This window comes from Cavia porcellus, unplaced genomic scaffold, assembly GCF_034190915.1.
Source record: "Cavia porcellus strain 051 isolate PalLab524CR breed Dunkin Hartley unplaced genomic scaffold, mCavPor4.1 scaffold_17, whole genome shotgun sequence".
Lineage (NCBI taxonomy): Eukaryota > Metazoa > Chordata > Mammalia > Rodentia > Caviidae > Cavia > Cavia porcellus.
This window is the reverse complement of record NW_026947500.1, coordinates 50,331,415-50,403,503: the sequence shown is the minus strand read 5'-3', so window position 1 is coordinate 50,403,503 and position 72,089 is coordinate 50,331,415. Positions and strand designations below refer to the sequence as shown.

The following is a 72,089-nucleotide window of genomic DNA, read 5'->3' as shown; positions in this document are numbered from 1 at the left end:
TCTAGCTGTCAGGGACACAGAACAGCATAGGACACTACTGTCTGAAGTCTAGTGCCTCCTAGAAAATGTCCTAATCACACAACCGATCCCATACTGCTGCCCTAGTGCGACTTATGAGATTGTTTCAACATTCAGTCAGCAGGCAGCTTCTCAATTATGTGGCATAAAGGAGGGCAGATTGGTTTCATGGCCATGTGCTCAGCACCATTTCCTTCCTTATCCTTGGCCTGAGGTGATGATAGACTGAATCCCATGATGATAAACTAGTATCAAGAAAACATTCATATTATAAACAAAATCATATAAAAAACCAATTCAGATGACCCCTTTTATGAGTGTCAATGAAAATAAAGTACTTATAAATAAACTCAGCAAAGGAAGTGAAATGTTTGATACTGGAAACCATAAAAGATTGATGAAAGAAGAAAAAGACAGTATAACAAGTGGAGATGAAGTCTGTGTTCATCATCTGGAAAAATTAATACTGGAAAACTGTCCTTACTAACCAAAGAGATCCACAGGTTTAACTCAATCCTTATCAAAACTGCAATGGCACTTTCCTCAGAGAAATAGTAAAGAATCTCCAAATTCACACAAAAAAAATCACTGAAGAAATCTTAGACAAAGAAATCTTACTGAAAAGAAACAAAACTGGAGGTGTCAGGCTGGCTGATTACAAAATATATCACAAAACTATAGTGATAAAAACAGTGTAAAACTGGCATAAGCAGACACACAGAGCAATGGCACAGGATAGAAATCCCATAAATATGTACATGGATTGAAACTGAATTTTACAAATATGACCACAACACACGATGGGGAAAGGACACTTTCTTTAATAAGTGCTATTGAGGAAGCTGGAGAGAGAAGGGGGGGGGTGTGGACCTTGTCTCAGACGAAACTAACTCAAAATGGATTAATGCTTAAGTGTAATACTTCAAACTATAAAATAACTAGAAGAAAACACAGAGGGAAATCTGCCTAATTTTGGTCTGGGCAGTGACTTTGGGGATATGATCCCCAAGACACAGTTAATAAAACCGAAAACTAAGCAAATTGATTTGCAGTAAATAAAGGAAGATTCTACATAAAAAGGCAGCAATCAACAAAGTGAAGGTGTGACCTAGCCTGGAGAGAACACTGGGCATCTGTGCAGCTGATGGAGGGCACACGTTGCACTGTATCTGAGAAGGCTAAGCACATCAGCAACACAGAAGCAAAGAGCCTGACTGAAAAATAGGAGAACTGAAAAAACATTTTTCGAGAGAAAACAACACAATTGGTCAACAGGTTTATGTGAGAAAAATCTTCAGCATTACTATGCATCAGAGAAATGCACAGCAGGACCAATGAGCTATCCCATTGTACCTAGAATGACTGGTACAGAAAAGGAAAGACAGCAACCATCAGCAGTGATGTGGAGAAGGCAAATTCTCGTACAATGTGGAAATGTAAATAGGTGCAAATGTTATAGAAGATACTATGGAAGATCCTCAAAAACTAGAGGTAGAATTAAGAGTCAGCAATGTAACAAGTTAGTGTATATGAAAAGGAAATGAAATCAACGTGTTGACATATGAGTACTCCTGGGTTCAGTGGGGTCTTATTCTCAAGAGCCAAGATATGAAGACAGCCCAAGTGTGTACGTAAGTGGATGAATGGATAAAGACAATATGGCCATGAGTTTGCAAACCACAGATACTCACACTATGTATCTTCTAAAAACAAAACATTTCTGGTGCTTGTACCACTATGGATGAATCTAGAGGACATGATATAAAGTGAAATAAACTATGGGCCAAAGACATCTACTGTATTATCTTACTGACAGAAAAGGTCAGACTCACTCATCAGGAGGGGAATTGTCACTGTTCGGGTCCAGGGTGGAGAGGGGAGATGTTTGTGAAAGGGTGTAGAGTTTCACTTGTACAGAGGAAGAAGTTAGTGACCTACCATGTGGCATGGTCACCAGAGTTGGTAATCACGTACTAATTTCTGAGTGGCTAAAAGAATAACTTTTAAATGTTTCCATCACAAAAGTAAGTACACCAAGAGAGGGATACATTCTTGAATTACTTATAATGAATACATATATCAACACATAGCTTTACTCCCTCAAATTGTATAAAATTATTTTCAAATAACTGGAAGAAAAAAATTTTAATGTTTGTGTACTAGGAAATGGTAAATGCTCAAGGTGATAGAAAGATTTAATTGCCTAAATTTGATCTTTACATAATTTATTCATTTATCACAGTAAACACTATAAACATGACCAATTATTACGTCTTAATTAAGAATGACACACATTTACTAAAATATTTAATTGTCCAAAACATAGGTCATGTAATTATTTTTTCTTTTTCAAAATTGTTTTGTGTGTTTTAAGTCTATTTGCATTTCTTTTTAAAAATTTTTCTTTTTGATAACAAGTGATTGAACTCATGATGTTGTGCTAGCTAGGCAGGTGCTTATGCCACTGAGCTAAATCTCCAGCCCCTTTCTGCTTTTCTTTCCTTTATCTATGCTATTTCACTTTTCATAGTAATTTTAACATTAGCTTGCATGTATCTCCAAAAAACACTGACTGCACAGATTTTGTTTGGGGCTGCATTATGTTTGAGATCAATGTGACATTTTAACATCAAATCTAATATATGTGTTTTCTTTCTTTTTTTTTTTTTAATTTTTATTTAAGGAGAAAAGAAAAGAAAGAAAAAAAAACAGTGAAGGGGTACAAGTTATACAGATTTACAGAATAAAAAAAATGCGCAGTAGGAAATCACTAGTTAATGGATTACATATTGTCATCTTAGAAATAATTATTCCAGTCACAAAATTAAAGCTTGTAGAGTGGACATTCCAACAATGATACTACAAACAGTTCTGTTCAATGATCCAATAAAACTCTGTGATATCATTTTCTATCTTATACATTTAAATATACATGCAGTTATATAGTTTAGAGCACTTTCTTTTCCTCTCTTTTGTACAGTGACTATTACACATTTTGGGTTTCATTGCTCCCACGGTTCTTGTTGCTTTTTTGGAAGAGAGTAAAACCAAATGTGACATAACAGAGCAGAATCGGTCAAGTCAAAAGGGTGGACATAATAGATAATATAAAAACATAATACAAGGTGATCAACAATGGTTACCATAATGCCTCCCGCTATTTCTAATAGAATTGCCTATATCATTAGTTGTAATACAATTGAACAAAACCATAAAGAATAAAACCGACAAAACCAAAACATTGGAGATATTGTAGGTCTTCAAAAGTAGATAAAAGTCAACGAGAATGGGCGTTATAATGAATCTCATTATCTTCTCAGCTGATGCCTAAACTTTCGAACCTGATACTATCCAGCAAAACAGAATAGAGGAACCTCAGTCAAAAACAAGATGGTGAGAGTAACACAGGGCTTCAAATCGAGATAATAGAAAGTCAAAGTGGGTTACTATATTATATCCTGCTATATTTTTCCCTTTAATTAAATGGATAAAAATAAAAAAGTAAATAATGGAGTGGAGATTGAGAAAAAAGAGGGCATAACAGCGAAACAGGGCAGATCAAAACATAACCATTTAAGCAGAATAGTGTTTCACCACCAGATAATCCTGACCCAAAAATAGTTACCATATTGACTCCCTCCCTGAAGTCCTTGAGTACAACTTCATATACTGTAGCATTAAGTATATCAAAACAATGTAAATCCATTTAAGACAATGACAGCATTATAGAGTATTTAGAATCGACTAACAGAAAATGAACAATGGTCTCTGTATAATCTCCTTGTCTTTAAAAGGTTTTTTCTTATACTATCGTACATAACAAAATCCAATAAGATACAACCTGTTTAGACCATTGGAGACAGAAGAACAAAAGCTAGATGAGACTTCAAAACAAGATGGTACTAAATCAGCATTACCTATTAAGATGTCATTTTCTCAAAAAAAAGCTGTTCCTATCATCCAATCTTCTCTGTCTCATTTCTGTTGAGCTCTTTTTCTGTCAGTAGCTGTCAGTTTGTCTTCTTCATTTTGTTCTCTGCTCCATTCGTTGTGGCTTCCCCGCCCCTATTTCTGGGTTCTTTGTATTTTTCTTTTTTCTGAATATCCTGCAATACTTTCTGTAGGGTTGAATTGGTGGTTGCAAATTCCCCCAGTTCCTCTTTATCCTGGAAGCACCACGTTTTTCCATCAATTTCCAGGGACAGTTGTGCAGGATATCTCAATCTTGGCTGTAGATTATTATCTTTCAAAGCTTGAATTATTTCTCCCCATGCTCTTCGTGATTTGATGGTTTGTGAAGAGAAATCTGCTGTAATTCTGATGGGTCTCCCCTTGTAAGTGATCTGTTTCTTGTCTCTTACAGCTTTTAATATTCTGTTCTTGTATTGAATTTCTGGAATTTTTATTATTATATGCCTGGGTGTTTCTCTGTTAGGGTTGTAGGTAGCTGGGGTCCTGTATGCCTCATACATTTGAGTATCTTTACCTTTTGCTAAATTAGGAAAATTCTCCTGGATTATTTCTGTGAGTAGCTTTTGTAGTTCACTTGTTTGTGTCCCTACTTCTTCTTTTATGTTCTTAATCCTTAAGTTATGGCTCCTCTTATCATCTTCTTGTCTTTGTATTATTGCTGTGTGTTTCTTTGTTATTTTTAAGAAGTTTTTCATTTCATTCTCCCATGTTTCAAGTCTGCCCTCCAATTCAGATAGTCTGTCCTTAGTTTCTTTCAAGCTGTTATGCCAGTCTTGGGTAGACTTCTTAATTTCTTGATAGTCTCTTTGCACCTGCTTCACATACTCAATGCTTTCTCTGTTTTCTCCATCAAGCAATTCTCCCCTCTTTTTCTGTTCTTCCATTCCACCATCTGCTTTTTCCTGGGTGGTGCTTAGCATTTCTCTAACTATTCTGCATACTTCTAGCTTCAGGTCATTGATAACTTCATTCCTGAATTGGTCTATGAGGCTCTCTAAATGGCGCTTAATGTATATTGGTGCAGTGTCCTCTATTGCCTGATTCTCAGGATTGGGGGTCGAGGAGCCTTTTTTTTTGCTTCCCTTCCCCATATTTTCTGTTCCTTATAAAATGTAATCTTACACAGGAGGCCTGGCTTCCCTGCCTGTCAGCCACAGCTTGATCAAATTGCGCTGGCTAGTTGTTCCCGCTCACCGCTGCGCCCCAGGGAGTTGCGGAGGAGGCAGCCTACGCGGGAGTCGGTGGCTCCTCCGGGCCACCGTCAGGCTCTGGGATCTGGGTTAGGCCAGCCTAGGGAGTCCGCGAGCAGTGTCCCTCCGGCCAGGCACCTTTCACCAATCCCGTCCGAGAGGGAAACGTGCGGCTGCAGTGCCACCGCGCCCTGCTCTTACAGGACTGCCCGCGCCCAGAAAATCCTCCGCTGGAGTCAGACTGCGGTAGGGAGTCAGTTCCTCGCTCACCTCGCCTCCAGTCAGCCTTCCTTCCTGCCCGTCGCGTTTCCGAGACCGTTCCCAGACGCCCGTTCCCAGAGCTCGGTGGGTGCGTCTCTCCTTGCCGAGCCGCTATGAAGGGGCCGGCCGCCGGGCGGGGCGGGAAATCTAAACCGCGGTTTCCAATGGCGCGGAGTCGAGCCTCCACACCGAGATTTTTCTGTTCCTATTTTAGCGCCAGGACTGTATTCCAAGTTGGATTCTCTCAGCCCAGTTCGTTCCTGAGTCAGCAGAGCATATCTCTACTGGTTCATATCTCCTTAGTCCGCATCATTCCTGGCCTCTGAGCCGAGCCTTTAGAGAGCGTTCAGTAGTTGCTGTTGTCTGTCCGCCATGTTCTCCGGAAGCCTATATATGTGTTTTCTTAACTGAGATGTTACAGTGTACAGATGTTGAGGACTTTTTTGTAAAAATTTTCCCTGAGTATGGAAAGATGCAGTTATAAGTGGTATTTGAAAGGGTTTTGGCTCAGGCCGGACACTGTAGCTGGTAAAGCCAAGGAGCCCCTATCTCCCCTTCCCCTTAGGAATCTACCTCTGGTGCCAAACAAAGACCAGTGGGCTACCTGTGCATCCCTAATGCCCCCCTTAGGTTCCACCCCAAGCCGAGGCTACTTATGTGCCTCACTCCACGCTGACCCGGGGTAGAGATGCCGCGCCCTGTGGGGGGTTGGGGGTGTCTCTCCCCGTATTCTCAAAATAAAGGTCATTTATATTTCATACTTTTCAACCGCCGCCGGTCCCCCACAGTTCTATCAGTATTGTATTTAAATTTCAATTTTTGTTGCCAGTTGCTAGTATTTAGAAGATATATTTTACTGTACCTTGTAACCTATGACCTTGGTAATTCTTTTATTTCTGCTAATAGCTTGCAGCTTGAATAGGGCATTCAGTGTAAGTGGTCACATTATTCATAAAGTTAATTTTGTAATTCCACGTGGCACCCTATAAAAAAGCAGTGTGCCATCCAGATAAAGGACACACTCTGCAGAAGGGAGGAGAAAGAGCTTCCCTATGCATGGCTCTCACCTCACTGCAGCGTCCATTTTCCATGGATTTGTGATTTTCATGTACATGAGACCACGTTCCAGCAACACCTTGGAGCATGAGATGGTAGCGTCCACATTCTACACCTTTGTGATTGCTGCACCAAAGTGTATCATCTACAGGTTGAGAAACAAAGATGTCAAAGAAGCAAAGCAAAAAATGTTTGGGAAAAATCAGTTTATGAATAAAATATTGTTCACCTTAAAATATTGCTAAAATTTGTTAATATTTTGTATGCTACTGTAAAAAGAATTTGATAAAAATGTTCAGTATACTAATATGTGTTTCTCCTTTGTGACTATTTAAAATTTAGGACATGAGCTGTATTCTCCTGTGATATATTGAAAGCAGAAATAAACTAGTATACATTTGTTTTTATAATATTCATAACAATGTGTTCCCATACATAGATACTGGTACCAGCCCAAAAGCACAGCTGGCACGTACAGCCCTGTATATCCATAAACTTTAACACACTGTGTATCCTATTTTATTAGCCTCTCTAAATTGCGTCTCATAGTTTCCCACAATTACATTTATGAATAGCTTTGCAGCTTTAGCTAACTGGCTTGGTCAGATGCTGCTCTCCACTGGATGTTCACCCCGCTCCCACAATCCTAGAACATTTTCCATAGCGACTGGATGCTTAATTCCAATGTGAAGCAACCTCCTTCTTTCTTTGCAGTGTGCATCAATTGCATTTTTATTATCTTTCAGATTACTGGGTTCATTAGGGGGCTGATTTTAAGAGTGAAGTTACATTGCTCTAATTATATGTACTACTGAAGCACAGGCAGAAAATTCTTTCTTTAATTTGATAGCAATAAGCATCGGCATTTACCAGGACTCTACTTAAACTCGACAAAAATAACACAGTGCATTTAATTAAAAAGAAGTTTCAGAAGTTTTGCCTCTTCTGACGCTAGAGTCTGCATTATTCCTTAGGAGATTTCCCACCGCCCTGCCCCCTACTCCACTTTTGTCTCTGTTTTCTTTTGACCCCTCCTGTGCTCTGAGACCCTTAGAGGTTCCACCCTTCCTCACTGCCAGGCCCCAGAAGGAAGTGACAGAAAATGACCTCACCATGCTGACGCTGAGTCCTGCTCCCAACACATCTCAGTTTCTGTGCACTTCTCCACCTTCGTGAAGGTGAGTCTAACTGTACTTGCACTACCCCATTCTTCTTAAATTATTACATTTATAATTTTCTCAATTCATTTACACTCTCAAAGATTCTCTTTATTTATTAATTAAAATAACTCTATTAGCATGTACAATATAGCCATTTATAATTTACTGAACGTGACTAATACATTTAAATAACACCACCCCAGTCAAATATACTATATAAAGAGATGTATACTCCAGCATATTCCTACACAGTATCTCCAAAATGATTTTATTCTTCTGTTGGACAGTTCCTTGTGATATCACAACACTAATTCCTTCAAATGTAAAATCTCAGACCTTACCATGATTAGTATGTAGTCAGACAATATATATTTGGACTGTGGCAGCATATATGAGCTTATATGCATGTGTTAGTGTGTGTACATTACTAAAAATTGAAGAGTTAATTGAACAACATAATATAAAAACTGGCAAATTGTTGCATACACAAGTTTGATTTTGAATCAAGGGCTCAATCACAATCATAATGAAAGAATAAATCATAAACTCAAAAATTACACATTTGTTAAATAAATAGTACACTATCAATACATAGGTCAATGTATAATAAATATGTAAAAATAAAAATTATAAATGTAGAAATCTCTGGTGGTACTTCATTTTAAAATCACCTCAAAATTTGAAATATAGAGTCATATTAAATGTAGGGAAATCTTATAAATTTGGTGCAAATTTAAAAGCTGGCAAGTTGAAAGTGGTGGTGAGGAAGCTCTTGCATTCTGGAAAATTTTAACACTGACAGACATTTTGCCAAATATTGTAAAACTTCTACGTTTATGCATTCAGCCAAATGAGAGAATGATTTATAGCTAAATGAATTAAGGAGGTCAAAACAAAAACAAAATGAAAATAAGATACTGGGCATATGTTAGAAAGATTTGCATAGATTTCTGCAAATTTATAGAATATTTTACTGATGAAAACAAACAAAGAATTATACATAATAACTATGTTTTATATGAGAAAACTGATTTGGCTGGATAAAACTAGGATTCATTGAAAAAGAAAAACGCATACAGTTATTTAGAATGCTATAAATACAATTTAATGGTAAAATTAATAAAAGAGATTAATCTAAATGTATATAAAGTCAGTGGCACTCTATTAAACATCTGTAATAATTATATTTCTAATTCAAGTAAAAAATAAGATTATTTTCCAGAAGAAAAATTGCATAAAATTCCCTTAGTTTTTAAGTCACTGAGTGAGAAGCTGGTATAAACATATTGAAAGACAAACACTTATTTCGGCTCACGATTCACGGTCGTCCATGGTCTACTGATTTTCTTGCTTTAGGCCTGCAGTAAGTCAGAAAGAACAGAAAAGGCAAGGAAGAGGAAAGCGGCTCAGCATGTCAGCCAGGAATCAGAGAGGGTCCAGGAGTCAGGGAGGAAAAATTCTGGGACCAGACATACCCTCAAGGTCACCCCATGATCTACGAGGCCCCTGGCCTTTATTCATCTCCTGCCTATAATGCCATCCAACTCTTCTTGCTGCCCTCATTATCTGATCATTTTCCAAAAAGCTCATCAGCCCTCTACTAAACCTTTAGTTTTAGGGAACATTTCATTTCCCTACCATAGTTGCAATCACAAATAATATCACTTTTACCTGAATGGCTTAACCAAACATCACCTGATCCGAAGGAAAACAGGTAAACTCAGATCATTTTCTATGGCCCACTGCTACCTGATTGCACTTCAAAACATCTCTTCCTTTTTGCAGTTTATATAACAAAGGGATCTTGCCATGTGGCTTGCATACCAATGATAATGTGCTCAAATTCCTGGTGCCATTAGGGCATCAATCACTTTCTTTAATTTTTCACTGACTTTCGAGATTATATGTTAGCATTTTTCAAGGTTTTACGTAAATGAAAAATAATTCCTCCAAATCCCCATTCTATTCATAAAATTGAACCCACTGTGAGGATTCGATTCTCCAGCAGTTGGGCTCCTCCTGCTGTGGGAGACCTTGGGCTTGCTGAGGTTTTATTGTTTTCCTTGATGTCTGCTTCTCTGAGTCGCTTACCAATAGTACCCTTCCTCACTACCCAAGTCCTAGAAGAAATAATAGAAAAGGTCACCGCTATCATTTTGCTGCATACTGCTTCCAACATACCTTATTTTCTTTGCAAATCTGTATTTCTTAAATAGGTTTAAATTTTCCAGTTTTGCTCATTTGTTTCAGTTTTAAAATTTTATTTTTTAAACCATTTCTTCCTCCAGAGCTTCCTTTAAAAGTCAACTATAGTACAAATGTGGTCTTAAAACACAAATTATACAAAAGAATATTCTCTTAAAATGTTTGCATGATTTAATATTTCAGTAGTACAGATGTGAAACATTTTGCATAATAATATTTAGCTCCACAAAAATGATTTTCATCTTTTTGAGTTGCTCTCCTATATGATATCACATTTTTCCTTGAATTGAATGCCAAAGTCTTAGCCATTAATATCTGTTGATCTTCTTTTACCAAATGTAATGCTTGGTATGCTCACGGTCTGGCTCTTAAACTCTAGTTCAACTGATATCAATACAGCCATTACAGCATTTTTAATTGTGGTATTTGTGATGTGCTTCTTACCCCTTTTTGGAATTTTTTTTCCATATTTTTTTTACTTTTTAAAAATTTCATTTACATAAGAAGTTCACTTCTTTTAAAAAGTATTCGGCTTGGAATTGCTCTTTTATTCAGTTTGATAATGTCCTTAACTGAATGTTGCATCCTTTAAATCCAACAAAATTCTTTGTAGAGCTATTTGTCTCTTATTGATTAATTTTGTTTTTCACATCTGTACTTTTTCTTCTTTTTCTCCCATTTTAGCCTCACTTGAATTACTACGTTGTTTTCATGTTTTCCAGAATGGGATACAATACTCCATTTTCTTCCCATTTATCATTGCTTTAAAGATTACAACACACATGGTAATTTATTAGAATTTATGCTGCATTAACATCACATCACTTTGGGGATAAAAACATTATCCCAGTCTTTGTGTTATTTTTGTAATAAAGTTGCCTTTGCATCTATTGTTTTAAAAACTGCACTATTAGAATTATTATTCATTTTAAATCACAGATAGACAAACACATTCTGTAGTAGAGAAATCAGTAACAGACTGAAGATTGTATTTCCTTGACACTGCTCACTTCTGCCTGGCCCCAGGCAAACAGCCATTGAGAGTGAAGAAGATACCACAGCTGTGTCCCAGAGAACAGCCAGGCTTGGCCCATGTGTTGTGCTCTCTGCAAACCCTACTTTAGTGCAATTAATTATTTTGCAAATAATTTAAGAATTGAAAGATTAATGCCATATATATTATATTTTTGGTTCCTGAAAACAAACAATAAACCTTTTCTTTAAGTAGTGGTATCTGAGTTTCCATCTTGAACTGTAAGCATGATCATAAACCTCATCTTCCCAGTACATCTACCCCTATATCTAACCTGACAGTTTTCAGTACCCCAACCTTACCCAAAGTCTATTAGAAAAAATAATCATAATTCTAATGTGAAAACTAAACCTAACCTTATAATCCAAAGACTCTGTACACAGCTGTGTGAAGCCCTGTAATTGGCTGCCACCTTATATCTGCAGGCCGCATCACCTTAACATCTGCAGGCCGCACACCTTAACTCCCTCTAGGAGTTAAGTTTGGTAGTTAAGCAGCACCTTGCCTACCTAGCTTGTTTGACCTATTCAGGGATTATGTTAATCAGCCCGCCTTATGAGCCCACATGCATGTGGGAAATTTGAATTGACCTATAACACTCGGTCTTGCTACTGTTGCTAAGTTACCTGCTGATGTCTCAGAACCCAACTCCCTCCTCCTCAATACCCTATATATTTGATACTCCCTCCTTGAATAAATGACACTTGATTGGACTTCTTCATCTTGTCTCTATCCTTTGTGTCTCTTGTCCCCTCTTCATCCCCACTCCCCCTCTAGGGTCTCTGTGGAATTACCCACAGGCCAGGACATATAGCAGTAAAACTAAGCAATGAACTAAGCTTATATGACCAGTAACCCCAAACCTATTGCTAACACTCACCCCACCCTAACAGTAACAATACACTACACTAACCCTAACAATACCTTATACTAACAATGACAATACCCTACACTAACAATAACCATACCCTACACTAACACTGACAACACCACTAACTTTGACTCCTAATCCTAACCTAAGCAAAAAGTACTGAACACTAAACACAGTTTCAGAATAGAAGAGTGGTGAGTAATGAGTTATGGATATGAGGACTATGGTTAAGGAGACAGTGACAGAATCCTGGTGTTGGTATATTTTTTGATTCTATGGGGGAGACATGGTCTTGGGTTTCTCTTGTAAGAAGTAAGAGTCAGATAGTGTTGTGGGTGGAATTTTTAGAGTCCCTACAAAGGAGAGTGGAGCATTAGCTTTAAAGCCAGCACCTAGAAGGCTCATCTTGAGCACACCAGCTCTCATTTCTGCTGGTTCTCCATGTCAATCTACCCATCCCTCCCCAGAACAATCAGGGGCCAGGCTGGAATTGGGATGCAAACACTGCTCTCAAATCTGCTTGGAGTCCAACCCTGGGAGCTCAAATACATGAAATTTTGCACCTGCTTCTCTCTGAAAGATTGTCACTATGAAGTAGACACTCATAGGATTACAACTGCCTTTGTAGGCAGAGTCAGCCAATGCTAGAACATTCACAGGGGGGTAGGGGTGGGGTTGGGTTGTCCTCAAGATAGAGAGACAGGACCAGGCAAAACACAAGGCTGACTTAGAGAGACAGGGTGGCAGGCAAGGCTGGATATTTGACTCCACTGTTCATTCATCTGTCCCCAGCGCAGTTTCTGAAAACTGGCCAGAATGGTAACATCCACCTGGAGCACATATAGAGCCTGCTTTGTACCTTGTCAGTGCTGAAGTAGAACATCTAGAGCCCAACAAGGCCCAAACAGATGGTGAGGCACAAACACCACAGTCTGGAGGACTTTTGTGGGTTTCAACTGGGCACTGAAATTCCCAAAAGAGTAGCCATGTCTTTATGCATTTGACAGGTCACTGGAAAGTGACCAACCTGATGAACTTTCTTCTTTATAGCTCCTCTCCCATGTTACCAACAACATGAACCTGCTGCAGACCCAGCAGCAGAGAAAAAGCCTCTGCTGGAGAGAGGAGAGCAGCAGAAGCCAGCTGCAGAGCTCTCCTGCCTCTCTTCTGAAATGGAGTATGGGTCCATGCAGAAGGTGCTCTTAGCCTTCTCTCCCAGCTAATTAGCTCAACAATTGACCCAGATGGATGCAGTGAGCAGCTGAGTTTGGCTGCACCTCTCACCTCAGTCTAATCTTTCCTTGATCACATTTCATGGATCTATGACAGACTGCACTGCCATACCCTAAGTACTGTGTCACTTGTACTTAGCCCTTAACACCTAAGCCATCCCTGTCCTCATGTGGATGAAGGCAGTGGAGATGGGGCGCTGATGATAGCAGCTTCACAAATTGACTGAGAGGTGTAACTAAGATTGGACAAGTGGAAGCAGGACAGAGATCAGGCCCACATGACAGAATAGGATGTTCACAAAGATGTAGGCAGGGGTATGAGTCACCTAGCCATGTTCCCAGGAGACCTTGCCACAATTACCATTTGGTAGGCATCTGAAGTACACTAGATTCTATATCAGACAGCCAGACACATCCTCTAGTGATAGCTTTCACAGGAAATTTGCCACTGAAGTGAACATAGGAGCAGAGGATAGATGAGGTTGCAAAAAGAAAACATAATCTCAGAACTAACAGGACTGAGAAATATTCTATTGCTGAAAATTTGAGGATGGAATCCTACAGATTTTCACATCAGCTCTGCATCCTGGGTCTTCCTGAGTTGACTTCCACCAGAGGGGAGAGAACGAAACTGTTCCTATCTACAGCTTTCTGATATCCAACTCAGAACACAGCCACCTGCCTGTCACCAGGTGAAACTGCAGATTCTAGCTGGGGTGGAGTATGCCCATGCAACACTTGTCCACAAGGGGTGATCAAGAGGGGGTGCCTTGTAACTGTCTCGACTCCATTTGGACCCAGAGAACAGAAAAGGAAAGGAGCACCTGGCACCCACCATTTGGGCCACCACTGTCCTATTTAACCATGTGGTCGACTATGTCATCACCACCTGCTTTGGGGATCCCAGCATGCAGGCCACAGACAGGGCCAAAACAGTGGAGCACTGGTCAAGGTGGCCAGGGTAGGCTGTGAGAGGGCGCTGGAAATTTCCTCTGGAGATCTAGGATCTCTCCGTCCTTCATCAGCTCTTAGATGTGAAAGATTTTTCTGAGATGTGCAATCCTTCAGCCCTACTGGCATGGGCACATTGATCTAGACTCACATGGCATGTGGCATGGAGGTTGTGGTCATCTATCTCACTGTCTTCTTTGACTTTAACTAAAATTCTTCCCATGACAGTTGTGTTACTCAAGGTCTAGTGAGTCTCATTCTGGGGCTCAATTTGTTCCTTCTGGGGCTCCCTGGACATCATCTCATTGAGAAGGGTTAAGGCAGCTGAGGCAGCTTAAACTGCAACGGGCTGATCTCCAGTGGTCCCACATCCACATGAAATGATTGCTTTGTTTCCCTTCCTAGCAGTGTCTGAGGCTCAGGAACTTCTCCTCACTGCACACCATCATTTCTGCTCTGCAGAGTGAGCTCATACATCAGCTGAGCAGCACATGGGGATTGGTGTCCAGGTGGGCCTGCATATCTCCATAAGGACACCACAGTAGATAAGTGACAGCTATGCTACAATAGATCTGCCCTCTGCCTTTTGCATGGCCCTAGAAAGCCCTGGGTCACTGAGGGTAGGAGTCACCTTGTAGGTGGGATGCCTAAGCCTCTCTGCTCTCTTACACCAGAGTTTTCTTCTCAAGATTAAATTTACTTAGAGTCAGGCACAATTGTTCATAAAAAGTCTTTCATCAAGTGATCATTAAACAGAAATAGAAGTCTTTGTCCAGCTGAAACCATAACTGTCAAAACAGACAAACTCTATGGTCAGCTAAACTGAGGAGGGACAGGATGGTCCAATGAGAGCTCCTATCCCAGTCGTTGAGCTTGCATAGGTTTTATATGAACTTAGTTACAAATGCTCATGTAGGCGGTTTGTGTCCTTTGATTTACAAATGAAAAGAACTTCCTGCAGTTCCACCTTAAAGGCTTTCTCTCAAACAGGAAAAGCTTCAAATGTTTCACAAAGCTGTGTGCCAAAGACACTGAAAAGAGAAGGAATTTGCTTCTTAAGGTAAATAAACATGGGGATCTGGGTGAAAGTGTTTCAAAGAGAGAGAAACGAGCAATGTTGGAAGAAGTTCAGGGCCAGATGTAGGTTGTTCATGTGTTTTCTTATTTCTTTGTCTGCTCCTCATTGATAATTTGAGGAATTCCAGTTGTATCTTTGGGAGTCACAGGAAGGTAGCTCGGTTTCTCATTGGTTAGGCGGGAGGTTTGGGGCACATGAAGGTCTAGTTTTGAGATGCTGCAGGGCTCTGAGGAGGCTCAACGAGCAGGAAGGGTTGATGGGCTGGTAGAGTTAGCAAATTTCTGGCTGCCATACTAGGAAATGGGTGGACAAAGGGAAGACTGGCTCATGTCCCAGTGGGTACAGCTGGGACTGATTTAGAGGTGTACTGTCTTTTCTCTCTCTGCCCCTGTGCCTCACTGATGGGTCTTCAGATTCCTACTTCAGTGCCCAGTTGGCAGCAGCACTGACTCCTGAAGACTCTGACAACTAACTTGAGGTCTCACATATTCAATAGTGGATCCTTAGTGAGCAGAGATCAAACCCACTTCCCAGGAAATTCCTTCCCTGTCCTTCAGAGATGACAACTGAGGAGACCACATTCTAAATGGCTGAGCAGAGGCTGTGTCAGAAGAAGTCCCTTGGCAGATTCCTAGGACTAGATGAAGTTGCGCATGGTCTCCAGTCTAGCTGCAGTTCTAGAAGTTCAGGGGGCTGGGCCAGGAAGGAGCTTGTCATACATGATGTATGACTGACTCTTCCATGTGGATGGGCATGGCAGGATCCCTGGACACACACCAGGAGCTCAGAGGATAGGCCAGTGGTCGGGGTGCTGATGGAATATAGGGTAAAAGCAGCTCAGATTGTATTTGAGCTGGTAAGAGCAGCTGGTTGCCCCCATAGGGTCCTGGGAAAGTCATTGACCTGCCTGAACCTGACTCCCCATTTGGAGAGAGGAAAGTTGAAAGCTTAGTGCAGGTAGCACAGGGTGGCAATGAGTGCAAGTCCAGATGCTTCCTCCTGGGTCTTCCTCAGAAAGGTGACATTAAGAGCAATGATAATTATACACACTGAGTCCTTGGGAGAGGCTATGAGGCAGGTGTATGCTGAGATGGGAAAACAGGTTCAGGGTTTCCAAGACATATGCATAGGATGACTTTCCAAACAGCCATGGGATCTGGGATTGAATCTAGAAACAGATTCCGAGGGCAACAGAGCTTTACCAGCTGACAGGAGCCAGACTTGTAGGGCATTGCTCAGAGGGACAGAATGGTGAGGGGAGAAAAATCTCAATAACCCTGCCTGACCCTGGCAGGTGGGGCTCTCCAAGAAGGCCACCCTGGAGATCAACCCTCAGATGAGCCAGCAGCAGAAGGTGAGTGAGCTGTGCTAGGGTGGGTCTCAGGCCTCAGAGGGCAGGAGAGCCTCCCTATTTTCCAGCCTGCACCAGCCCCAGATGGGCTTTACTCAGAGCAGATATGGGGCAGAGCAGGGGTTAGACACCCCATCATGGGATACACATTAATTTTTACCATTTAATCTAGGCATGGTGGTATGTGACTACACTCATAGTACTCTGGGAGGCAAAAGGCAAAAGGATCATATGTTCAAGCCCAGTCTGTCAACTCCATGTTTTAGTAAGGCTGTTTCCCAAGGTGAAAACTACAAAACGCTTGAGAATGTATCTTTTACTAAGGCCTTAGTTTTGGTATCCAAGAAGAAAAAAAATTGCCATGGAGGTTATTAGGGATGTTTGGTGCCATAAGAAGAGACGCAGGAATGAGAGAAATGGAGGAAGGTAGTTTAGTGTCCCAGACAGGGACAGGAGACAGGAGGATCAAATTTCAGGAGGACTTATAGCCCTTGGGTGGTACCTGGGAGTGGGGACTCATCAGCACCACCTCCCAATGGCACAGGGCACTGTCCTCTTCCTTGGCACATTCCTCACGGACCTGGTGATGCTGGACACTGCAATGAAGGACTATGTGGATGTGAGCAATCCTTGGTGCACCAAGTTTGGAACAAGATCCTTGGACTTGGAACAGAAGGTCACTGGTGGTAACCCTTAGGTCCCAGCAATTGGCAAACCTACTCTTGTCAGATCCTCACACCTGGCCCTGTGTTCTGGTGACACCAAGTCCATCTTGCCCATGAGCGAAGGACCCTCTGCAATGACCCTAGATCCCTCTTAACCAAACTCTGAAGCTGCAGAGCTGTCCTGCTGCAAGGCTGCATAGGGCTCGGCTGAGCTGGACTCATTCTCTCCCTCAGGTGGTCACCAAGAGAAGGCAGAGAAGTAGGGTCCCCAAAGCCAGGACGTGCCCATGGGACTAGTACTCCTTTCCTCTCTTATGCCCTCAGTTTCCCAGTCTGGCATCACCAGGCATTTCGGTTTAAGTCCTCAGCCGCTGCTCTCATGTGTCTCCTCTCCAGAGCCCAAACCTGACCTGGTCCTCATCCACTTCTATGCACTCTTGACCCCTGCCCTTGTGACCACAGGTAGGGATGGGCTATTCATGGTCCAGTCTTTGTCATGAATATTTACTGTCTGTCTTGCAGGAGAATATGATCAACTTTGAGAAAATAAAGTAAGCTGCTGGTCCTGGAGGGAAGGAAGCAGAATTCGGAAACCCCATGGGCTGAACACTCCTTGGCCCTACCCTCTGCATCTTGGTTTATTAGGAGGGTTTTTATACTGAAAAGTCAAAAACCATTTCGATGGAGTATATGCCTAGGGCACTGGACACATGTGTAACTACCTGGATGTGGGGCTGTTTCAACCCACCTCTGAACAGCTTGAGGCTCTGGAAGGGATGGAGAGGAGGAGGGGACAACTAAGCAAAAAGCCCTGTTGACCAGTCCTTAACTCTCCCTTCTCTGGGCAAGGCCCCCACCTCATTCCCAGTGCAAGCCCTCTCAGTATGCTGTCTGCCCCTCCTGCCCCAGGAAAGGAAAGTCCTTCAGGAGACACAGCTGTGCCAGGTGGCAGCCAGTAAATACAACCTTCAGAGTGAGGAAAATTTTCAGGTCTGGTTCCACTCAACAGAGTGGCTGCATGAAAGGTGAGGACCAGCCAGGGGTTGCGGGAAAGCCCAAGGCTGGAGGGTTTTCCCTGGCTGACAGCTGCAGAGAGCCCATGACCATGGCTCCACTGCTGTCCACAGACCCTGCTGCATGGTGACTGTTACCTGTGGCAACAAAACTTGGGCTGCTTGGCAAGTACTGCTGGGCACACTCCAGGCAGGGCTCACAAGAGACTCACAAATACCTCTCTGTCCTGCAGCTACAAGGTGTCTCTTTTTAGGGAGCCCTGGCCCAAGCAGGCTAGCAACATACTCAGGGCCAAACAGCAATCATAAACTTCAGAGGCAACCGACTGCCCAGGCCAGCAAGGGCAGGCAGCCTCCGCTCTCCAAGAGGCCTGGACATGGAGAGCTGGCACTCATTTGAGGTCCACCCTGGCTAGTCTTGGAGCAGAGCCAGTCACCTCACTACTCTGTTCCTCAAGACCCATTGTGTTAAATCCCATTTCCCATTCCAATGCCTTGTTCCTTTCTACTACCATTATCCCCTGCCTGCATGGGCCACTACCAGAGTGGGGACAGGCAGACACAAGACTCTGTGAGGCATCACCATTCCTAGACTGCAGAGGGAGAAAACCAGGACTCACCAGGAGGTGACGCCACCTGCAAAGCAGTTCCATGCATGGGCTGCTGCCAGAGTGGAGACAGACAGACGCAAGCCTCCTGCCCTGAGTCATCAGCATTCTCAGACTGTGGAGGGTGAGAACAAGGCCAGAAGACGGATGTAAAACCTGTAGGGCACGAGCACTGGATACTAGCTATGGTCATTCAATGTCTTGCTTTCCTATAATATTTAATACATAATACATATTTTTCAATAACTTTTCTTCATGTTTTATCACTTTTTTGTTAATGTATAAACATACCACCTAAAAAGTTAAAAAGACAAGGAAAGAGTCCCCAATTTTGCATTCAAAATAAAGTTAAATATTAAATAGAGTTAAGTTATAGGAAGGTGATATGTCTTAATATTGAGGACACTTCTGAAACTCAAAGTTATTAGAGAAAGGAAAACACTGTATTGATTATTGACAATGTGTGTATGTTTTTTTTTTTTTTTTTTTTTTTTTGTCTTTTCTACCAGGGATCGAACTCATGACTGCCTGCTTGCAAGGCAGGCATTATACCACTGAGCTAAATCCCCAGCCCTGTGTGTGTATGTTCTTTAGAAGACTGGTTACAAACACATGTCTCTATAAATGTAAGATAATTTTGTTAATCTCTTTTATAATATTTGCTGGTTTCTTTGTTCACTATGTTTCATACATAATAATCTGTGTCACTGTATCTTGCAAGTCTATCATCTCTCTCTCTGAACAATATTCAGACTCTCTTGCTGAGTACTTTTAACCACAAATGTTAATTTACCAAATTTAACATCTGTGTGCAGTAATACCTGTTAGGTGAGTTCTGTGACCCGTGCTAAAGCCTCAGCTTTGTGTGACATGACAAAGAGCTTCAGGGAGGCTGCTTCTTTGATTTTCTTAGGCTGCCTTCAGGTTTGTAGTGTTCCTTAAAAATAAATTAAGAGTTTACCATACCTGTATCATTTTTATATATTTCTAATAAATGTTCTGCAAACATAAAGATTGAAAATGACTTCACAGGTCATGGCATTCCACAAGTTTAGGTCAAAAAGAGATAGAAATCTACATAATTTAAAAAGAAAACTTTTTACTAATATATAGTTGCATTTTAAGATCTCTTTTCTTTTTTGGTGCCAGGGATCAAACTCACAATTTTGTGCTTGCCAGGGAGGCACTTCTGCCACTGAGCTATATCCTTGGCTCTAAGATTTTTCTTTGATATTTTAGGATTGTTTTATAATGTACAGCTTCCTTTTCCAGATTTTTTTTTAGTAAAACTGACACTTTAAGAATTGTTTTATTCCAAGCACTTGATTGTATGGATTATTTTTGAATTTTATGTTAATTTTTAAAATTATATTTTTACTTTCCATATCCAACATAAAATGGAACAACTCTTTTTTTACATTGTCCTACATCAGTATTATAGAAAATTACCATTTATTATTTGTTTGTATCTATATCTTATAGACACTGTATTTATATATATTTCTGGTTGTTTTTCTTTGCAATTTAATTAATAATTTAATATATATTTAGTATTCAAAATGTTTGGGCTCATCTCTCAAAACATAAAAGTCTTCATAATTTCATCTATTTATACACTGTTCTCTTTTTTCAGTTATGTTTATAAAAGGTGATTTCTTCCTTACATTCTTTATTTTTGTACTGGGAATCGAACTCAAGATCTCATACTTGCCAGGCAAGCCCTTGTGACCCTGAGCTAGATCCCCGATCCTCTTACATTTATTTTTATGTATGTGTATGAGTTTGAAAATTTATGCTATTGGTTTTGGGTGTCAAACCTGTCAATAGAATCTGACATTGTAAATAATACATAAATTCAAGGGATTCTTAAATTCTAAATAAATGAGGAATATATTATGTTCTTCATTACATAGGGTAGAAAGCATTTATATCATGTTATGAAGTAAGCATAATATAATTGACTGGCTAGCAGAAATATTTGAACTATTTGCTTTTGTCCAATCATTTCTTATATCCCTACACATACAACATAATGAAAATTCTTTCTCAGAAATAATTGAAGATAACATGCTCTTTTTCTTTGTGTCAGGTCAATGTACTATGTAATACAAATGTGATTTTTTGAAAAACTACAATGCTGTGCAACAAACTATGAACACTTGTTTTTGCTTCCTAATAAGCAATGGATAGACAGTAATACTGCTGTTACGTTTACTGAAACAGAGTTTTAGTGGAAAGAACACTTATCAGATGGTGGCTGATGACAGGCAGGGCAGTCATACTAGGAAACAGTTTTCCTAGTGCAATATAATTTTCAGGAACAGACTCGCTCCACATAAAACAGTATTGATAGCGATCGCCAGAGTTTCGTGTTGTTTCATACTTATCCTATTGCTCAGGTTATTTTCAGTTTGGCTGTTCTGAGCAAGTAATTCAGTGCCCAAGATCTCCTATCTTTTTCTTCTTAACTCCTCTTATTAGCATCTTTCACATGAGAAGACAGTGCGTCCAATCTGCTCTCCATCATTCCAGTGGGAAGGATAGGTAAGAATTTGTTTTGCAAATGGAAAACCATTACCAAGATTTCATTCATATGAATGCTTCTCATAAAATTACTACACTTATTAAGTAGGCAATTATTCTTATGACCTCTTCTAATGTAACTTTAAAGCATTTTGCTTTTTAATCATCAATTTCATTGACAGAAAACATATTTTACTTTCCATTTAAAATGCTTTGAGAATTGGTGATATCTTCATTTTATTTTTGATATTACATTTGTTTTTCTTCATGCGCTAATGATCTCTTATTTTAAAATTCATAATATATTAAAGTCACCTTAATATATGAAATAATTTCATGTATTCATAATGAAACACAAAATAGTTTTTCTTTTTTGGTGTTGGAGATTGAACCCAGGTCATGGAAAACAGTAAACATAGACTATATAATTCAATCCTTATTAAACAACCTGCTGCATAAGAAATTTTGCATAATATTGATCAATCTTCCCCACTTCTTTGTTATTTTTCTCATAAATGTTGTTATATGTGGCTGAAAGTTTCAATGCAATAGTGTAAGTTTCCTTTAGTACTTTAAAGTAATGGAAACTATTATAGACAGTATTTGACATTGAATTTTAAATTTTTATGTTTAGTATTCCTTCTCTGCACAGACTGAGGTCTTCTCTAGTTATCCTTCCCAGGATGCTTTGAACTGAATAGCCAATGGCTTCTCAAGTTTCTTATTGTGAAAACAGTATTAACTGTTGTAGCCTCAAAGTTTTCATCTTCCTTTGCTTCTTATATCATATATCATATATCATATCTTATTTCATAGTGCCCTGCAGTTACTCTGTACATCTATTCATTTCCATTGTTAGTATTGTTTCTCTTTAGTTAAGTTTTGTTGTTTCTTTTTCAAGATTACAATTACTTCTTAATCTGCAGTACCTCCTGTAGGATTGATGATCCTCTTGTATGATTCTAAGTATCACATTTTGTGTGTGAATACATGTGCATGTGTGCATGCAAGTGTATTTCCAGTATTATACAGAACACTTTTCATAACTTCCTCTACATAGTGCAAATTCTCACATATTCAATGAATGGTATTTACCATATCCACTACGACTCTTATTCAAATGACTGTTGACACTGTTAGATAAACACTACCAGGAGTGCATGTATTTGAACAAGATGACTATATTATTTATTCTCACATATATTTGACAGTGACAACAAGAGAAGGCTTTGAGAGTAAGGTGAACTCTCTCAATCGCAGGTTGCGTGGTTACCGCATCTGTCCATGTTTGACTCTAACTCATGTTTGGCTCTGCATTTCAGCCCTGCCTTGCTCTTGCTGTTCCCTCTCTCTTGTCCGGATTATCCAGGAAACCCAAGGAGGCCTTTCTCTGCCTACAGACTTCTTTCCTCTGCCTGAAAGTCTATCAGACACAAGCACCTGCTTGCTCATTCACTGGGATCGTCTTACTATATTTTTTGCATTTTCCATTTATACTAACTTCCCTTCTTTATTCCTTCTGTTGTCAGAGTCTCTCAGATATCCCCGCCCTCATTTTCTCTTATGCATGAACATTCTCATTAAAGACTGTTTCTCCCAAGCAGGTCCCAAATTACTACTTCCTCTGTCAGTTTCTGAGTAGTGATACACTTGGAAAGCTTTTCAAAGAAGTTTTAAATTACATGTGAATTTATGGATTATTTTTCAGATATTGATACACTCGGTGGTTATTGTGTCCCCAGAAACAGTACTAAGAGATCAATCTAGTGCCAAATTGGAGTACAAAGAGTTGACTGCATCGTTTTATGCTGAGACCCCAACAGCCTAAGACACATCACAAAGAATAAGCCACTTCCTTAAAAGGTCTATGCACAATAGGTCTTTCACTCTCCAACCCCAGTGACCTTCAAACTTCAACACAGTACACTCACTCACACACACACACACACACACAATTCATCAGAAATCAAGGAAAATAGCTTCTCAATATTTTCAGCTCTGTAAAACCAATTCTACTGATATTGCAATGGAAGAAATTTCAAAGATTTTAAAACATGATATGGAAAATAATTATATCAAAGATGATGCAAATAAGGAGCTGAATTAATCAAATAATTTATTATTTAATGAGATCAAACAAGATACAATAAAGAACTCCATGATTCCAAGAGGAAATCATGGTACAATATATGATATACTGCTTCAGTAAAAAATAGAATTTGGGAAAAAAAAAACCTAAGAATTCTTAGAAGTCAGTGCACAAATAGTTTTATTAAAAATTCAACTGAAATTCTCAACAAAATTTAAGATGAATCACAAATAATAGTATCAGAATTATATGAAAGTTGGATGCACTGGATTAGTGACACAGAAAACAAAAATGAGAAGTGATGAGAACTAGAATAGGCCAGAGTAGAATATGAAATTAATATTTCAGACATATAAACCTGTTACCTAAAATGTATTTTAAAATAACTCATAAAATCATATTGTGTTTAGCTATAAAAATGGAAAACCCACTTTATTGATGCAATATGAAAGAATAGGAGAAAACCAACCAAAACACATAAATGAAAAATAAAAAGACATCTTCAGAGTAAATGGAATTGTATTTTAGCACCACGAAGCACACAACATTTAAGAAAGGGAGCTAGTAATACTAGACAGTAGAGACAAAAATAAATTCAATCTAGTAAAATTAGAGTAATAAAATGTTATAATATTGTAATTAAATACTATAATTTTTCACTTATATTTATCAAAAAGTGAAAATGATTAGCAAGTTATTCACTGCAAAGCAATGATAAAGGTCTATTTTGATGTGATTCTATTACAGCTGAATTAATAGCTATCTATATGTCTATCAAATTATCACAATATGTTAAATTTACACAAATATTGTCACTTCATCTTGTAATCTGCACTTTAATCTTTGAATAATAATCCCAGTGTTACGGTTAGATCTGGGATGTCCTTGACTGGCGCAGCCCCAATGAAACAGGAGACGCTCTTGTGGGCGACAGTTAACTGCTAGTTTATTTACGCGGGCTCTGGTTTATATATTTGGCCGTGACCAATCACAGGCTGCCACAAGGAAGTAGGGCGGGAATGGGATGCAGGCTCTGGCTACTATATCCAGCTGTGGCCAATCAGGAGTTGCCACAGAGTACGGAGTGAACGCGGGGTGCGCACGGGTTGGCTAATTTAAAGAGGGACATAGCGCATTGCGGAAGCTGGCGTGGTCCTTAGTCCCGGGTGGGGTATGGTATGTTGAGCGCCTGCGCCCAACATGTCCTCTTAGAGGTCTCACGCGCTCACAGGCGGGGCTTTCGGAAGGCGAGGGAATCACAGAGCTACTTGTAGCTAGGAGCCTGATCACTGGGCCCCTGACGGTAGAGGGGATAAATGTCCCTTCCTGGCTCCTTCCTCCTCCCTCTGCTTCCTGGTCTGCATGAGGAGAGCAGCGTTTCCTCCATGATGCTGTCTCTTACCCTGTTTCTGCCTCGCAGTCAGCCCAGGAACTGACACTGTGAAACACAGGAAACTTTCCCTTCTTTGTGTTGTCAGTTGTTTTGTTTTAGTCATGAGGAAAGAAAGACATGCATAGGAAGTAAGTATCAACTGTCTTCTGGCAAACAAAACGTAGAAAAAATATTGAACTTACATTTGCAGAAGAAGCTGAGTCTCCTAGTTGTGCATGTGTGTTCCTTCTCCTGATGGTGAATATAACCTGAAGAGAGGACAAGCAGGAATCTAATAATAGAAGATAAACGTTTGCCAGGTTCAACGTTTGGCTCATTCTATTTCCCGAATAGAAAAGTAATTTCATAAAATCCACGCCCAGAACATACACATGTACATACACATCCTGTGCGCGCACACACACACACACACACACAATCGTACACACACAAATACTTATGTGGACAGAGTTCATGCCCTTGAGGATCATAGTGTTCATCATTATTTCACAATAGTATGACCATAATTTTTGGGTAACTTCCATTTTGTTCTCTGAGATTTCACCATGAAGAGTATCAGTGAGGTTACTCTATTCAGACTGAGGGATTCAAAGAGAATCTTGAGCTGTGCATCATTCTCTTCTTCCTTTTACTACCAATTTATCCCTTGAGAAATGGGAATTTAAGACTCATTTCACTTGTCATCGGCAACTGCAAACTGAAAACCCAATAGTTTCATGTGTGTGTGTTTTCTTTGTTTTTCTTTTTAGTAGCTGCATGCTATTCCTCTTTGACTGTCAAACATGTTATTGAAATTCATGTCAAAAATGAAAGTCTCTCATCTCAGCAGTGGTAGAAAAAAATGAAAGTCATTTCATACCTTCAGTGTAAGAAAAGGGGTAACCGTGGCTGTAATGCCTGGAAAAGCAACGTGCTTGTCTTTGCAGTGTTAGAATATGTTCTCCATGCCACAATGGTAAAATGCTATTCTCTATTGAGTAGTGTGGCTTTCAGAGTCCATGTGCCATCACCTCATGGCCGGCGTTGGTGGAACTTGGCATGCTGTTACACACAGAATGAGCTCCGTCAGTCTATCCTTCTATGGATTCATATAGTCAGACACAACTACTCTGACTTCACTCATCACTCTGTGCCTCCTTCTTCTCATACTCAACTCCTTTCTGTTCCAACACTAATGCTTTCTTGAGCTGACATACTGATAACACTGGCATCTTATGCTCTCCTCCTGTAGCTTTTGTGATGATACAGTGCAGCAAAGATAAATAAAGTCTGTTATATATGTAGTTCTCACTTAACTTGACTGACCATTTGTCACTGTACAATTCTTTTTATGTGTATGAGAAAAACTGTACCTGTGTGTAGGGCATGGCATGATCATCTTCATATTCTACAGCATGATGATTCTCAAGTTGAATCTCACTATTTGAGAACAAAATGTGAAAGATACAATGAACAATGTGCCTGGATAAAAGTTTATCATTAAGGTATATTTTCCACATTAAAATACATTAAAAATGTAAAATGTCATTCTCTTTGTTGCACGGGGAATATGGTAAAAGTGTTGAATTAATTAATGCAATTCTCTTCTTGAATATTTTAAAGATCAGCACAATGGTAGATTAGACTGTTTTTAAAATCAGAAAGATTTCCTATACTGTCTGGAGTCAAGTAGCACCCCATTGTGTACAGATCCTCCATTTTCTTTCTCTAGTTGTGGGGTGATGGGTATAATGGGTATGCTGACTGCTTCCTGGATTTTGCTATTATGAAAGGGACTGCTTTAGACATTGGTGAGCATGTGTCACTGTAGTATAATGTCCTAAACTCTCTGTCATGGACACCTACATAGGGAATAGCTGTGGCCTACAGAATTTCCAGTTTTAGTTCTTTCAAAAATCTCTATACTGGTTCCCATAGTGCAACGGTAGTTTACACTCTCCAGCAGTTGTAGAAAAGCTCACCACAGCCTTTCCAGAAGGATTAAACTCCCAAGGAGTTTACTCCTTGCTGTACAAAACTGCAAATTTGTACTGTTTTTAAAAAGTGATGAATTAGAAATATTTGTCATCCATTTTATTTTCCATCATTCATATGCCTCAGTGTCCTGAGAAGATACAGCAGTGAGCCCCAGGTCCAGCACGCCCAGGTCACTTTCCATAGATTCGTTTCTACCTCTACAGTCAGAAGCAAGGCAAGAATCCCATCCCCGTGTTCACTCACCACAACTCATATCCTCTTCACTGCTGGTGTCATTACTGGGACAAAAGGGGAAGGGAGAATTTCAGTCTTTTTTATTATACTTTCATAGCAGTGGCACAAAATAATTCTTTGTTTCTTGGTACAGCTAGATATTACGATTTAAATTCAATTAAGAAAAAATACAATTCAAACAATACCACATAAAAGTGACTGTGCCACCTGATTGCGCCCGCAGAGGGAAACTGACACTTCTCTGAGATCGCGAATCACTATTATTTTTATTTTTTATTTTTTTGGTCGTTTACCGGTACCAGGGATCGAACTGATGACTGCCTGCTTATGCCGCTGAGCTAAATCCCCAGTCCCCTACACACCACTATTTTACTTTGCGGGGTGGATTCCTCCACGGCGCATGCGCTCTGAGGAGAAACATCACACCCCACCAAAAAGCACCTCAGGCCCTTCTTGCCTCAGGCTTCCGGGTTTCCGGGGGGCCGGGAATGACGCTACGCTGGGTGGGCGGCCTTAGCCCGCGGCCCCGCCCCTCTTCCAGGCCGCCCGCCAGGCCCCGCCCCCTACGCCGTGCCGGCGCCCCGCCTCCAGCCCGTGCTGCCTCGAGTCCTGGAGCTCGGGCCGCAGCGGGAGGTGGCGCTGTCTCGCGGCGCGGGAGGCCGCCCTGCACCCGGGCGCGCCCGTGCGGGGCTGTGGGCCCTTCCCCTTTCCTTAGTCCCTTAGCCTGCCGATCCCCGCGCAGCACCTGTGCCAACCCGCGGTGCCCGGGGCTGTCCTGCTCCACTTCAGACTGGAGCCCAAAGCCCCGCGTGTCCGCCCGCAAGTGCAGCCCAGCTCCCAGACGCAGGCTTCCTCCCAACGCTCCTGCAGCTCCTGCGGGCCCTACAGACCCAGCCCGCCCCGCACACTAGGAGTGCCACCGCGTCACTGTCTCAGGATTTCAAAGTCAGTGCTTCTGCCTCATATTTTGAATTGACTGAGGCTGGAAATGTGGCATCTTTTCTTTGTATCATATTACCAAAAATCACTGATTTTTCAATGAATCTACATAAAAAATGAAACTTTAGTTTTTAATTTTAGGTGTTGTATGACATTAATTTGATTTTGACCAATGAATTCTTTACCTTTTCCAAACTGTAAATTCATTGTAGAGTTGGAAATACTCTAAACACATCAAAAATGTTGTACACAATTCTGGAATTGGGTTTACTATTATTTCTTTAAGAACCTATTTCCTTTCTGATCATTTCAATAAATTAATCCTTTAGGCATACAAAAAATTTTTAAAAAGTGACTGCAAGAAATTACTCCTAATGAGAACAAAGCCCACCTCTAACCTCATGAGATTTCCTGGGGACCTGACACTTTTATTTTGACTCTTTTTCAATCTATGTTACACTGATAGAGGCCACCCAAGTTCAACACGCAGGCCCAAGAGCCAAGGTGAAGCAAAAGGTGGCTGCTATGCTCAGAGTTAAGCCTGCTTCCCCCACACCACACTTTTGCCACAATGAAATATTTACTTCAAAGACCCAGTTAAGTGATATTGTCGTTTTTGCTTTAATTTTAGCTCTTCTAAACTTCTACTCTGTGACCTCAATTTGGGCCTCATGAATTCCTTGTAGTACAAGACCTTCAGAACATACCGTGTAACCAAAACAATATTCTATTCAATAAGATTCATGAATTTAAATGTCAAAAAAACTATATAAATGCAGAACATCTACTATAAGATATCTCTGTACTGTACACTGGGAATTTTACTTGATAGTGGAAAACTCTCCATTGTGATCTCATGTTTATTGCCTTCAAATTGTAGAACTCATGACCTTTGATATCAAATATTATGATTGCAACTCCAAATAATGCTGTTAAAATGTATTTGTCTAATGAATATGTCCGTCTATATTTGCATATATCATTTAAGATGGGAGAGAGAGCTCAACACAACTCTGTAATACCTCGAGTATGAGGTACTTTATGCACTAGTATGTTTAAGTTTGCATTATTAAGAAAAATTCCAAATATTTGAAAAGAACAAGGCCCAGAGTAGGAACAGTAGTTACAACCACATAGTTGCTTAGTTAAACCATATTTTCACAGGATACCTGACAACATATACATTAAAAGATTTACAAAGATAGAATCCACTTTTAAATTATGAATTTTAATAAAGACATTAACAACTTGTAACTGTAAAAAACATAGCAAACACATTTACATCCAGAAATTACACAGACTTAGAAAATGTTGACCTCAAAATGATGGTGAAAAGAGACAGAAATCAATTTTACTGTGATCTGGGAGAACAGAATTCACATTTTTGGAAGCAATTTGCAAATTTCAATTAAATTTGTATATTTGTCTAATTCAAAGAACATATAATTAAAGAGCACAAAACCATTTGGAAAAACTGCAAAAAGAAGATATTGAATAGTGTGTCATAAAAATTTGTGTAGCATTTCTGTGACTATTTCTTGCATTTAGTGGGAGGAAACAGAACTGTACAGTTAAATAGGGTTGTGTCAGAAACTAATTGCTTCTGCTTATGACTTCAAGAGATTTATTATTTCCTCTTTCAGCATATTGTTTTTTATTTTTATCTCTAATTCTATTCTATATTGTTAATTGTGTTTTAAAGCAATATAATCTATATGAAAATCAGCAGAAAGATTCCTCAAAAATAGTAATAGAAATTCTGTTTGATCCCACGTTACCTCCACTGGATGCCTTCCAGAAAATGGCCAAGATATCAGCCGTAGGAAGTGATAAATTTGAGACATTTGAAGCAAAGTGAGTGCAAAATAATAAGACCAGAATTTTATGTTAAAGGAATCATACAGAAAGTTAAATGTCACATGATTCCTTTTATTTGAGAAACTCAAAGCATAGATAATTTAAAGAACAACAGGAACAACAACAAAAAAAGACAACTGCTAGGAAATAGGAGAGGAGACTTTGTGGAGTTGGGGAGGATATTGGGGTGGGGAAAGGAGGAGAGGAAGTAAAGTGAATTCAGACAAAACAGGTATATGGACCAAATCCTCATGATGACTGAATTGTGGATCATCAGCAAAGGTGGATTTTTTTAAAATTAAGAACTAATATATAGTTAACCATAACAAAACTTACATATCAAAACAATGTACAAGATCAGGGCTAGCATTTATTGAGAGGAAAGGACTTCTAAGGCTACCAGTTATGTAAAACATGATTTGGTGTTAAAAACGCTGGTTAATATGAGTGCTGTGGGTTTTCCTCTGAAATGTGCCCCAAATATCTTCTGTGTTTGTAGATGGCGCTTTTGCAATATGATATAATCAGGGAGGTGCTGTTTCATAGCTCAGTATGCTGGTAAGAGCCAAGTCCTTGTTCAAAGGAGTAGGTCACTGTTGGTGTGATCTGAAAGGTGGGTTTCTGTCCCTGCTTTCTCCCCTCTCCATTCTCTCAGTTTCTGAGAGCCTTGGGCTGAGCAGCTTTCTCAACCCATATTCTTCCATCATACCATCGCTGCTCTGAAGTCAGCCAACCATGGACTGGACCATTTGAAATTGTGAACCAAAACAAAATTCTCCTTCATATTGTGGGTGTTGGTATTTGTTCACAGCAATGGCAAAATAACGAAGTATATAAAGACAATTGTATTCTTATGTAATATTCATTTAGAAAATGAATATATTTCAATTTAGGAAGACATAGGTATCCTTTTGTGTCTATTAGAATTCTTCAGGTTAATAGAATTGCCTTAGGGTATTATACATTTTAAGTTTTGTAATGTCTGAAAGCACACTACTGTGATTCCATTAATATTGAACCTTCTATAAAAATGACAGTATAATAAACTAAAAATTTTATATGTGTAGTAGACAAAATATATAGCATGCAGGCAGCTAGCCAGGCATGGTAGTGTGCTACTATTATCCCAGCACTCTGGATGGCAGGGATAGGAAGATCAAAAGATCTTGCCGAGCCTGAGAAACAGAAATTTAGAGAGACCCTATCTCAAAATAAAAAGCAAAATGAAGACTCATAGTATTGCCTGGTGTCAAGGCTCTGGGTTAAATCCCCAGGCAAACTTAAGCACTTTCATTCAAAACACAATGAAGGTGCTGAACATTTCTAAGCACACTTAAGGTAATTTACTAAGTTAAAATCCACATGCCATAAAATACACTATTTTAACTGTTGATGCAACACCAGATTCACCATGTAGTGCAAGAACCCACTTTACCTAGTTCTAAAACATTTCCAGCAGTACAAAGTCTTACCAAATTTCTCTCTTCTTCGTTTCCTTCAGCCTCTGTGCTTCATCTCTATGTATTTTGAATTTAAATTCTGAATATATTCATATATAAGGTGACATTTGAATCCCTGAAGCTTTGAATTAAAAATATTTTTGATTCATACTTGACATAGTGTATTTTAATAAATTTATTTTGCTTTGTTTAACAGCAAATATATACTTTTAATTGCAGATATGTGATATGGTGCCGTAGGTGCCTGACTTACAAATGGCTTCTCTTTCAAGGAGGTTGTTCTTAAGTATGGTTTGTTTGTAATTCTTATGAAGTATGTCTTATGTTAGACATAGTGTATGATGGAAAACAGTAAAAACCAAAACACAACAAGCTAACTTTACTGTTACACTTACCTGAAAATGCTAAGCTGGACATGTGGGCTACTTCCTTGATTTTTCACACGTGTGGATGTTTGAAATGCAATATCCCTTAGGTCAGGGATCTGCTGTAGTTATAGACACAGTGCTTCAAAGAACATTCTTGGAACTTACTCATTTTTTCACAACCATGTCCTCACGACAGTTTATGAACAGCTCCTTATTTCTCCTTTGATTAGTACCCTCCATCTGACTTTCTAATTTCAAATGTATTAGATAGTTCATATATTTGGAGTTGTCCATGGTGTGTGTCCTTCTGTATCTGGGAAACTTCTTTTAGCATAATGTTCTGGAGATTCATGTATGTTACCATATATTGAAGGATTTGTATTTAAGGCTAGTTAACACTACATTGCAACTATAATCTATATTTTATTTACCCATTATTCTATCAGTGGCTATTTAGGATTCTTTTCACACTTAAGTCATTTTGAATTTTGGAACAATAATCATGAAGATTTTATTATATTTTTAAGACTGTAATTCTTTTAGGTAAAACACAGAAGTTGGGTTCTGGGCTATTCATTCAGTTAACACAGGCACTCACAGTATATCCACACTGTCCCTGACAGCAGACAACCTCCAGACCTTTCACTAAGCTCTCAGATGCTTCAGGGATAAGCAATCAGTTGCTCGACTTCTCCTCAGTGATAGTCGTTAAAGGTTAAAAAAAATTACTCAAATTGTCTCCCAAAAGCATTGTTAAAAAACACATGGAAAAACCAGAAGAGAGTTTTAATTACAGGTGATGCAGACAGAAGGCTGCAGGTATTAGCATATTTTACCAATATACACACAGATGCTCACAGCTTGACAAGACCTTACCATCTAAGGTAGGTGACCATTTGTGACTCAGTTTGTGTGTGTACCTTCTATCCTATAAGTTCCTGAGAATCAGCGGTAACTTTCCTTTTGGCTTATATTAATTCTTAAATAGTTTCAAATGCTTTGAGAGTATAAGTACCTGCATCATACATTGTGTGTGCTTATAAAACTTTTATTTTTCTACATTATGAATATGCACATAGAGTTGTATATTTTTGCACACTGTCCGGTAGAAAGGAGGCTAAAAGGGATCTGAGAGGAAGGAGAAATGATAGGCCCCAGAATTTATCTGAAATTCAGAATTTGAAACTTTGGGGATTCAGTATCCTGTTCTGACAGCTTTTGAACATTTAAGTATTTCGTAAGGAATCATAGAGAAATAAATTCACATTGGTGATTAGGTAAATAAACAGATAAACATGATTGATTTTGAATCTTGGTAGGATTTTTCCCTGGAAATCAAGAAGTGAAAAACATTAGTGAGTTTTAAAGGACCCAAAATTATTGTAATTTTAAAATGTTTTCTGTTTTGCAAAGGGATCTGAATAAGTTTAATGCTTACAACATAAAATTTAATGTGCAATAAAAGAGATTATCTATGAAAAAGCCATTTACCTTTTCTGTTGAAATCCAAGGGAGCTGAAAGGAAAGGTTTTATAGAAAAATAGGCAACTAACTTAATTTTTAACTTTTTGATTTTTCATGATTACAAATTAAGCCAAGCAAGTACAGAAAGATTTTTCTCTTAGTGATTTTATTAAACCTTCTTCTAATGTTGTCATTGGTAAATTTTGTCATAAATCTAAATTGTGAGTGATGAGGTTAAGGCAGAATACCGGACAGCTCCAACAAGATAAACGCCATTCTGTGCAAGGTGAAAGTAAGTGATGACCACACAGGTTTGTTTTTAATTTTGCGTAATTTTATTTCTTTACGCCAGACACCAGAATTGTCACTACAATTTTAAATATAAAAGTGTGCCATTTCTATTTCTTTTCTTTTCTTAGTTTAGAAAAAACTGCTGTAATTTTACAGTGATGAGATTTTTACCTTAAATGCTATATGTTTGTATGCTAGGCTTTGCAATCTCTGGGTCTTTAGAGATAACTGGGTACATTTCATTTACTACACGTGTATTTCTATGTGTTATGTGCTATCATATTTATTTCTCATGAATTTGATTTATGGAAAGATTTGAGATGATATCCAGGATTCAGATAGATCTCGGAATTCATTTATTGTGTCTGTATAATATTATGTGCCATAAGAAAAGTTGTATGTGGTGTATGCATTCATTAAGTTAATAGTATCAGAAACATTATATACATATATACATATATATATATATCCCTATATCCTAAATGATTATCATTATGTCATATAATGATAATGATCTTCATTGTCATTATATCCTATAATGACACACACACACACACACACACACACACACACACACATATATATACACACACACACACATATACCTATACTTATAATGATAATGACCTTCAGGGAAATGTAGAATTTAAGTAAATTTATATGCAAGCACCTTACATGACAGATTTATTAAAATATCTATGACAAAGAAGACGAGCAATCCAAAATAACAGGATTCTCTTCATCCAGTTATAATACAGCTTAGTGGCAGATGTGCTGAGATGAGGACTGGGGGTACCACATGTATTTTTTTCTACTTCATCAGTGCTTAATCTGCTTAACATTTTATGCCAAAGAAGAGAAGCCTGTTTGCAGAAGAATATGCATGTGCATATGTAAAGGAAACCTCTTTGAGTTAAGGCAATCTTAGTACTTAAAAAGCAAAAATAATACAAAGGGGAAATGTGTACATGACCATAGGAAACCACTTTCAGGTCACTAGAAGCTTTGAATCATTTAGTAAACCATCATCCCTCTCGGCAACCCTTTATCAGACTATTTTGCTTTAGAGTCTGAGACTAAAGGTAGTTGCATTACCTGATCATAGAAACCTTTTAGTACACTAATGAAGCTATAACATTGCTTATGTGTAAAAATGTACATATTTCTGCAGGTACACTTTTTCATAAGTAGGCAATTTCCAAGGTGAATCTTCACAGTCTTTTATTCATACACCTATGATATGTGTTAGCGGTCTCACGTGTAACACCTGTAAGTGTATTTATTTTAAAGGACAAAGTTTTGAAATTGCAGTTGCCACACTACAAGCAAGATTTTGCTCATGTTTGGAATTTGTTGTTAGCAAATTTTGATGTCATTGGTGTTTCATTGTCATTTCCCTTCAGGAAGTGAGTAAGTGCTGCAGTGTGATGATCAGTATATAAATGAAGGTCAACTACTAAAGATCATTAAACCTTTAGCTAACACGAAGGGTATCTCCATCTGAATCTCTGTTTACCTATTATTTCAAGCTTTTTTCCGTTTAGAACAACGTTACTACTTTAGCTAACATTTAGGGCTCGATATTCAATATACTAAGATGGATGGCATTTCACCTCCCTCTAGCCATTAGATGCCCAGAGCAATCCACATCCCATAGGTGACAGCCAGGCTGTCTCTAGATGTGGAAAGTGTTCTCTGGTGAGTCAAACCACCTTTCCTGAGAACAATTAGTGAGTTAAGTGTCTACTTCTATATTACTACCTGGTAATGGTGCATGAATATCATAAAATCTATACTTGAATGGAATTAATAACCCATCATTAATCATCAAAACAATAGGACATCAGTGGTAGTGAAGCTATGAGTATATAGGCTGAGAAGAACTCAATTTTGATTCTTATATAGTACCTACAGCTGATTTAAAACCTGGAAAACTCTGACTACTTAACGTAGACAATTGAGTTGTTCTTCCCATAGAAATACAAATCTGTATATTAATTTCATTGGAAGATCTTCTTCACTCATGAGCGCTATTATCTCTAGGGCTTAAAACAGATGCAATCCCAGGGCACTTAAACCAAGTGACCCTCACATCATCATGCCCAGAACTATACTATGGTCAATGTTCAGAAATCTGTGGTTCAAATCACAGCATTATACCCATCTTTCTTGAAATGGTACCACTAAAAAAATTTAAAAACTGATCATCTTCACTACTATAACATTATGAAGCTACACTAGTGTTAACCTTTTAAGTTAAAGATCTGAAGAGTATTTCCTCCATAATGAAAGTGCCACAACTAGATACATCAACATGATTTATCGTTATCTTATCAATGATTATTTCCCTAGTCTTTTTCTTTCAACTAAAAATCTTATCACACCTATTCAGGTTAGACTGCAAAACAACCCACCTAAAAAATTAAAAAAAAAATCACCTTGAGAAAACAAAATAATGAAAATCTATTTGCCTCTTTCATTACACTACATTAACAGGAATATCTATCATGATTATTATTATTGTATTCCCCAGCATCATATTTCCCTCTTCCAGCCACCTAATTAACAGTTGCCTAATTACAACCCAACAGTGAACAATTAAACTAATCCTAAAACAAATAATAATAATACATAATATCAAAGGGTGAACTTGATCATAAATAATTTCGCTCATTTATTGGCTCCACCAATCTTTGAGGCCTCCTGCCAAATTCTTTAACCCCCACAACACAACTATCAATAAACCTAGGCATGGCTATTCCATTATGAACAGGAACAGTAATTTCAGGCTTCTGACATAAAACTAAATCGTCACTGGCATACTTTCTCCCTCAAGGAACACCAATTCTACTTATTCCAGTACTCGTAGGGATGGAGACAATTAGCCTATTCATTCAACCAATAGCTCTAGCAGTTCGACTAACTGCTAACATTATTGCTGGTCACTTACACCTAATTGGAGGAGCTGCATTAGCACCAGCCTCTATTAGCCCTTCTACAGCTCTAATTGCATTCATTATTTTGCTGTCATGGAATTTTTCCTTGAATTTGCTGTAGCAATGATCCAAACCTACGTATTCACTCTGTTAGCTTATATTTACATGACAATTCCTAATGACTCACCAAACACTTGCCTATCACATAGTAAACCTAAGCCCCCGACCACTTACAGGTGCATTATCTGCTCTTCCACTCACTTCAGGCTTAGCTATATAATTTCACTTTAACTCTAAAACACTACTAACAATAATTTTCCTAATCAATGCACTCACCATATACCAGTGGTGATGGGACATTGTATGAGAAGGAACATACCAAGACCACCACACAACAACTCTACAAAAAGGGCTGTGATGTGGAATGATCCTATTTATCATCTCTGAAGTATTCCTCTCAGGCTTTTTCTGAGTCTTTTACCACTCCAGTATGGCTCCAACTCCAGAATTAGGTGGGTTCTGGCCACCTGCGGTATTAAATCCCTTAAACTCATAGAAGTTCCCTTCTCAGTACATCAGTCCTTCTAGCCTCAGGCATATCAAGCACTTCATCACATCATAGTTTAATAGAAGGCAATCAAAAACAAATAATTCAAACCCTAATCATTACAATTGCATTAGGTGTTTACTTCACCCTGCTCCAAGCTTCAGGATATTTCAGAGCATCATTCTCCATTTCAGATGTGGGTTATGGGTCTACTTTTTTCATCGCCACAGGATTTCATGGTCTACATGTTATATTATTGGATCCACATTTCTAGCTGTGTGCCTTCTTCAACTGTACTATCAATTCACATCAAAGCACCATTTTGGCTTTGAAGCAGCTGCTTGATTCTGACACTTTGTAGATGCAACATGACTATTCCTCTATGATTCCATTTACTGATGGGGCTCATGCTTTCTTAGTATAACCCAGTACCACTGACTTCCACTCAGTAGGCCTGAGAACACACCTGAGAGAAAGAAATCAATGTTATAATCTCCCTCCTAACCAACTATCTCCAAATCTTTCTATTAACCACAATCACATTCTGACTTCCTCAAATGAATGCTCATACTGAATAAACCAGCCCTTATGAATGCAGGTTTGACCCAACAGAATCTCCATGACTACCATTTTCAATAAAATTCTTCATGATTGCAATCACATTTCTTCTCTTTGATCTACGAATTCCCCGTCTACTCCCACTACTATGAGCACCCCAAATTCGTAACCTAAAACTAATATTGTTAGTCTCACTAATACTGATTTCAGTACTAACATTAGGTCTAACGTAGGAATGGACCCAAAAAGGACTAGAATTCACTGAATATGGTGATTGGTTTAACAACCAAAACAAATGATTTCAACTCGTTAGACTATATTTTAATTCGTAATTACCAAACATGTCCTCTATTCACTTTAACCTGATTATGGCTTACACCATATCATTTCTAGGTACAAGAATATACTGATCCCACATAATATCCTCCCTCCTATGTCTAGAAGGTATGAGACTATCAACATTTATCTTTGGAGCCCTAGTCATACTTAATTCACACTACCTAGTATCTTTTGCTATCCCCGTTATCATGCTGCTATTCGCTGTCTGGAAGCAGCCATACATAGGATTAGCACTCCTAGTCATAACTTCAAACATTTATGGAATCAATTATGTACAAAACTTAAACCTACTACAATGCTAGCAATTATTATCCCTACAATTATACTCATCCCAACTGCCTGACTGTCTAACAAATCAACACAACACTGCCCAGCCTACTAATCACACTAATTAGCCTGACAGTTGTAAATAAACTTGACCTCACAGGACAAAACTACTCCCTAAATTTCTCCTCCAACTCACTGTCTCCTCTCCCTTAGTAGTTTTAACAACATGACTCCTTCTCCTAATAATTATCGCTAGCCATCACCACTTAGACAGTGAGACAGAAGTACAAAAAAAAATGCATGTCACCCTACTCATTTTTCTCCAAACTTTTCTAATTATAATATTCTCAGCCACGGAAATAATAATATTTTATATTTTATTTCAAGCAACCTTAATTCCTACCCTACTTATCTCATTACTTCATGGGGTAATCAAACAATGAATGAAAGTAGGTCTATATTTCTTATTCTATAATTAAAAGGATCATTCCCACCCCTAGTCACTCTAATCTATCACAAAACCACTTAAGCTAACTGAATTTTCTCTTATTAATTATAACAACATACTAACACTCACAGCAACATAATATGGTTAGTGTACACAATAACATTTACAGTAAAAATACCAATTTACAGCCTCCACCTATGACTTCCAAAAGCCCATGTAGAAGCCGTGATCACAGGTTCAATAGTACCAGTGACCACTTTAGTAAAATTAGGGGGTTATGGAATAATATGAATTTTATAACTCCTAGACCCCTTAACAAACTACATAGCATACCCCTTTATCCTCCTGTCCCTATGAGGCAGGAACATAACCAGTTCTATTTGCCTATGCCAAACAGACTTCAAATCCCTCATTGCTTATTCCTCAGTCACATAGCACTAGTTATCATAGCTGTTATAATCCAAACCCATTTAAGCTTTATAGGGGCAACAGCCCTAATAATTGCCCATGGTCTCACACTCTCCTCACTATTCTGTCTAGCAAATTCTAACTATGAACATGCCACAGCCGAACCATAATCTTGGCTTGAGGGCTGCAAACCATCCTTCCACTAATAACGGTTTGATGACAACCATCAAGCATAACTAACCTGGCCCTTCCCCCTATAATTAATCTAATCAGAACTACATATTATCCTTTCTACTTTCTCCTGATCCAACCTACAATCACTTACCAGTCTTAACATATTAATAACAGCCCTGTACACGTTATTCACACTTATTTCAACACAAGGAAAGTTGCCATATCACATTACTAATATCACCCCATCATTTACCCAAGAAAACTCCCCAATAACCCTCCATATACTAGTCCCAGCTCTCCTTAGCCTAAATCCTAAGATCATCTTAAGAAACCTGTACTGTAATTATAGTTTAACAAAAACATTAGATTGTGAATCTATCATTAGAAGATAAAGCCTTTTTATTTACCTAGAAGAAAGTGAGTCGGAACTGCTAATTCCACATACCATACTTAAAAGATAGGGCTTTCTTGATTTTTATAGGATAAAAGTATTCCATTGGCCTTAGGAGCCAAAAAATTGGTGTAACTCCAAATGCAAGTAATCAACCTATTCATCTCATCCTTTATCATAACACTAACCACCCTCATATTACCAATCCTAATCTCTACAACTAATATACACAAAAATTTCATATCCTATGTATGTCAAATCACTCATTTCATTGTCTTTTTAAAAATTAAGCTTAATCCCTACCTCTGTGTTCCTAAATTTAAATCATGAGGCAGTGGTGTCAACCTGAAACAATTCAAACATTACATTTAAACATAAAGTTTAAATTAGATTACTTGTCCATATTGTTTATATCACTAGCTTTATTTGTGACCTGATTTATCATAGAATTTTGCTTATGATACATACACTCAGATAATTTTTCAAATATCTGCTACTATTTCTAATTACTATAATTTAAGTGGGTTCATAAACAATATAGGAATCCAAGCATCCAAATTGACAAATTTGAAATTTAATTAGCTGAGCTCAGAGACCACTTATGTGGACCCATTTCAGAGTCTCATCGAGTGGCTCTGAACTGGAAAATTACAAAGCTTTTAAACAGAGAATCACAAAAAGATATCCTGTTGGAAAAAATTTAGCTAGAATCTTACATTAATTTTTGGTTGACACCTGTAACCTGATTTTTTTGTTGAGAAAGTTAATTTTTCTCTTTTGGGTACAGCTCATTCTGCTTTTCTCATGGGACTTACACCCTGAATAATTTTCCATTTTCCTGGATCAACCACAGGACACGAGTTAAATGCAGGGGTCAAGATGGTGTCAGTTATGCCAAGCTACAACATAATGATTCTAGTTACAGCAAATAATCTTTTACAACTTTTTATTGGTTGAGAAGGAGTTGGGGTTATATCTTTTTTACTAATTGGATAATGGTACGGTGAACAGACATAAATACAGCAGCACTCCAAACAGTCTTGTAAAACCGAATTGGAGACATTGGGTTTGTAATATCCACAGCATGACTCATTATATCATATCTCATTAATTCTCATATCTCATTAATTCATGAGAATTGCAGCAATTGTTTGTAATGCAAGATAAAATCTCTTTACTACCTCTAATTGGACGATTATTAGCAGCTACCATAAAATCTGTTCAATTTGGTCTCCATCCGTGACTCCCTTCAGCAATAATGCCCCACACTATTATCAGCATTACTTCACTTCAGAACAATAGTAGTAGCAGGAATCTTCCTATGAATCCAATTCTCCCCCTTAGTACAAAACAATTACCTAATTCAAACCAGTACTTTATGTTTAGGAGCTATCATAACACTATTTACTGCTCTCTGTGCTAACACACAAAATGACATCAACGAAATTGTAGCATTTTCTACCTCTACTCAAATAGGCTTAATAATAGTAATCATTGGGATTAACCAACCATACCTAGCTTTGCTTCATATTTGCACCCACTGCTTTTTCAAGGCTACAGTCTTTGTATGTTTGGGCTCAATCGTTCATAATTTAAATGATGAGCAAGATATTAAAAAAATAGGGTTATTCAAAATTCTTCCTATTACCCCTTCCTCCCTAATTATTCGAAGCTTAGCTCTCATGGGCATGCCATTTCCCACAGGCTTCTGCTTCGAAAATCTGACCACTCAGCTACCACCACATCCTACACCAACACTTGAGCTCTGAACCTCACCTTCATCGCCACATCTCTAACAGCCGTCTGCAGTGCACAAATTTTATTTTTTGTTCTATTAGAAAATCCATGGTATGTTTTCTCGCCACTAATTAATGGAAACAGTACTGTGCTGGTAAACTCTATTAACCGCTTAGTAATCAGAAGCATTTTCACAGAATTTTTCATTTCAAATACTATTCCACCTACAAGTGCCTACCAAATAACTAAAGTAAACTACCTAATGACCTCCCTTCTTACAGTAACAATTATTGGCTTTACAATTGCCATAGAACTTGACTCAATAGCCTATAATCTAAACATAAATTATTCAACAAAGCCCTTTAACTTTTCTAAACTATTAGGCTACTTATGCATTGGCTTCTTCCTTGTAAAAGCTTATTAATAAGTCAAAACTTATCATCAACAATAACTGACTTAAGTTCACTTGAAAAAACAACTCCAAAAAGCATTTCCAACTTATAAATTTCAGTGTCTATTAGTACGTCAAATTAGGCAGGTTTAATGAAATTTTACTTCCTTTCTTTTCTTATCTCTATAGCTCTGGCAGCTGTTGTAGTTATCTAATTACCTCAAGTAATTTTAATAGCACTAAAAATGCCCACAATCATAGACCAGCCAGCTATAAATATTAATCAACAATTATCGCTATAAATAGCAGCTACACCGGCAGTGTCTTCACCAAGAAAACCTACTGCATTTTCATCATCATAAATAATTCATTCTCCTGTATTATGGTAATCAATTAAAATCTCAACTTGATCATTACTATCTCATCAATACAGTAATAAGAATGCTATAATCAATCCTAATAACAAAGAATTTCAAATAATTATGCTAGACATTCACATCTCAGGACACAATTTTGTAGTTAAAGCAGTTGTGTAACCAAATATGGCTATTATTCCTCCTAGATAGATTGAAAATACTATGAGTCCTAAAACTGACCCACCTTGGCTAAAAATCTGTACACATCCAATACCACTGCTAACAATGTTAAGCCGCCATAAATGGGAGAGGGTTTCACTGATAGGCACATAAGGCCTATGACAAACAAGATGCTAAGAATGTGCGTAGTATTTAAAGTCACGATTCCTACATGGAATTTAACCATGACTAGTGGTATAAAAAACCACTGTTGTAATTCAACTAAAGAAACAAAATGACCCACATATGAAAGTCACACCCACTAATCACAATCATCAATCACTCATTGATTGATCTCCCAGCCCCATCTAATATCTCAGCATGATGAAAGTTCATGTGCTTCTTAAGAATCTGCCTGGGGCTACAAATTATCATAGGACTATTTCTAGCAATACACTATACTGCATACACAACCCCATATCTGCTGAGATGTCAACCATGGCTGACTAATCCAGTATCTGCATGCCAACCTTGCAGCCATATTTTTCATCTTCCTCTACCTCCACATTGGATGGTATTTACTATGGATCTTACCCATTTTTAGAAACTTGAAATATCGGAGTGCTACTCCTGTTCACAGTCATGGTTACTGCTTTCAGGGGAAATGTGTTACCCTGAGGACAGTTATTATTCTGAGGGGCCACCATAATCACAAATCTCTTATCAGCAATCTCCTACGTCGGTACACTTGTCAAATGAATCAGCTACCTTGATGTGGCTTTTCGCCTTCTACTTTATCTTATCCTTCATAATCGCAGTTTCAGTCATAGTGTACCTACTATTCCTTCACAAAACTGGGTCAAACAACCCTTCAGGACTTAATTCTGCTTCCCACAAAATCCCATTCCACCCTTACTACATAATTAAAGATACCATAGGATTCCTACTCACAGTATTAGCCCCCTCATCCCTAGTTCTCTTCTCACCCAACCTCCTCAGCAACCCAAACAACACACCCCTGCCAACCCTCTAAACACACCCCCACATATTAAACCAGAGTGATAATTTCTTTTCACACACGCAATCCTTGGCTGCATTCCTAACAAACTCAGAGGAGTTCTAGCTCTCATATTCTCAATCCTAATTTTAGCTTTATTTCCAATCCTACACCTATCAAAACAATGCAGCAAGGGGGCATGACATTTGGCCCCCTTCGCTGTTAGTAGCTAACCTGCTTATTCTCATGAGTTGGAGGCCCACCAGTTGAACACCCTTACATCACAACTGGCCAGCTAGCATCCATTACTTATTTCTTCATCATCCTAATTCTTTTCCCACTAGTATACATAACAGAGAATAAAATTCTGAAGTGAAGATTCCTAGTAGTATAAGCAATTACTCTGGTCTTGTAAACCAAGAATGGAAATACTTTTTCCCTAGGACACAATAACTCAAGGAAGAGACAAAAAGTCACACCATCAGTACGCCAAACTGAAATTCTTATTACTCTATTCCTAGGCACCATGAGCACATGTTAATTTTGTGTTATTACCCCATATGTGCATTGTACATAATGTACCTTCTCATATGCCCTCTATGTGCATGGTGCATTAATGCGTATCCCCAGTAAGTATAAAAAAGGACATAAACCATTATATGCTTAATCAACATTAAATTATTACCCCCCTCGGTATCAAGCAAGTACAGTAAACTATAAATGTATATAAACCGTTACAAATCTCTACTCCACTTTAACTCCTTAACAATATGCCTATTCATTACCAGAGTACCGTGATTTTATCTTACATAATACACTCATGCCATTAGACATGCCCCATCAAATCAAATCAGTCCTCATCAATATGACTATCCCTCTCCCATGATCAATCTCTTAATCTAGCATCCTCTGTGAAACCAGCAACCCAATAGACAGGCATCCCTCTGCTTGCTCCGGGCCCATAACATGTGGGGGTTTCTAACAATGATCTTTAAGAGACATCTGGTTCTTACTTCAGGGCCATAACACTGAAACTGCTCATTCATTCCCCCTAAGACATCTCAATGGACTAATGACTAGACTAGACCATAACTGCAATTTCATGAATTTAGTATCTTTATTTTCAGGGATGCTGTGACTCACCATCACTATCAAATGCATGGTTCCATTCAACTCAGTTGTATCTGGACTTATGAATGAAGTATCCTTACTCCACATGGAGAGAGATCAGTGGGGAATCTTTTAATGCTTGAAAGACATAACCTTATACGATCTGTGTACACGTGTATACACATGTGTACACATACATATATGTAATTTTCAGTAACAATTATCTATTAACAATCCCCTCACCCTCCATTAAAATGCTACTTACTACATAGGCCTGTAACACCTATACAATGTATACTCACTCCTGCCAAACCCCCAAACAAGAATTAGTCTGCTCCCAAAATAGTATATTATTCCCCTCCCCACTTGTCACATCAATACAACACAAAACTTACCACATTCATAGAGTGCACTCTCTTTCCCTCTATACACCTACGTCTATGCCCATCCTAAAAATTTTATAATTTATGATGCCTATGAAGTTGATGTAGCTTATAAACAAAGCAAGGCACTGAAAATGCCTGGATGAGTTTTATAACTCCATAAACAACAGGCTTGGTCCTGTTTTTTTATTGTTAGCAGAATTATACATGCAAGTGTCATCACACTGGTGAGAATGCCTTCTAGACCATAAAGGTCAAAAGGAGCAGGTATCAAGCACACTACAAAGTAGCTCATAACACCTTGCTTTGCCACAGCTGCAGGGGAGAAAGCAGTAATAAAAATTAAAAAGCAATACACGAAAGCTTGACTAAGTCATGCAACTACTAAGGATTGGTAAATTTCATGCCAGCCACTACAGTCATACAATTAATCTAAATTAATAAATTTTGATGTAAAAAAGTTTTAGAAAAATTAAAAGAATAAGATTACATTTTATCTAAGTTGTAAAAAACTCCAGATAAAACATAAACCAGAAATGAAAATAACCTTAATATATCTGAATACATGAAAGCTAAGACCCAAACGGATTAGACACCCCACTATGCTTAGCCATAAACATAAAAATTCATGTAACAACAATTTTTGCCCAAGAACTACTAGCAACAGCTTAAAACTCAAAGGACTTGGTTGTGCCTTATATTCACCTAGAGGAGCCTGTTCTATAATTGATAAATCCTGATATACCTCACCACTTGTTGCTAATACAGCCTATATACCACCATCTTTAGCAAACTCAATCATGGAATCAAGGTAAGCATAAGTATGTTATGTAAAGATGTTAGGTCAAGTTGTAGCCAATGAAGTGGGAAGAAATGGGCTACATTTTCTTATTAAAAGAACAATCAATGCAAATCTTTATGAACACTAAAGAGCTAAGGAGGATTTAGTAGAAAATTAAGAATAGAGAGCCTGACTGAGCTAGGCCATAAAGCACGTACACACCACCCATCACCCTCCTCAAATATTCAAAAATTTCAAAAACCTAAAAATTAACACATATGAGAGGAGGTAAATTGTAACAAGGTAAATATATTGGAAAGTGTGCTTGGAAAGAAAATAAAGCATCTGGCCTACACGTGGAAGATTTCAACTATCAGTGACCACTTTGAACCCATTCTAGCCCCCAAAACTACCAAACACAATTACTCTAAAATCACAAAATAAAACATTTACCTGAAAGAGTATAGGAGATAGAATTTTTCTTCTGGTGCTATAGAGACAGTACCTCAAGGAAAAGATGAAAGATAAAGACAGTAAAGAAAAAGCATAGACTACCCCTACTACTTTTCGTATACTGAATTAATCAGAACCAACCTGGCAAAGTGAACTGAAGTCAACCACGCCGAAACCAATTGAGCTATTTCCAAACAGCTAACAGAGAAAACTCATTTATGTGGCAAAATAGAGAAGATTTTAGAGGCAGAGGTGAAAAGCCAGCTGAGCTTGGTGGTAGCTGGTTATCCAAATAAGAATTTCAGTTCAATTTTAAGTTCTTCCAAAATACTCCTTACTCAAATGAAAGCTTAAAATTTCATTTAAAAAGGGATGGCTCTTTAAAATAAGGAAACAACCTTCAACAGTGGGTAACAAACAAAATCATCATAGTTGACCCAAAAGCAGCCCTCAATTAAGAAAGCATTCAAGCTCAACCCTGAATTCCAACAAAACCAAATGAACCCCTGATTAACAATTGGATTAATCTATAACTATATAGAAGAGATAATGTCAATATCAGTAACAAGAATTACTTCTCCCTGCACAAGCTTAAATCAAACCTGCATTTGATCTTTAACAACTTAATAAGACTCCTCATTAATACTCTTATTAAAAGCATTTGTTAACCCAACACAGGAGTGCTATTCAGGAAAGACCAAAAAAGCAAAAGGAACTCAGAAACATAAATCCCACCTGTTTACCAAAAATATCCCCTCTAGTATTGCCAGTATTAGAGGCACTGCCTGCCCAGTGATGTTAGTTCAACAGCCATGGTATCATGATGGTGCAAAGGTAGCATAACCACTTGTTCTTTAAATAAGGACTCGTATGAATGGCTAAACGAGGGTTTAACTGTCTCTTGCTTTATGTTAGTGAACCTGACCTCCCTGTGAAGAGCCTAGGAGGACCTAATAAGATGAGAAGATTTTATGGGGCTTTAATTTATTAATTTACTCTACTCACCTTAAGTCCACAAGGACATAAAGCACAAGACCTAAATTAATAATTTCAGTTGGGGTGACCTCGGAGAATAACAAGTCCTCTGAATGATACTAACCTAGACATTACAAGTCAAAGTTTATTACCACCAATTGACCCAAAAATCTTTGATCAATGGACCTAGGGATAAGGGTGCAATCCTGTTTTAGAGTCCATATTGACAATGGGGTTTGTGACCTGGTTTTGGATCAGGACATCCTAATGGTGCAGCAGGTAATAAGGTTTCATTTGTTCAGTGATTAGTAGTGCCATGTGATCTGAGTTCAGACTGGAACAATCCAGGTCAGTTTCTATCTATTAATGACTTCTCCTACTATTAAAAGATTAGATAAATGGGGCCAATAAACCAACTATGTCTTGATAACCAAAAGATGATATTCTATAAATCTAATCATTATTCCAATCACAACCCAAGAAACAGGTTTGTTAAGGTGGCAGAGCCTGGTAAATTGCATAAGACTTACAACTTTACACTCAGAGGTTCAACTCCTCTCCTTAACACTTATGTTCATAATTAGTTTCTTTTTATTAATCATCCCTATTCTTTTAGCCATAGCATTTCTCACCTTAACAGAACAGAAAATCCTTGACTATATACAATTACGTAAAGGACCAAACATCATTGGGTCCTACGGAATCCTACAACCAATTGCAGATGTCCTAAAACTATTCATCATGAAGCCCCTTCACCCATTCACCTCATCAGTATTCCTCTTTATCACAGCTCCAATCCTAGCCCTTACACTAGCTCTACCCATATGAATCCCAATCACCATACCATATCCATTAATTAACATAAACCTAGGCATTTTATTTATTCTACCAACATCAACTGTGCATGCCGTCTTACGGTCAGGATGAGTATCTAACTCCAAATATGCGCTAATTAGAGCATTCTGAGCAGTAATCCAAACCATCTCCTAAGAAGTCACCCTGGCTATCAGATTCCTCACAGTTCTACTCCTAAGTGGGTCATTTTCGTTAGTTAACCGAATAGAAACTACAAAAAAAACCCCACCTGATTCTTTCTCTCTACATGACCTCTAGCAACAATATGATTCATCTCAACTTTAGCAGAAACCAATTGAGCCCTGTTTGATCTAACAGAAGGTGAATCAGAGCTAGTATTAGGATTTAACATAGAATACGCTGCAGACATGGCTTGGACAAATTGCTTACAAGCAAAAGTTTCTACTCGTTGGCTTCATGGAGGGGCATGAAGATTCCCCTCTTCCAGGCCTTTTTATCCATCTACATCTTCATGATCATGGGCAACCTGGGTTTGATCCTGATCACCAGAGCAGATGTGAGACTCAACACTCCCTTGTACTTTTTCCTGAGCAACCTGGCTTTTGTGGATTTCTGCTATTCATCCATCATCATTCCCAAAATGCCGGGGAACTTCTTGTACCAACAAAATATTATATCCTTTCATGCCTGTGCTGCTCAGCTAGGCTGTTTCCTGGCCTTCATGACAGCTGAGTGCTTGTTATTGGCCTCCACGGCTATGACAGACACGTGGCCATTTGTAACCCTCTGCTCTATATGGTCGTCACGTCCCCAGTTGTCTGTGTGCAGCTTGCAGCTGCCCTCTGTGGCTACAGCTTTGTGGTTGCATTATTCCATGCCACCCTGACCTTCCGCTCTGCTATTGCCGCTCCAACGTCGTCAGTCTCTTCTACTGTGATGACATGCCTCTGCTCAGGCTTGCTTGCTCAGACACTGACTCCAGACAGCTGTGTTTTGACCTGTGCTGGGGTCACGTTCATTGCCTCTGTCCTGATCATTTGATCTCCTATGCGTTCATTGTCTCTGCCATTCTGAGGATGCGCTCGGCTGAGGGAAGGTGCATAGCCTTCTCCACCTGCGGCTCCCACATGCTGGCGGTGACCATATTCTACGGGACCCTCATCTTCATGTGCCTGCAGCCCAGCTCTACCCATTCCCTGGACACGGACAAGGCGGCCTCGGTCTTCTACACAGTGCTCATCCCCATGCTGAACCCCCTGATCTACAGCCTCCGGAACAGGGAGGTCAAGGAGGCGCTGAAGAAAGCTGTGGCCAGCAGCAGCCGGGCTTCCGTGCTTGTGAGATTTCAAAAAACAGCTTTAGTAGATAAAAACAGACAGTTATGAGTTCCTATTGTTAACACTCAAATACCGTCTGCATGCCTCATACAATTTCTGTCTTTGTATGATGAACTTTTTCTCAAACTGTCATGTAGAATGTCATTTTGGATATGAAGATATCTGTAAGATTTTATGCTCCTCTCATTTTTCAGTTGCAACTTACAGAAATAATTATCTGTTCCATAAGAATTTATACCAGTTTTTCCATTTCTCAAATGGAAATGCACTTAACATAGTATATACAAAGATATATAAAGCTGTGGCAGAGTGGTCAGCCTTCTTTTGTCCCCAAGCCTAACTTTTAGATTTAAGGGATCCATCAATAACGTACCAGGTTAAAAACAAAGTACACACCTTAAATACTTTCCTGATTTTTAAATTTCTTAACAAATGTAAAAGCTGCTCATATTGACCTATTTCACATTTTGTTTCAGTTAAATAGACTGCTCTTATGTATTAATGAAACACAGCCTTCTGCTGACTTGGGGTCTTTTTAGAGATACAAATTCTTACACTTTGCTGTCCATGAAATTGCAGCACAATTTTCCAGATTATGTTTGGAAAGAAGTAATTCTGAGGTAGACTCTGCGTAACGGCTTTCTAATTGCTATGTTGGCTTCAGTTTCACCAACTTTTCCATGTGTGTGGCACCTTGATGTCTGCTTCCTGATACGTGAATCCTCTTTTGCTGTTTGCTACTAAACTTGGAATTGAGTCCTGGATTTTAAATTTGATAATTAAACTTTTGATAAATAAATGTTTCACTGTATGCTACTTTTTCATTCCTTGCAATATCATAAATAAAATAAATGCTTACAACTTACAGGACTCAGAAATTCATAGACGTTTCAAGTAATATTTAAACTATTGAGTAAATGAATACAAAAATTGTGTTCCTCCAAACCTTTGTTTGGTACTTTAGTCACTTTGGCTTTTTCTGCCCAGAAATTAGATCATACCCTTTACTTACACGATCTTATTAACCTCACTTTTAGTTTAGCAGAAAGGAACATTTACTGATTTCTACAGATGAGGAAACTGGGATGGAGAAACATAAGATCATTCACCAGGACTAGAGTTGTTCCTTGCAAACTTGGTATCCAAGGTAGTTTCTCAGCCACACAGATGTGTAGAACACATAGTGAGAAGTAATGGTGTGAGGTGACTCCAGGGACCTGGCCTTTGCGGGATCTGTAACTACACAACATTCAGAGATCATGCAGTCTTTTCTCACTGAATGAAGAGCAGTTTGTCAGATGATATATCTTTTCAATTTTCCTTGTCTGCAGAAAGCAGTAACGGTTGATTCCACTGGGCTTACAGTGAGGTTAATCATTGTGAATATAAAGGGCATTTTGTAACTTCTAGCACATAATAAAGTACTTAACTAATGGTGGCTATAACACTTATATTTTCAGTTTCCTGATCTCTTTTATATTGTTTTAGGGAATTGGATAATAACCATTTGTGAAATACTTGGACAATGGGTCTGCATTTTAAAATTATCAAAACGACAGTGTAAAACCTAAAGAATCATGTCACTGTGATTTTCTAAGGAATTAAATTAGTTTTAATATTTTGTGTTTGTGTGTTGATGCATCCATTTAAAATGAGACTTTTAGGCTTATTTTTGCCATCTCATAAATTACGCATTTTTCATAAAGACAATGCTATCATTGTTTATTTTATTATTATATTCTGCTCTCCATCACCATATTTTCTGAATACATAAATTTTAAAGTGTTTTAAATCTTGTACAGATGGTACTAATTTATAAATTTCCCACACATTAAACACAGCAGTTGAGCAATAACAGCTGATTCTCTGTCTTGAACTAAAAATCTCATAATCCATAAGTCACTACTATAGAATCCTTCAGATCATGACAACTCAACTGCAAATCAATTGGTCTAGCCTTCTACCAATATTAAAACCACAGTGCCACTGGCATTCTGAGATGCCACCTTTGTCCCTCCACCCACCGTTATTTGTCATTACAAGTCCAAAAAGCCAGTCCACCCATCCTAGCTTTAGCATGTTGACATTAAAGAACCTCTAAACACATACACATTTTCCTTAAATCAGTGCATACCTCAATGTCTAAGTAAACATATAATCTATGGGCCGGGGATTTAGCTCAGCAGCTTAAGTGACTGCTTAGAAAGCACAAAGTCATGAGTTCAATTCCTGATACGAAAAAAAGTATATATATCTACACACACACACACACACACACACAGATGATCAAAATTCTAAAAATGTTATGATCAAGAAAGAAGTTTGTGTCTTTGATACGGTAGATTTACTACACGACAACTTTCCTTCATTTTTTCCCCTTTCTTTGGTGGAATGCATAGAAATTTGTAATTTCATTTATATATAAGTCAAGCATCTGTAAATATAGACTTTGAGGATCATTGTAGTGGGTTGTTTTTATTTTTAAAAGAATAAAACCAAGCAAAATAAAATAGAATAAGGCCAATTAAAACAAAACAGTGAAAGTAGTACAGGGCTCCTAAAACATGATAAATGGAAATAAATAATGGCTGTCATAATGCTTCTCATTGTCTTCAAAATAGCTATGCATATCAACAAACATATTAAAATCAAACCAGATAAAGCCCAAGAAATCCAGTCAAAATGGAACTGTGGAAGTGATATAGGATTTCAAAACAAGATAACAGGAAATCAAGAATGGCAACCATAATGCCTCTTGTTGTCCGCAAAATAGCTGTTCATGGCAGCAGACCTAATAAAGTCAAATAAAACAGAACAGAATAAAACAAAACAAAAGAATGAAAGTGATACAGGACTTCAAAACAAGATAATAGGAAAACCACATGGCTACCATAATATATCTCATTATCTTCAAAATTGCTGCCCATGCCATCAGATATAATAAGATCAAAGCAAGAAAAGCAGAATAAAACCAGTCAAAACAAAACAATGACAAACATAATGGATTTTGAAATAAAATAATAGGAAATTAATAATGGCTACCACCTTCCCATTTTAGATGTTTCCTTCACTTTCACTTTCACAGTATTTGTTGTACATTTTGGATCCCAGTAACTCCTTCAGTTTTTTATATTAGAGAGACACGTGATGTTCACTTTTTGAATTCAAGCCATTTCACTAAAGAATGTGATCTCAGGTTGCATCCATTTATCTATAAGAGCCTCAAGATTGTCCTTATTTATAGCTGAGTAGCTTTGCATTGTATTAAAATGGTGTAACTTTCTTTTTCATTCTGAAACTGATGGACAAGTTAACCCTGCTTTTTTCTGGTGCCCTGTCACATGAAACATTGTTTTCTCTCCTTTGACTTTCAATCTATGAATTGTTTTATATATATATATATATATATATATATATAACAAATATATACGGACTGTTGATGGATTTTGTTTCTTGATCCACACTGCCTACTGTGTTTATTTTTATGGCGGAATTGAAGCCATCTACAATAATGGTTACCATCATGCACTGGTTCATCTCTAACATGCTTTTTTCCTGCCATTGGTTCCCTACATTTCCCGCCACTTCAGTTGTACCCCCTGCTCAGTGATCCCACTTTGTTGCTGTGCTTGGGACTCTGGTCATTTTTATCTCTCTCTAAAGTATCCTTCAGTACTCCTTATAGAGTAGGGTTTCTGGTCATGAACACCTTCGGTAGTTCTTTATGGAAGCATCTGATTTCTCCATCAATTTTGAAAGAAAATTTTGCAGGGTACCTCAATCTGGGTTGGAAGTTGTTTCCTTTCAGGACCTGAAATACTTCATTTCCAGCTGTTCTTATCTTGATAGTCTGCGGTGAGAAGTCTGCTGTGATTCTGATGGGTTTTCCTTTATAGGTGATCTGTTTCTTTTCTCTAACAGCTTCTAATCTTCTGTTCTTGTGCTAAATTTCTGAGATGTTGATTATTATATATCTGGGTGTAGATTTATTTTGGTTATGGCTATTTGGAGTGTTATATGCCTCACTTATCTAAATGTCAGAATCTTTTCCCATGTTAGGGAAGTTTTCTGCTCTTCCTTTTGTAAGTAGTCTTTTTATGTCATTTATGGTGATCTCTGTTTTTTTTACAGAGGTCTTCTTAATCATTCTTAAATAATTTTTAAATAATTCTTAAATGATTTTAAATAATTCTTAAACAAATTTTTTTGTGTTGTTTTGCATCAGTTGAATTGTTATTTCCTGGTTTCTTGTAATTTTTAGTAGATTTTAACGTTCATGATCACTAGCTGCCATCCTGTCTTAATGGGCTGAAAGTCTACCGTTGGTCTCTTTCAAGCAGTTTTGCCGGGTTTTCTATAGTTTTTAATTTCCTGACTATCTCCTTGAGTCTGTTTCATACATTCCAATATTTCTTGATAATGTTCATTTAAGATTGCCCTCATTTTTCTATGCACCTCTTTTTTCTTAAGTCTTCTTTAGATACGTTCAGCAAACATTTTATTATATTTTTCATTTCCTTTTTTACAGTTTCATGAAGTAGTTTCTTTACTTTAGTTACCACCATCTCAGAAATTTCAGCTGTGTGACTTCTGCTTTCATCCATGTCCATGTCTCCTGGGCTTTTTCTGTTTGGGCTGGAAGCCAGAGATCACATTTTGCTCCTTCATCTTGACATCTTCCTGGCTTCCTCCCAATGAGTTGGTTGTGGGGTTCCAGGTGTCTCCCATGTTAGCTATCAGATCCCAGGATAGGGGGGTGAGCAAGGCACCTTTGTTTCTCCTACTCCAGATTCTCCAGGAGGAGATGGGGTGTGTGGAAGTCTTCTCTAGACACTCATGTCTTCTTCAGTGCATGGCTGGCAGGTTCTCCTGGCTCACACAGGTTATCCGAATGTGGTCAAGAAGTGAGCAAAAGCTGGGCTGTAGCAAGTTTTTAAGGTAAGTTGAAGAAAAAAGTTTGCATTTGAACTTTGTGACCATGGTTTGTGACATCTGAAATTATATGGATTAAGAATGCATACTTCTCAGTGAATCTTATTGTCTTCAAAGTAGTTGCCTATGTCTTCAAACTTGATACTATCATATAGAATGGAACAGAGTCTAATCAGTCAAAACAAGATCGTGGGAGTACTACAGGACTTCAAAACAAGTTAATAGGAAATCGAAAAGAGTTACTATTTATATATCCTAATTTTTTTGAATTTTTTCTTTAATTAAGACAAACATAAGAAATGACTAAATAATTTTTTTTGAAACAATAAGGGGGAGATTGAGATAAAACAGGACATAACAATATAACAATAGAGGTCACAGCATGACTGTTTCAACAACCTAGTACTTCACCACCTTATAACCTGACTTAATAGTAGTTACCATAGTGTCTTTTTCCTTGAAATATTTGGGTAAAACTTCATATACTCTAGCTTCAAATATTTTCATATCAAGAAGCCCAGAATAAAGCCTTTCTAATTAATGAGTGAAAACTTTATAAGGCTTCAAGGCCACCTAATGGGGAATCATGATTACCACATATTTTTATATATTTGAATCATTATTTACATTAGGGAAACTATTCGGTATTCACACATGAAGACAATAAGATTCACTAAGATACCCATTCTGGTTTGACTATTGTCTTCTTTGGAAGTCCTGTAATGTTTACAATGCCTAAGTTTTATTGGTCTTGTTCTCTACTGTTTTGTCCAACTTTATAATATCTAATAAGGTAGACAATTCTTTTTAAGGAAACAAGGGACAACGTTGATAACCATTGTTGATAAACTTGTACTCTGTTCTACACCATGTGCTATGTCTATCCTTGGTATTGACTGACAGCTTTGTTTTGCCATATTTGACTGTATTCTCCCCCCCCCCCAAGAAAGTAATAAGCACTAAGGAGTAATAAAATCCAAGATGTGTAAATTTTGTTGTAAAAAAGAGAGGGAAAAAAAAAAAAGAAAAAGAGCTCTAACGGATATAACAGCAAGTGTGTTTGGGAGTGTTAAATAGCTGACTTTATCAATGTTTTTGGAACATTGAACACAGCTGTTTGCAGTCTCCCTGTTTGAATGTCCACCTTGTGTTCTTTGATACTGTGATTTGAGGAACTATTTTCAAGAAGATAGTGTGTAATCTACTAGCAGGTAATTTCTTACTGTTATGTTTTTTTGTTTTGTTTTGTTTTGTTTTGTTTTGTTTTGTTTTGTAGTTCTGTATTGCGTGTACCCTTACGCCGCTTTGGTTTGTTTTGTGTTTTTCTCTTTTTCCTCTTAAATAAAAAAAAAAAAAAGAATGCATACTTCTGAGTTTTTCTGTAGATAAATGGTACATAGACTGGCAACCTGAGGACAAAATACACCTTACTTATAGGTAGCATGTACCAATAGGCTGTGAGCCTGAATGTAATAAAAAGGGGAGAAAGAAGCTGGTTCGGATTCACAAAGCTCCACTCTGCTTGACTGGCTGGGTCTTTTACTGTCATTGCTCATAACTATCAGACTTTTGACTTCATTTCCATAACATCAAATGCTGCTTTTTGGTGGGCTCCCTGTGTAGATTCACAGGCCTTCCTTTGAAATTGAATGGATCGAACTCACGACTGCCTGCTTGCAAGGCAGGTACTTATGCCACTGAGCTAAATCCCCAGCCCCCAGGGACTGTTATTTTTATGTACCTGCAGCCTAACTCAAATCATTCTCTGCATACAGATAAATTTGCCTCTGTGTTTTATGTGGTAGTGATTCCCCTGTTAAACTCCTTAATCTATAGCTTAAGAAATCGAGAGGTCAAAAATGCCCTGAAGGAAATTATCGAAAAGTTGTGTTTGGCCATCAAAAATGAAAGAGTCTCTAAGCAAAAATGAGCAGACTTTGGGCTTTGTCTTATGTAGATTTGCAAGACTGGGAAATGTCAGAGCCACCTTTTCCGCTCAGATGCTGGTGCTCACTTTGACTGTGACTCCTCTGCTGTGTCAGTCTCAGAATTTCCCCTTGAGAGATATTTTGTGAATATTCAGTTGTTGCATTTTAAAAGAGCAAAGAAAATGGAGGTGAAGAGAGGCAAATGAATCCAAATCCTGTTTTACATAATATGTTCAATAATTTAAGAAAGCGTATGGGAGAATAAAGCCTGTATTTGAACCGAATAAAGCCTGTATCTGTGTGATGTTGTAAAATTAGCATTATTTTTAAATAAAAGCATGTCTTGTTTTTATATACCAAATTTTAGACATCAATCATTTAGAAAATATATCAACATTTAATATGTGTGTGTTTTGTAAAACAAACTGGGCATTTCCCCATATCCATACTCTTTCTGCAATCCTCCTATCAAGTAGAGGACTTGCTTTTGGAGAGTGGCCTGTCCTACACCCACCCTGACCCTGCACCCACTGGGCAGCAAACTCTCACTCTGTGTTTGGTCCTCTGAGCACCTGTTACAGGTAAGCCATTTCTGCCCCTCAGCTTCCTCCTCTGTAGCAGGCTGCAGTAATTCCTTTCTCCTGGCCCAATTTCCAGTGTTAGAAAAGATTCTGAATGTGAAAGACATTGCTCAGTTCTCAGCATCCAACGGGTGCTTCACAAATGCGCATACCTTTACTTCATTGACCTTGCTATTGTATCAGGATTCCTCTTTCCAAGGTAGGCAATTGGGTAACAGCGTTCTATGAAATAGTTAGCAACATGAGATCCTTCCCCTCGATATAAAATTGTGAAAATATAAAAGTTAAAGTGTCACCTCATTTCAATGTTTTAAAGTTTAGTTCTATTAAATTCATGTATTGTAAAGGTATTGTGATACTAACATCTTCAAATAGATATACACTTCATGAAAAAGAAATCATTTCTGTTTTAGATTAATAGTCATGAACTTACTCAGTTTCACACGTTTGAAAGGAAACATAATTTTCTTTTACTGAATGCATTTCTTGGGTCAAGTACCAGACAAGGTGCCTTGACCAGGTTGCCTCACTTAATTTTCAAAATACTCAGTTGAGATGGGTATTGAAAGAATGAAACTATTCAAAGCTGTTTATGTGATTCACTAACACACTAGAATTGACAACTGGAAGAATCAAATATTTAAGTTCAATTTTGAAGAATCTTAAAGCTTAATTCATAAGTGACTATCTCCCACTGCTAGTTACAAAATGTTCAGATTTTTTTCCAATACAAGTAGACATTCACAAATGCCACCCCCGCGTGATATGTAAATTAAAATTCTTCAGAAGTTAAAGAAATTATGAGGAATATATGCAAGTCTGATTTTGGTACAAAATTTGAAACTCCCACTCTTTTGTTTATCTACCCTGACAAATGGAAGTGTGAAAGGAAGTCACCACACATATGCGGAGGACTGTGTGGCTTTGTCATCTGTTTTCCTGTGATGTTACTTAAGACGGTCCAAACCTACCAAACCAAGATTCTTACCAGCGCCTGTAAGGTTTAAGGGTATTTTACTTCTACACTTTGACATCCCTGAGTCCCCTTTGCTTTTGCATAAATTCCTTGGCTTAGAACACAAGAATAGATCCTGTCATAACTCTGAATGACAATCTGCTTATCTTTAATTGATAGGTTTAGGAAAAGTGATCTTTAGGGGTCCCTCAACTTACATAATTAATGATATCATAAAAATGTCACCAGCTGGTCTCCTTAGTTAAATCCCTTGTAGACCAATTTGCATTCCAGCCTTCTGTAAGTACATAGTTACAGCTCTTCTTCTTCATAGATTACAATATTACTTGAAGGAGTTAGCACAAACAACAATGTATGCATGTGTAGCACACTAATGCTTCAGAAATGTATCTGAGGGAAAATGACAGACTTGCAGGCAAGCACACAAAGCCTACAAGTCCATCCGAGGGTTTACATTCATATCTATTCCTAAAATTCTTATGCCTCTGAAACAAGTGACTTTGGAGTGAAAGTATGCTTTCAGATTTTCAAAATTATCAATTTCTGTAGCACAAAATGGGTTACAGATGAATTCCTTATCCTCTTCAGATTCTATTGTCTACATCTTTGCTTGGGATGGAGTGTGGTTAAGAGAAGTACATGAATTGGTAAATGTTTAGTGTTTAAAATAAGACGAAAACAACAAATAGACAATAAAGGTCAGCTGTATATTTACTTTGTTTTAATTTCTGACATTACTGCAGAAATTTTGAGCTAGATGATATTCTTTACATTAAAGTATAATATTTTAGAAATCTTACAGTGGGAATTCTTTTCCTTTTGAGACCTTGTAATTCACTCAGGAGCTGCAGCTAAAGCAAACAACATTTAATACAAAGTATAAAACTTTCAGTATCAGCATTCAAAGCCACTTGTTGTAATTTTATTTAAGCTAGGTAACTAATCAGTTTTACATACAAAAAAAAAGCAAGCAAGTAATTATGCAATAAGATGAATATCATTTACAAGAAAATACACCAGGCGATGTTTCATGTCACTCATGGTAATGCAGCTTTCACCTTCTCTGTTAGGTTCACGTCATTCTGTCAGGACGTTCGAACATAGTTATTATCTAAAATCTCACACTGGACCCTACCAAGTGGATAAGCATTTTGCTCATTTTTTATTTAGTTGAACTTTACATATCACAAAGTGTGAAAAATTCAAATTTGGGCAGCTTCATTCTGAAATCAGGCATGGTTTTCATAATCCTGAAACTTAATAAAACTGATTACTCCGTTTTTGCTTTTTACCATCCTCTGTTTTACATCCACAGATACAAACACCATTCAATACAGACACAGAAATCTGAGAAACACAAATACTTATGTAAAAGCAATTAGGGACAAAATGCATAGGGTTGGTTTTGTGTTTTGATGTGGGTCTGGTTTTGAGAGTTGAGTTTCATCACCTCCAGAGTAATTTTAGAGCAGGTGTACAGTGGTGTGTGTCTGCACAGGAGGAGGCTTAATGTCTATTTGGTAATCTTGAATCTCCAAGCTCAGATCCCTGTGAAAATGAGATTAAGCTTAAAACATGATTATTGTTAGTAAGAGATTGAAAATATATACAAATTACAACATACAAACTCCAACACACTTAGCATCTAAGCATCATTGTCAAGAACGATTCTATGAAGCAGAGAGTTGCAGAGAATCACTCAAAATACCAATGTTCATGGGGATGGGAGTGGATGGGATGAGGGGGCAGAGGGAGTAAAAAGGATCAAGATGCTATTGCATAGGCTGCTGTTCCCCATGATGAATGTGTTTATTATGCATCGAAAACATGCGAATAAAAATGGGAAAGAATTAAAAATCAGAAATGATGGTTTTGAGCTGAGTTGTCAAGATGTTATCCACCAAGATTTCATTAATTAAAAAAATGTAGCCTGCCATGGACATTTCTATCTGTCACCATTGTGGTACACGACACCGCCATGTGCCTCTGTACCTATAAACATAAGCTCTCCAGACAGTGTAGCAAACAGAGTCCCTGGGCCACCTCACCCAGTCTTAATGATGATGATAGCTATCATAATCTTATAAAAGGGAAACATGGCAGGATAATAGTAAAGTACTAGCTTCATTTTTCTTCTGAAATTCTGTAGTAATAAATATAAACTCTAAAAGTATATTAAATTGCTAATTTTTAACTACAAGTTGTGGTATGCAAGACACAAATGATGCCATACTGTGAACAAAGACTCAAATGCATCCACCCTGTACGTTTTTAACACAACTTATTATAAGCCATGCATTTCCAACTGTACGTAAAGTTCTGACATTAAAATCATTTATTACCCTGTATTCTTAATACTCATATTTTTAAGAAAACAAAACTCAAATAGCCTTGAATTTTAATTTAAATTTCTTGTATTACTAGTTGCCTGTGTCTAGGCAATTTACAACTAATGGGGACTGATAGATGGAACCCAGCCCTCGTTTAGGTGTGTTTGACTGTAATCAGTAGCACTCTTTGATCAAGTGCCCGGCAGATAGTACGAAACACAGTGAAGCTTTAGTTCAGTCACTTAATGACTGATAAAACTCTAGTAGCCCAAAGAACTAGTATTTAACTTTGTGTAACAAATATTTTATAACCAACACTTAATGAAGCTCCTGTAAATACCTGATACAGTTCTCAGCGTCTCATAAATACTAACCTGTACAATCCTCAAGATGTTCCAAAGCATTTGGTTGCCCAGTATCGGGAGCAGATTTTCAAAGCAAGGGGGTATAGGTGTAGAAGCCTGCAGGGAAAACAAATCAGGGAAATAACAAGCTCCCAATGGTGTTGTTGCAGAGTCCAGACCTCAAATAAAACACGCCCCTGCCTTTGCTCAGAATAGACCTGGGTGTTGCTTGTGTGTGCCTGTATCCGAACACAATCTACATAATCTGTTTGGGTCCCTGCAGGCAATGTTGAAGTCTATTAAGATATTAAAGTCTAAAAATAAAATCTAATAAATAATAAAGTTATACTTTTGGTTAAACTGTAATTTATTTTACTTCTTTTGTTTCATAAAGCTCGACAGGATTGTTTTGTTACTTTTAATACTTTTAAGACTTTCTTTGAGGCATCTTTCACTTCTTTGTTCCTCAGACTATAGATTAGGGGGTTTAGCATGGGGATCACCACGGTGTAAAACACCGAAGCCATTTTGTCTGTGTCCAAGGAGTGGTTCGACTTGGGCTGCAGGTACATAAAGATTAGTGTGCCGTAAAAAATAGTGACAGCCACCATATGGGAGCCGCAAGTAGAAATGGCTTTGCGTCTCCCCTGGGTGGAACGGATCCTCAGGATGGCAGTGATGATGAAGAGGTAGGAGATGAGGACGATCGAAGAGGAGCAGATCATGTCAAAGCCAGCAAAGGCAAAAATGAGAATTTCTTTGACGTGTGTGTCAGAACAGGAGAGAGCCAAGAGGGGGAGGTCGTCGCAATAGAAATGATTGATGACATTGGAGCCACAGTAAACCAGGCGGAAGGTGACAATGGTGTGGAAGAGAGCCACCAGGAAGCTGTACGTGTAGGGCACTGCCACCAGTTTGAGGCAGACTCTCTTTGACATCAGCGTTGAATAATGCAGGGGTCTGCAGATGGCAGCATAGCGGTCGTAGGCCATGGAGGCCAGAAGGAAGCACTCAGTGATCATGAAGGTCAGGAAGCAGCCCAGCTGAGCTGCACACGCGTGGAACAGAATGGTGTTGTGTTCCACGACAAAATTCACCATCATCTTGGGAGTGATGGCCGAGGAGTAGCAAAGGTCCACGAAGGCCAAGTGACTGAGGAAGTAGTACATGGGGGTGTGGAGTCGAGCATCGATCCTGATCAAGGTGATCAAGCCCAGGTTGCCCAGCACTGTCACCACGTAGATCACTAAAAACACCACGAAGCATGGCGTTTGAAGCTCAGGCCGATCCGTGATCCCCTTGAGTATGAATTCTGTGACATACGTGACATTAACCTCAGCCATTTATTCTGGCAGGTATTGTGGATTTTCCTGCAGTTAAAGAATAAAAGCGATATTTCTTATGGCCTTTTCCAGTTTTGGAGGAAGAAAATCATTGCTTTCTTTTTGCTTGGAATCATTTTGCCGTGTAGGCACAAGGAATGCCTTGACTCTGACAATTCTCCACTCCTTTATTTGTAACCTTAAAGGGAAGTTTAAAGGGAAGCTTAAAGATAAGGGAAGAAATTCTTGATTAAAAATTAAGTATTAAAAAATAAGTTGAAACAATATTACTAGGTCAGCATTACATTGCCACTGTCTTTTCCATGTTAAATAAATGTAGCATCATGAACAATGTAATAAATGAGAACCACGTTTCTACTTCTATTCTCTGCAATTTTGTGCATCCTACTATAAGATATAGTCAAACTATATCAAGATAAATTCACATATTAATAATATATAAATAATTCTATAACTTCCACAATTTGCTCCATTTCTATTGTCCCATCTCTGTTGATTGAATAAGTAAATCACGCTATCGAAGCTAACTGAGAATTGCTCCAAAGCAAGGTAAAATGCATAATTTTATTTACATAGAAATTAGAAAGGCATGATTTTTCTGATTCAAAAGTCCCCATGTTTTGGAGTTCACTGCCATAAGTGTTAACACAAATCAAGTAGGTTATCAATTAACTTATTATTGTAAACTATGTGTAGACAGATACCTTTCCCTATAAATATGCATAGATATACTACAAAGACTTAAAATATCCAAGACATATGCCCTAATTGGAATTGTTTGTTTATTAGTACATATAATTATACAGAATAGTGGGTTTCAGTGTAATATATTTATACATGAATGTATCTAACTGATTATATATCTTCCTATATGACTCTCCTTCTTCATTGTATTGATCCATTCCTCTTCAGATTTAAGTAGTTTTATAAAAATATACACAGGTCAGGGTTTTTTTTTGATGCAACTTGTAGAATAATTGTAATTATTTATGGCTCTATCAGCCATTTAAAAACAGATTAGGTTCATTATTAGCCTATTTAAATTTTATTTTTGCTTCTTGGTTTCTTTTCCATAAAGTAGAACCAAAAGCATTGGTGTCTTACTACTTAAGTTTTAGTGGCTGATACAAAAGAATGAGGCTCATAACCACTTCTATGTTTCTATAATGTGTAGCTACATGTTGGAAGCTTGGAGAAGAAAACCAGAAGACCTGTAGCTTACTGAAGATATCCCAGCTTCCCATGTGCTTGTCCACGATGAAAGCACACTCCAGAATTTAAAAAGTTAGATGTGTAATGTTGTCCTCTCCCATAAGTGACTATTCTATTAATGACTATTTGGAATTAGGGCTTCTGTGACCTATACCAAAGATTCCCTGAGACTTGAAGATACTCAATTTTTTCTCACAGTCTTTTGATTTCAATTCCAGTTGCAAAATCATCATTTAAATCCTTTGCAAGTATAATTAGAAGGCTACCATACAGTGCAAAAGGGACTACCTTCTCTGAAATAGTGTCATAGAAAGGTTTATTTATAATTTATTATAAATTTTAACTAACCAAGGTCATCTGTAGGGCAGAATGTTGAATAGTGTTGCTTCTATATACCTTCCAGGTTTGTGGAGCTTCCAAGGTTCAAGCCAAATCAGTGGGAAATTTGTTAGAACAAAAAGATATCAATGACAATATTATCTACGGGAAGTCCTTACAAACGTAAAGTAGAATATTTAGATGTCACATTATAGTAGAAAAGCAATATTCATGGTGAAGTTGTACATTAAACTAGAACTTAGATTTCAAGTTCAAAACCTGAAAAATCTCAGAAACAAAATTAGTTATGAAAATATTAAGATGCTCCTATAATACAGTAGTGGTAATTGTGTACTGAGCTTGCAACCCTGCAATTTATTTTATCAATTTCTATGAATTTAAGTACCCTGTCTTTGTGTATGGTAATTAGATTTTCTAGGTTGCTCAAAAACAATCAGCAAGTCAAAGTCTCACCAATGATTAAGCTTTTCACAAGTCTGGCAATTTTTAGGAAAATTCTTAAAGTCATTGATACAGTCTAGTCATGGATTTCTTTCAGCATGCTGGTGTTTCTTGCATCATTTTATATTTTCTAAAGAAAGTTTTACCTTTTTTTTATATTGAAATTACCTGTGGTCTTCTGAGTGACCCAATGCTCAGGCATCCCACATGAGTCTCTCAGAATTTTCTGTGGAGTGGGGAAACCCCAGGAGATTTTAAAATGAAGCGATGTTTGAGAACCAGTGGTCTAAAGAATAAATGCAGGGATCAAAGTAGCAAGCAAACTCATCAATATTTTCAGAATTATTTCTTTCTCTTTTGGTTTTGGTGTCTAAAGCCTGATTGAATTCATTTCAGTACATGACTCCACTGTGCCAATGGCGTTCCAATTGGAATACGTCTCTCTAGTCACGTGGAAAAAAATCAGAAAGAGTAACATGGACAAAGCCTTTTAAAAAATTAATCCGGTGCTCTATTTCCCTAGGTGCTGTTTTCTGAAAATGGCTGGAGAGAGCACCTGCATTTTTGGTCCTTATTTATCTTTACTCCCCAGAATCCACCTTTCTTTCACTTTACAAATGTGTGTGCCTACATTTCAGCCATCTGGAACGTTATATGGTTTATTATACATGGGCAAATAAAAGTTTGATATTTTAAACAATTTAGGCATTTGCTTGTTTTCTTTCACAATACAATAAATACGACTTTTGTTCTTATTGAGACAAATTTCAAATACAAGCCATGTTACAAAATACAGATATTTCAATCATTTTATAGTCAGACATTTTTAAACTTTTCTCTCTTTAATGCCTAATATATATACTTTGCATATATTACATAATCCACATGCAATAAACACATGTACTTTAAAGTTACTGAATGCCAATATTAAGAACATAAAAATTCCAATATCTATAACATGAAAAAGTTATTTCTTGTACATATTTCAACTATTAGTGAAACATTCTAGATGTCAATTATATAAGCTGAGAAAGTATTTCCTTTTCTATTTATTTTAGTACCTACCACAATTCATTAGTAATCATCACTTTTAGTTTTTTTGGGTGGTTGATTTAATGCCAATCAGTTTCATTTCATTGTTTCCTCTTTTCTCCAGATACTATTTTGCCCATTTAGAATCTAAAACACAGGTGCAAAGCAAATTAATTTTTCTCATACTGTATTTTTTTTTTTGTTTGAGACAGGGTCTTGCTTTGTAGGGCAGGCTGACCTTGAACTCATTGTGTAGCCCAGGCTGATCTCAAACACTTGTGATCTTTCTGCCCCAGCCTCCCTGCTGCTGGGATATAAGCATGCATCACCATGTCCAGTTCTCATAGCCTACTTCTTAAAGGGCATTACTGCTTGGGAATTAAAGATTTATGTGCTATTTTATGCAGTTGAGTATCAGACATAGCAGCAATTCTCTGCACAGAAACAGTATTCAAACATGAGGTAAAAGAAAATGATCACGGAGAATCCCTTGCTCCTCCCAACTGCTCACTCAGTCCATTGTTTTCCAAGTGACTCACTGCTGAGTATTCTGTATGCCCTAACTGAGTTTTATCAGGATTTGCAAACACTTGCTGCTTAGCATCTCTTATTCCAGGGCTGCACCAAATTCCTTTGTGTTGAAGAATCTGTCAGACGTATTCATGAAGTATGCAGTGCATCACATGGTTCAGACCCACTCGTACTTTCATCCATAGATGATACCCCTAAGTGCCCCAAACGAGAAAGTAGCACAGCCTTGTACAGAAAATGCTGGAAATACCTGGGCTGAAACCCATTCCCTAGAAACCCTCCTCAAAACAAAACATTTTTTTTTTTCTGAGAAACAGTATCTGGAAGATGGTATCCCAGTAGATTTCTGTTCTATTTCAGGATTCAAAAACTATAGAGAGTATCCATTTCTTGTTTAACAGATTTTTTTATTTACTTGGTGTTCAGTGATTTCAAAAGGAGGACTTTATTATCTTAAAAAAAAAGGAAAAGAAAAATATTTCCAGAATTTAAAAGTAGAGCCATTCTTAATGAAATACCTTTATAAAAGGATTTTAGGCAGGAAATCCCACACATTGCCATATATCTCCTCTATCAGACAATAATAGCAACTCACTTTTGTGTATATTATATCAAAGAGAGTAAACTCTGACACCATCTGGTGAGCATGGGAGAAGGCAGAGAACAGGAAGACAGAGAGCAGGAAAAGGAGAAGGAGAAGGACAGACAGAGAAAGAGATAGACAGAGGCAGAGACAGAGACAGGGACAGACATAGAGCTGAGGATTAATGAAGTAGCATTCGCATCAGATAAGTCTGAAAGTACAAAATGAAGTTAGGGTACAGTATGACTTCAGTGAATTGGATAACTCATGAAGAAAATAGATTTTTGTGGGATCTGGAGCACAGTGAAGGTTAACTACATGTTCTGTACCCAAACTCCATCTGACTCACCTGTGAGCAATGAACTTGGCTTCCAGTGAGCAAATTCTGATGCCACTAAGGTAATGTAGCATCTCTCAGGTCCCACAGAGCATAGATGTGACTCCCTGGGGCCTCCAAAAGCTGTGCTCAGTTCCTCTAGGCTTCCCTGAATATTAAGTCGAACTTGAAAAATTACACTGGGGGCTTAAAGGAATTCTTTACCTGTCTGGGCTCCTGGGAGACCTACACTTTCAATGTATGTATAATGTATTTCCTTGAAGGAGAATATGGGTTCTACGATTGAAAACACAATAATAAGTGATAAGGTTGCAGTCATTTAGGTCTAAACTCAAGCTTTATGAAATAATAAAAATAATGTTAAATGCTGAACCTTCTTGGGCAAGGTTCATGTATTTTTTAAGTCTCGACTTCTCCAATTTTAAGATTAAGTATAATTATATTCCTTGCAATGTTTTTGTGAATACAAACAGTATAATTAATAAATTACTGAACCATATATATATAAACATAGATATTGCCATATATATTATATAGTTCAGTATTCTAGTAAGTATAAATACTACAAGATCCTTGTTTTAAGAAAAATAGAATAAATATCATAAGTAAAACCAAGATTCTTCCAAAACTGTAATTAAGAAGATTTTCTCCCAGAGTTTTATCCTCTATTTGGTGGATCTAGAACCTCTATTGAATATTTCTTCTGGCCACTAGGTCACCTTTAATGAGCACAATTGCTGTTCTTCTGATTTGCCTTAGAACTCATTTGTTCAGCTCTCTCTATCTCGAATATGTGTGTATGTACACCCGTGTGAGTCACCACCCAAGAGGTCTGCATCAGGTTACTCTGCATCCTCAAAGCTCACTTCTGCCTCTGTACCTATGACACCTGATTAGCTTGCCTCTCCCCGTCTTCCATATGCATCGCTAAATAAAAAGTAATAATTTTGGTTTTTACTGTCATTTAACAAAATTGGAAAATGTTGAATTTGTAGCATATTAGAAACTGTTGTTTCATTTTCTATTACTTTGCTAAATCAGTGGTAAAACAGGAAATATTTATTACTAATGGTGAGCCTCAATCTTCAGTGCAAAAAGCTATGATATATATGTTTCATGTGTCCAGTGAAGTGCAACTCACAGCAGTTGCATCAATTCCTGAAAAAAGCAGTCAGAACGTCTAAATTCTCATAAGCTTTTGTTCTTTCCAATCTACCTTTTCACCCATCCCTGAGACCAGACCTTGCTTAGTTATCTGACTGTGTTAGTACTGATAAATACAAAGATCTCCCTTCTTACCTGAATCTTATCCAAAATTGGACAGCATAATGCAATGTGTCCCTCATTCTGACAGCACCACACTTTCTGTTTTTCTCTTCTCTGATTTCAGATTCAGGTTTACTTTTCTCTTTAATTTATTAGTTCTTTCAGTTTCTCAATGATTATGAACATGTCATTATAACCAGAACTTCAATTTTTAATAATAATCTTGAATTTATTTCTGTTTCTTAGACAACTGCTTTCACTGAAAATTTCTGTATTCAAATATTTAGCATCAAGTATAAGTAACATGGTTCAATTGTAACTCACATTCTAAATTGCCAACACCAGTGTGTTGGCCTCAGCTCTAGCCCTCGTCCTGTGTGTTACATCTTGGTGAGTGGTCTTACTCTCTATTACGCTATGTACATTGAATATGAGTATCCATCTTTCACCTCTCGGTCTTTATTTCTTTCAAAACTTTATGTCTAATTTATCCCTTAGCTGTTTACTGTGGCATACTTTTCTTTGCATATCATTGGCATCTTCTCATACAAACTAACATCTTTTCTAAAATTCTTAAAGTTGCATTTTAATTGGCTTCTGGCAAACTTTTTGAAACACAAAAGCCCAAATAAATAACTACACCTGTTCCAACTGTGTCAGTGATCTCCTGACATCTTAGGATGGAACTGAAGTTTCTTACAGAGCTATAGCAAACAGAAACACAAAAGCAACCCCCAAAATTTGGAGGCAGATTTGTTTTACAACAGTGGGCACTGATTGGGTCATTTCCGATCTCTGATGACCTAGGGTTTTTGTATGATGCATAAGCAGGAGGTACAAGAGCCATAGAGAGGCGAGACAGAACAGCCTGGCAGTTCTTCTGATTAACTAGCAGGGTGAGGTGATCTGTTACAGGGATAGATTAATGATCTTTGGTGACAAGGCTAGATTAATGCCTTGCAGCTTGGTACAGTTGGATATCCTGTATGTCTGGTTAAGCTCTGCTGGTTACAGGGCTCAGGAAAGCAGTTACAGAGCCATGAAGCGGTTACGGAGCGAGTGAGGCAGCTTCCAAAGCACAAAGTTTTAAAAAGAGAGATTTCTCTTGTACCGTTTGGTCCTGTTCACAGCAGCCTCTGGAATTCTCCATGATGTGACCTGGGCTTTCCTTCCTAACCCTGGTTTGTACTCTCTCCAGCAGACTTTGGCCACAGACCATCACTTCGTTCCTTAATGTCCCTTTCTTACTGCCCTGAGGTTGGTACTTTTTCTTTCTCCTATATGCTGCCCTCACCTTATACCTTTTTACCAACTCAGGCTTAGAAAATCTAAGTAAGTACGACTTGGGAGGGAAGGTTTCCCTGAAATCTGTCCTGTGCTTGTGTTTTCCTTACATGTTCTCAGCATGCTGCGTGTCTTTTTGCAAGGAATTACGACACTTTATGATTATATATGCCTTTGTGGGATTACATATTTTAAACGTGTCTTCCAGGACTTGATAAGTTCTAGGAGGACAGGACCATGACTATGTTTATGATTCCTTACAATGGTCGTACACTATCAAAGTATTAGATAAAGATATTTTAATTAACTTTCCATTTTAAAACCTTATTGCTTTGTTTGAAATACAAGTTCTCATAAACACTGCCTATACTAGCTGAGTCTAATAGTATGTTGAAATCCTGTCCTAGAACTTCTTAAGACCTTAAAACTCATTACCTGCATCACTTTCATTGAGTTTTTGGAAAGCATCTAGTTCCACATGGCCATTTAAATACATGGGGAAACTGACTCACACCATAGACCTCTCAGCCTCGGCTCTGGGTGAATAAAACAGCACTGCATCCCTCAGAGCAGTAATATAAACAGACACTTATTTCTAGCCAAGAGGAGGCCTTTACTTTAGCATGATTAATCCTAATTGCATTCCTACAGTGTAAGTGCCATTATTATGCATATTTCCAAATATGTACTGGCTGTACTGGAGACTGAAGTTCAGGTGGTTCACACACCTTGCGAAGGCCACACACTAAAAAACAAGCCACTCCACAGCATGCATGTTGATTTATACCTCTTCTCTGTTCTCAGAGCAGGAGACTCCTGACACCCGGGGACCATGTCTTCCAGGTTTGCTTGGCGGCTGGGTTCAGGTGGATGCAGCCAGTGGGAATCCTGCCAGAAACTCAGAGGCAGGAGGGCAGGGAGCTGGCGGGACTACTCCCTGCTTGATCCTGTCTTTTGCAGGAGCTGTGCCCCTTTACTTAGTTCCCTCCAGGCAGCCTCCACAGTCAAAGCCTGGCTCGCAGGGGTCTTCTATGTCTCCCTTGTCCCCTGTTATCTATGGGAAATGTTGCAGGTCAGTTCTTCTCAGGAAATTGATGCATAACATGCAGCAGTCACTAAAATCCATCTCATCTTTCCCTGATTAACTTGAGTGTTTCAATCATTTCCTAGGAAATATATCACCTCTCTGTATTTGGGTGACAGCAAATACGTATTAAGAACTCTGGAAAAAAGTTAAATATTCAAGACTTATAAACTGAGAGGATTGTTTCCCCTAGAAATTAGGAAGTGCTATGTGACGTGGATTGACAGCTATTATCTGTTGAAAACATTAACTCTGCACACTGCGTATATGTCTGTGTAGTGAGTATCATGTACGCAAAGTGCAAAACCTAAAGACGCGGAGAAGGACGCGTCCGTTGACAAATCGTGAGGTGGCCACCTTGTCAGCCTGACGTTGCTGTACCGAAATACGAGTCAGTGGCCTCGGCAAGACGACAGCTTTATTACGGCTCGTGGTTCTAAATATGAGAGTCATGATCAGATGGTTCCATTGATTTGATCCTTTCAGGAGGTGGTGCATGGGCCCAGGAGCGTGCGGCAGAGCGAACTGCTACCTCTGCGATCTAAGAAGCCAGAGGAGGAGGCAGAGGAGACCGGAGCTCTGCACCTGTCCCGGAGCCTCTGCCTTCTTCAGGCCATGCACCTCCACGTAGCACCTAGGCTGCACACCCCGCTTGGACCTTGTGGACCCTGGAGGGCTGCAGCAGGCGAAGCCTGAGGTTTGCTTCACTGATGCCCATGCAGGGTGAGTGGACAAGGAAAACTGGCTTGGATGAGATCTGTCTAACTGTGGGCCGAGAAGCTGAAGGTGAGTCCTTGCAATAGGAGATTATTCAGTCAATTGTCCTAATTTTGTTCTTTCTGAAAAACTGCAAAAGGATTTGATTTTGAAAGGTGTGTTATGCAATAAATAATTAGTGAATAAAAACGAAAAGAGACATTTTGAAATGGTATTATTTCGGGGTTTGGAGTATTGGTACTTCCATATTAGAAGTACTACTGTTTAGGCTGACAAACCTGAAACACACACACACACACACATACAAGCAGCTTCCAAAGCAAAAATAAAAGAAGATGATTCACCATGAACGTGGAGCTTCACTAAAAATGCAGTCCCATTTACTTCAGGCAAAATTCTTAAAAAGCGTAACACAGGTAATCTACTTAGTGTGGTGTGTGATCTCTGACAAGAGGTGTGTTTTGAATTAAGACATACGCCAACGTTATTCAAATAATGACCCTTTATAACACTGTTGCTCTCCCATGCTTGGGTTTGAGTGACTTTTAAATTGTTCTGCCATTTAAACAAATAAAAGAAAGAATAAAAAAGTAAAACGACCAAGAAGAAACTGATTTTTCAAAATACTTAAAGCACTAGAAGTAGGTAAAAGAGGGTGTCTACGTCTCCACGCTGAGAGAGAACATAGCCAAAGGAGGGAGAGGAAGGCAGCAGAATTAGAATACAGTGGGACGCGTATCACAGCGATGGAAGAGAGAAACAATGCATGCTGGGAAAAGCTGATTGAAAGGGGAAGAGTGTGTGTGTAAGTTTTTCCAAGCAGTTAAATTTGAAGAGGGGAAAGGTGCTACACGTTGAGACGTAGTTCAGCGACTCAGTAAGGGCAAAGATCAGGAACAAAGCTACAATTAATGAGGCAGAGAAGGTTTTGTAACAGACACCCAGGGAAATAGCAAGGATAAAGTTGTAAAGAAAGGACTATGGTTACATAGTGGCTCATAATCCATATTCATGACGTTAGTCTAATTTCTATAGCAGGACAAAAGCATAAGTCATATAGATATAAATACAAACACATAGGGCTTTTATATATGTAATCAAAAGAAGCATCTTCAAAATGATTTTTAATAAAACACTTAACTTCATGTAATAATGTACTCTCAATTTGAATGACTAATATGTGTAAAAATGAATAAAATTCCAAATGAAACTAAAGCATTACATATTATATTTGAGTGGACAAATGCAAAAATTTATATATTTGGTTTATTATTTCTTGCATTGTGTGGGCTCATAGAAGAACAGGTGTCTTTTTAGTGAGATAGTAAAAGTTGCTTTGTTAAGACGTATGAAATAATCGAATGATAGAAGTAAAGGTATGTGTGTGTGTGTGTGTGTGAGTGTGTGTCTGTGTGTGTGTTAAAGAATGAATTACTTCAGTGATTCTTGTTGAAGCAAAGTAGGGAAAACTATTCCGGAGCACTGGCATAGAGACCATGCAGGGGCACATTGCAATGGGGCACAGAGACTGAGCTCAACAGTGATAAAATCCAGAAAAAGTAAAAGTACACAGCCCTAGCACAGTGGAGGTCAGTGATGGAAAATGGCCACGAAGAGGCATCAGGGGTAAGAGGACTGGTTACCCCTGTTAGAGGGATCATGCTGAAAATGGGTCAGTGTGCTCAGACATCATCATCACCACCATCCTCCTCCTCCTCCTCCGAATCATCACCATCATCATCACCATCATCATCACCATCACCATCATCATCATCATCATCATCCTCTCTCTCTCCTCCAAATATTCATATCGTTAATACTAACAATAAGAGCAAACAAGATTTGTTATTATTTTGAAAGGGAAACTGTCACATACACCTTATCATCTTGAAATAAATTTTAAACACATTTTATACTATATATGTGTATATTTAGAGAGAGAATGAGAAAGCAAGTAATAGGTAAGTTATGTGTCATGTAGTACAATGCAAATCTGCATGCTGACAA

At 38.1% G+C, this 72,089-nt stretch overlaps 1 protein-coding gene and 1 pseudogene across 1 annotated transcript; one reads left to right on the top strand and one right to left on the bottom strand.

Annotated features, from left to right (window-relative positions):
• Positions 1-47,951: 47,951 nt before the first annotated feature.
• LOC100718180 (olfactory receptor 8U9-like) lies at positions 47,952-48,870 on the top strand (annotated as a pseudogene).
• An 11,429-nt stretch (positions 48,871-60,299) lies between these two features.
• LOC100718460 (olfactory receptor 8U3) lies at positions 60,300-61,256 on the bottom strand. The gene has a single exon (XM_023562641.1). The coding sequence runs from the start codon at positions 61,254-61,256 to the stop codon at positions 60,300-60,302; it is 957 nt and encodes a 318-aa protein (XP_023418409.1).
• Between the last annotated feature and the right edge of the window lie 10,833 nt (positions 61,257-72,089).

What these genes read in the sequence shown, in the direction of transcription:
- LOC100718460 (XM_023562641.1), bottom strand. Translation starts at nt 61,256, where the DNA reads ATGGCTGAGGTTAATGTCACGTATGTCACAGAATTCATACTCAAGGGG.